This window comes from Notamacropus eugenii, chromosome 2 (assembly GCF_028372415.1).
Source record: "Notamacropus eugenii isolate mMacEug1 chromosome 2, mMacEug1.pri_v2, whole genome shotgun sequence".
In the NCBI taxonomy this organism is placed as follows: domain Eukaryota; kingdom Metazoa; phylum Chordata; class Mammalia; order Diprotodontia; family Macropodidae; genus Notamacropus; species Notamacropus eugenii.
Window position 1 is genome coordinate 508,158,947 of NC_092873.1, and position 60,948 is coordinate 508,219,894.

The 60,948-nt window shown below is 38.8% G+C and overlaps 1 pseudogene; it reads left to right on the forward strand.

Annotated features, from left to right (window-relative positions):
• The first annotated feature begins 29,390 nt into the window (after positions 1-29,390).
• On the forward strand, positions 29,391-59,865 carry LOC140523232 (cytochrome P450 4X1-like; annotated as a pseudogene).
• Positions 59,866-60,948: the final 1,083 nt, after the last annotated feature.

The following is a 60,948-nucleotide window of genomic DNA, read 5'->3' on the forward strand; positions in this document are numbered from 1 at the left end:
CTGGAACATAGCAGGTGTCATATAAATGCTTATTCCTTCATTTCTTCCTGCATATGATTTAAATGAATTTTTCCCAAATGCCTATCACAAAAATATTGAAACATGATGGTAACTTTAGGTCTACTGTCATGACTGGCATTGCAATCCACATTCTCAATTTTCACCATCACCTCTACAAGAGGTCCTATGAGGTCCAGTGTAATGGAAGCACAAGGAATTGATGATGGGGTCAGAATGACTGTCCTTGCCAAGAATGACCTCTGGATCCACAAAGTTGGAACGGAAGGTTTTAGCTTTAGTGTAACTAATGCCACATTTTCTTTGCTAGTATATCCAACCTAAGTAAGGCCATCTGAAGCACAATTCTAACAGGAGGTAGGTCTGTTACTCTAATGATTATCTGAAGGAAATGTTCTTATGTCAGCTTTTCATGCTTTCCATTGCCTTGGTGCTCTACCTCTCCAAAGAGAATAGGATTGTACTCTGCTACATCTCTCCCCCAACTATCTCTAGTTCTGTCCTTGTAGTTTAGTTCTCTTGGTGCTGTTACCATTATTCACCTCTATGGACTATTATTAAAAAGGTGAAGCGCTGCTGAGGTTAAGCCCTTCTTATTATGTTAATCCTCAAAGATCAGGAGTACCTAATACCTCACCTCAGATGTTGTTGGTAATGGCTTCTGTGTCTGCATGGTTGTTATAACATCAGATGCATGAAGGGCATAGACGAAGCCCTTCTCTCAACCTCTGAAGTATAAGTTGACCTGCATTTTCAGAATTCCCCGGAGAATTAGTCTGGACCCCTATCTGTGTCAATCTTCCCACATGTTGCCATACCCTGAAGAAAAATTCAACAAATTTTTCTCCTTTGTGCTGTACAGCATTAGGGACAAAATTAGCATAGGTTTCTTTAGATTTGCCCCCCTCAAATATATTAGTTAAAGTAAGTAAACTTTCATGCCAGCTGACATCAGGCTATACATTGAGGAGGTTATTCACGGCCACTGAACTTGCCCCTTTGGCTCTCTGTAGGTCTCATCACCTTGGCTACAAAGTTTTCCAGCCTATCAAAATCACACTTGCCTATCCAACCCAAGTATCTCAGTGTTGTTTTTCTGGGGGACATAGTTCATGTCCAAAAAAAAATGACAGTTTTGGAGTAATGGTATCTGTCTACTACAGCTTTACTCATAGATGAAGCAGAGTTGTTGTTGTATCGTTTCAGTCATGTCTGACTCTTGGTGACCTGAAGATACTGGGATGATTTAGCATTTACTTCTCCAGGTCATTTTATAGATGAAGAAGCAGAGGTAAAGAGAAGTGGACTTCCTAGATTTAATTATGACATTCAGTTTCTCTATAGAAATGTCTCCTTTTATTAGAAGTGCTCCAAAGGTTTCATCTTCAGAAGTTGGAAGAGTATGAAGTTGCCAAGAATAACTCCCAATTGCCAATTCCTTGGGCATATCTTCATGATCAAAATTCTCAGGCAGGGCTAGGGAACTTTCTGAGGTGTCTCACCTGTCAACGTTAGTAGCCTTAATGGTACCTTATTCTAAGCCTTTCACTTTTCTTACCAATAGCCTTAAAATATCCTCATTCTTAAAGTATGGATCTCCTCTTAATGTTAGGAGATCTCTATGATCCTCAATTGTAAAAGTAATATAGTACCAGCAAATTGCCTGAGTTTCTGTCTTTTCTAAAAAATTCTTCCACATACAGTGTCATTAATACACAAATACTAATGCAATTAATGAATGTACAATAATATAACAAAATAGTCTTAATGGATCAATATCGTATTCACCACATAATTGGCTCCACTGCATAATCGTCACACCCTGTTTTTTCAGTCCAAAAATTTGTTTATAGCCTTTCATTGTGTAAATGTCACATGGCATAATTCTGTTCATCATGCAGCCTAAAAAGTAAACAGAACAACAATGTATTCACCAGCGGTACATGAATACTCATTTATCTCATGCATTGTGAGCCTAGAATTCTCAGGACACACATATCTTGTCAGTGTATTTCTGAAAGCTGACTTTCATGGTTTGTTTAGAGTGCTACAGTACTAACAGTATTGTCACTCAACCCACTGAAGAGACTTAGGCACAAGTGGAGTGAGCAGGCAGGCAAAACTGCATGACTGAGTCAAGAACAGCTTGTCAAGAGGAAGTTATTTACTGAACGGCGTGTTTTGTTTGTTTTGACGTTGGACAAAACAGCCAATACCTCTTGGTTTCAGTTCCACCAACTATAAATGTCAGGTGAATGGGGCAGCTAGGTGGTGCAGTGGATAGAGCACCAGTGCAGGAGTCAGGAGGACCTGAGTTCAAATCTCACCTCAGACACTTGACACTCACTAGATGTGTGACTTTGGGCAAGTCATTTAACCCCAACTGCCTCATCCTGGGTCATCTCCAGTCATCCTGATGAATATCTGGTCACTGGATTCAGATGGCTCTGCAGGAGAAGTGTAGGCTGGTGGCCTGCACAGCCCTCCGTCCCTCAAAACAAAGTCAAGTGCAAGTCATGTGATCATTTCTCCAATCACATGGTCTTCTTTGGCAATGAAGGATGAACACACACATAAATGACAGTTGAACTAGATGACTTCTGCATCCCCTTCCAGCTCTACAGAACAAAACCTTCCGGTCCCATACCACTAGGTTCTCGACTTTTCACGAAGGCATCCCACCTACTCCTTAGCATCAAGGTATGTAATAAGCCAAATATAACCATTGGAATGCTGCTGAGTGTGCATCAATTTGGTAAGTATAGATTGGACTAGAGGAATGTTTCATCTGAGTTGTGAGGGGGTAATTACATATCATCTAGATCTACAGAAGTTTCCCTTAGAGTACATGTGTGTAGGGGGGAAGAGTCAGACAATCTGCGTACTTTGACCTCTCCACCTTTGAGGTTCCATGGTTCTGGACCCTACTGGTGGATAGTCTATGCTTGCCCCCATCTGGCGATCACATACCAGATGTTTCTTTCCCATATCCTCTTTCCTAGATCACATACTGTGTCTGAGTTGGTACTTATAATATACATGCTCCCATTTCACTTTAATAGACTTTCAGAGATGGCATCAGTCTCCAGGCCTGTGGGTTTGCTTTGCAATGATTATATCATCAATGACTGTTTCTGAAAGATATTCCCCTGCAAGGAAACCTTCTCTAACTCACTAGGGAGAAAGGATCACTCCTGAGAAGCCTTCCCCAAGGCAGCCAACCCTGTAGATGAGCTGGGAATTCTTTCTAACATCCCCTGGGAAGAGGAACCCTTCTGATCTTACTCCTAGCCTCATTTGATTCTCCCAGGCTTTAGATGTCCCTTGCTTCATCCTGCCCCATACTCATTTTTCTTGTTCCTGAATGGAGGAATGGCTGATCCTATCTTGTCCTCTTCTTGGAACCAACCCAGATTCCTGCCCTTGTCCATTGCCTCAAGCCTTGTTTTCTCCAAGTACCTTCATTTTCTCTCCTTTAGAGTTCTCCTCTCTTCCTCAGATTTTTAAAAATTAATCCTCTCCTCTTGCCTCCTTTTTCACTAGTTAATATCCATAATTCAAATATATATTAAATATTTACTTACATGTATCATATTAATTAACATCATGATTTTGCTATTTTATTTATGTAGTATGCTAAATACATTTAAATATTAATAACTAACTCTTATTCTTATATTCTATGAGAGGCAATAGGGTATGGTGCATGGGGAGCCAGCCTTAGAGTCAGGCAGACCTGCATTCAAATCCTGCTTCAGACATATGTAGCTGTATGACCTTAGGCAAATTCAATTTCTAGGTCCTACAGGGGGCTTCCTAAGACTTCATAATACAGAATGCAACTGATCTGGGTCAATGGAGGAATTTTCTATACAGAAAATATCCTACACAGATGAAATCAGTGGTCCACAAGTCACCAACCATCACCTACTCACAGCAAAAAGAAAAAGAAAACAATAAACTTTTACTCCCTCAGTTATGCAAGACAGGTACACAGTTTCCAGGCCATCCTTCTGACATATCTAAATGAGTCTCTCTAAAAACCATAAGCAAACCAAAGACCTGAGATATCACCTGAGGGTATCACCTTATGCTTATACCTTTCCTGGAGCCTGTAATCGCTAGTGCAACCTCTCTTCAAACATCCTGGTATTCAGTTTGCATTTATTCTCTATGCATATAGGTATTGTCCCTGTCCTCAGAGTATTGATCTCTGTTTCCAGGTCGTAGAACAGTCAGGCACATGGTGAGTTCCTACTAAATGCCTGCTAATTAATTGATTGGTTTTCTCACTTCAGGTTCCCCATGAACCTGCTACTCTGATCTGTTGTTATGAGGTTCAAATGCGAGAATCTTTGACCACCTGCAAGTTGTAAAGCTTTATCTAAATGTCACAGAGTGGTATTTGTTGTTTCCTATCCCTCCTTCTCCCCCCAGTATTCTATGGGGAGCTTGTCTACATCTAGAGTCTCCAGGACTGGGACTCAAGCCTGAGACTCAGTGTCATGCAAAAAACACCTCCTGGATGTGGGGACACAAGCCTTGGGCTCTGCTCCCTTCCACTTCCATTATGTGGCAAAGGCGAGAAATAGTGCTGGACAGCTCCCCTGCTCCCCTGATATCTCCTTCCTGCCACAGGAACTGTCGGAATGAATCCAGCACAGAGTGGTTGGGAGACTATTGGACAGCACTTCAGTGTCTTTCCAGAAAAGCTCTTACATGATCTTCAAGTTTAGAGTTGGAGAAGGACTTAAACATCATTCAGCCTAATCTCTGAATTGTTGCACTGGAGAAAAATGAGGCATTATATGCCCAGATTGAAGAAGGAACCTGCCCTGAGTCACAGGGCTGGGTAAGAGACAGAGATGAGATATCTGCCCACGTCTTCTGCCTCTAAACCTATGACTGACTGCTGTATCTGCCCCCTGGGAGTTGAGTCCCATTCCAGGAAGCACCGCAGGCTGGAATTATCCCCATTCCTTGTGTGGGAGGAAAAGTCAATAACCTCAATCTTCTGTCCGATCTTTTTTTACTTCATTTGCCTAGTCAAGTTCCCAAGCTAGTAACTGTGGTTGCCAGGGGCTTTCCAAAGGAGGCATGCAGCCAGTTCTATGCCATTAATTAAGAACATCGTATTTTCCTGGGCTTACATGACTAGCATACTGTCCCCAAGTAAATGTGGGCACAAGTTCTGATTTTTGCTAGCAAGTTTCTGCCTAATCTGTAACTTTTCTTTTTCCTTCACTTCATTTTGCAGTTGCCAAGACACATTTAGGTGGCAGGTTCTTTGTCACATCAGTTGGTCCCATATGTGACCAAGTGACTTCCTCCTCCTTTTGTGGTGCAACAGCCAAGAAAGGAAATTTAGGCTGGGGGAGCATTCAAGCATTCATTCTAAGTGCATTGAGTACCTAACATGTGCCAGGTGCTGTACTAGATACTAGATCCTGGGTTACAAAGACAAAAGAAAAGAAGAGAAAGGAAAAGAAAAGAAAAAAAAAGAAGGAAACAACTCCTGCGACTCAAAAAGGCTTTTTGAAGAAACATGTAAACATATAAGTGAACAGGAAATATATAAAAAGGAAACAGTGTAACTTCTAGTCTTGAAGACTGACAATAAGAGAGACACAAGAAGCATTGTGGCCATAAAATAACATTTAATAGGTCAGTCAACTAGCACTTAAGTACCTACTGTGTGTGCCAGGTACTGAGCTAAGCATTAGAAATACAAAGAAAGAACAAAAATAGTCCTTGCTTTCAAGGATCTTACAATTTAATGTAACAGCTAGTTAAAAACAGGATACATTCAGGATAAATGATGAACTAACATGATGGAAGACCTAAAGAAGGGACTTAAGCAGAGACTTGGAGGAGGCCAGGAAGCAGAGATGAGGAGAGAAAGCATTCCAGGTATGGGGCACAGTCAGTGAAAATACTTGGAGTCAGGAAATGGAGTGTCCTGTTCAAGAAACAGTACAGCCTCTGAGTCAGCGTCTCAGATTGTTGAGTACAGGTTGGGGAATGAGGTGTAAGAAGCCTGGAAAGTTAGGAAGGGGCTGGGTTATGAAGGTCTTTGAATGCCAAATGGAGGATTTTACATTTGGTTCTGTAGGGTACAGGGAGCCACTGAAGTTTATTAAATAAAATTATAGTGCTTCTCTTTATTCATTATTTTCCATTTATCTTCTAAATTGCTTCCTTTGTATATTTTTATTTGTATGCTGTTTCTGCTCCCTCCTCCCACTGGGAGGGCAAAGACTGTCTTTTGACTCTTTTCTTGTATTCCCAGAATTTAGTATAGTGCCTGGCGCATAATAGGTACTTCATAAATGCTGATTGCGATCCAAGACAATTCTGAAAGACTTATGATGAAAAATACCATTATCTCCAGAGAAAGAACTGGTGAAACTTGAAAGCAGATCAAAGCAGACTTTTTTTTTTTTACTTTATCTTTCTTGGGGTTTTTTTGTCTGTGTTTTATTTCATAACATGACTAAATACATTTTGCATAACTGAACTGATATAACCTATATCCAATTGTTTGCCTTCTCAGTGAGGGGAGGAAAAGGACAGGGGAGTGAAGGAAAGAATTTGGAGCTCAAAAAAATTTTAAATGAAAGTTTAAAAATTTTTACATGTAATTGGAGAAAATAAAATATTTTTTCAAATGTGGTTTGAGTGACCTGGTCAGACCTATGCATTAGGAAGATCATTGTGATAACTAAGCAGAGAAGGAGCTGCTGCTGAGAGAGATTTGTGGCAGGCAGATCAACAAGTGAGCTATTGCAATAATCCAGAGGTGAGGTGATGAAGGTCTGCACCAAGATAATGGCAATATCAGTTGGGAAGATCAATGGTTAGACCTGCATTTGTCTTAAAGAAAATCAACATTAGCAACAATAAATGTAGTGTATGTTGTGGTGTGAGGTGGAGTGTAGCCCATTCATGTAAATAAATACCTAAGTGTTTTAGCGGCACTCCACAGACACATGAAGTCTGTGGAGAATTTATGTGATTCCACAGTGTAATATGGCAGCCAAAAAGCAGATATCGTTTTCTTAAAAATTTGTTTATTTTATTCTGAACTTAAGATATAAAACAAACATTTCTATAGTATAATAGAATAGGGGGAAAAGATGATTGCACATAAAACTGCAAACCTATTATGTATAACTTACTATCCCTGTTAAATATATAATAAAACTATCATATAACTTTTTTTCATTTCCTTTTTTCTTCCCTCTCTTCCCAGACAGAGAAGACCACCATATGAGAAACAAATATGTAATCATGCTACACATATTCCTATTTATTGGTTCTTTCTCCAGATGCTAACATTATTTTAGAATGCATTGAGAGAAACATAGGATTCAGGATGAAGGAGATGAAAGCTCTGTTGTGCTCTGCCCAGTTCAGATCACATCTTTAGTACTGGATTCAGTTCTAAGTGCCACCATTTTAAGAGGATTTTATCCATGGGGGCCCATTTTCTAATTGAATGGAAACTTGTGAAGCATTTTTTTTTCATTTTTTTTTACAATGTATCCTCAATACATAGTGTTTTTCCTGGTACACAGTAGGAATTTAATATATGCTTATTGAACTGTTCAATGAAAAGTAGTTCAAAGGCAACCAAGATAGGAAAACATGCTAGAGTGTTAAGACTTGTAGTCAGGAAGATCTGAGTTCAAATTCTTCCTCATGTACTCTCTACCTATGTGACCCTGGATAAGTCATTTAACTTCTCAACTTCCTTTTCCTCATTTAGTATGTAGTAATAATAGTATATACATCCTAGGGTTGTTGTGAAGATGAAGTGAGATGACATAACTAAAGTGATTTGAAAATCTTAAATTGCCATATAAGTCGAACTCTTAATATTACGATAGGTCAAAATACCAAAGGAATGTTTATTTAGCCTTAAAAGAAAATTTAGGGTAGACATAATAACTGCCTTAAAATTTTTGCTTCATTATTATTGGGCAGAAGTAATAGACTTTTTCTGCTTTGCCCCAGAGGCAAAAATAATTGGAAGTTAAAAATAGATTGATGCCAAGAAAATAATCTATCCAAAACAATCCCAAATAGGGATGGGCTGCTTCTGTAAGTAATGAGTTCCTCATCTATGGATGTCTCATACATCTAGCAAATGGTGGGACCTGCACTCAAAACCATGCTTTCTGAAGTCATGCCCAGTGCTCCTTCCATGACAACCAACTGTGGTTCTGCTAGCCCTGCAGAATTGAAGAATTAATAATGGCTAACATTTATGGGCAGCTAGGTGGTGGCATCGATAGAGTTTCAGGCCTAAAATCAGGAAAGGTCATCTTCCTGAGTTCAAATCCAGCCTCAGACACTTACTAGCTACGTGACTCTAGGCAAGTCACTTAACCCTGTTTGCCTTAGTTTCCTCATCTGTAACATGAGCTGCAGAAGGAAATGGCAAACCACTTGAGTTTCCTTGCCAAGAAATCCCCAAATGGGGGTCACATAGAGTCAGACACAACTTAACAGCATTTATGGGGAGCTTTGAGATTTGAAAAAACTTTTCATATGTTACCTCATTATATCCTCACATAAACTCTTTACTATTATCATTTATATTTTACAAAAAGAAAGTACACAGAGAGAGGACACATTACTTGCCCAAAGTCACAAATACAGAAAGTGTCTGATATGACATTTGAACTCAGGTCTTCCTCTTACCATTATACCAGGTTACCTCTCTAACATATTAAAGTCTTTGAATATAAAGGCAGGAGTGGGATGAAGAAGGAGGCTATGAACAAAGAACTTTATTGAGAAAGGATAGAGAATGTCATGGAAAAAAGAGGGATCAGTAAATAACAAAATTTTATGTAGCATATGTTGGGAGATTTGTTTGTATGGTGTTAATCTCAAAGGAGAAAAGGTTGTTGAGAGATTCTGGAAGTGTCAAAAAAGAAAAAGGAGTATTATGTCACCCCTCTCCCCCAAAGATCAACGAGTCACTCAATAAGAAAGTACGCCCTATAACCATCAATTGACTGAACAGGTTGTGGTATATGAATGTAATGGAATTGTTCCATAAGAAATGATGAGCAGGCAGACTTCAGAAAATCCTGGAAAAACTTGCATGAACTGATGCTGAATGAAGTGAGCAGAACCAGGAGAACATTGTACACAGTAACAGCAACATTGTAACAGTAACAGTAACTTTGTTAGACTTAGCTCTTTCTCGGCAGTGCAGTAATCTCAGACAACTCCAAAAGATTCACAATGGAAAATGCTATCCACATCCACAGAAAGAACTATGGGATCTGAATGCTGATCAAGGCATACTATTCTTCTTCTTTTGTCTGTTTCTTTGTTTTTCTTTCTCATGACATTTCCATTTGATTCTAATTCTTCTTTTATAACATGGCTAATGTGGAAATGTAGCCGATGGTTCCACATATGAATGGTGTGGTGATGGCTGATGGAGCACCTGGTTTTTTTTGGTGTTCATTATTAGGCCAAAATTAGCACAGGCAGCAGAGAATTGATCTATACTTTGTTGCATCTCAGCTTCAGAGGCTGCATTGAGTGCACAGTCATCTGCAAACAGAACATCATGCATCAACACTTCCTCCACTTTGGTCTTGGCTTGTAACCTTTTCAAATTGAAGAACTTACCATCAGTATGGTAGTTGACCTTGGTGCCATGTTCATCCTCAATGAAACCATTTGTCAACATGGCTGAAAACATCATGCTAAACAGCATGGGAGCAAGCACACAGTGCTGTTTCACTCCATTGGTGACTAGGAAAGCACGAGAGTGGAGAAGTTTTGAATGCTGTGGATAAGTTCACTTACCTTGGTAGTGTACTTTCCAGGGATGTACACTTTGACAATGAGGTTGATGCACGCATTGCCAGAGCTAGCTCAGGGTTTGGGAGGCTCCAAAGAAAGGTTTGGGAGAGAAGAGGTAGGGTATTAGACTGACCAACAAATTGAAGGTCTACAGAGCCATTGTGCTGATCTCATTGTTATATGCTTGTGAAACATGGACAGTCTACCAGCACCATGCCAGGAAACTGAATAGCTTCCATTTGAACTGTCTTAGGAAGATTCTGCGGATCACCTGGCAGGATAAGGTACCTTATCTGAAGTTCTTGCTCAAGTTGAACTGCCAAGTATTCAAACTATGTTTCAGAGAGCACAACTCTGATGGACTGGCTACGTTGTTCGAATGCAAAATGTACACTTGCCAAAAAGACTATTTTTTGGAGAACTTGCATGGGGCAGGTGATCACATGGTGGCCAGAAGAAACGATACAAGGACACTCTCAAGGTCTTTCTCAAGAACTTTGGATTTGACTGTGCAACATGGGAGACAGTGGCACAGGACTGCTCAACATGGCATTCCCACATAAGTAAAGGCACTATGCTTTTTTAGCAAAGCAGAATTGAGATAGAACAAAGTAAACGCAGGATTAAACTCTCAAACTCTCAAACACTCAAATTTGGGATATTCACCCAAAATATTCAGATGGACTATCTGTGCCCAACTTGTGGTAGAGCATTCTGAGCTCGTATTGGTCTGATCAGCCACAGTTGGACACATTGAAATTTCACTTTACAATAGTTATATCATTTTGGTCCTCTTCAAAGACAAAGGACAACAACCAATGTGAAAATATATTTACTATGATTGTACATGTATGATCTATATCAGATTGTATGCCATCTTGGGGAGGAGAGAGGAAAAGGAGGGGGAGAAAATCTAAAACTCAAAATCTTGTAAAGGTGAATGTTGACAAATGTGTGTGTTCATCCTTTGTTGCCAAAGAAGACCATGTCATCAGAGAAATAATGACATGACTGCACTTGACTTTGTTTTGAGTGAGGGAGGGCTGTGCAGGTCACCAGCCTCACTTCTCCTCCAGAGCCATCTGGATCCAGTGACCACATATTCATAAGGATGACTGGAGATGACCCAGGATGCACTGGGAGACCTTAGGCCCTTTAGGCCAAGGTCTTTGCAGGCACTCACTTAGGGTGAGGTAATGGCCATTCATTGAATAGGCCTGTTTAAGAAGTAGCCAGGACATGGCCCCTTTAATGAGATCAAGAAAAAGAAAGATCAGGCTGGCTCAAGCTAGGAGGGTCTGTAGGTTTAAGGTCGTCTCTCTCATCTCCTCTCCCGAAACCTTAAACCTACTGCACTCTGAAACTGGGACTCCACTGGGGCTCTGCCTGACTGCTTCTCTGGACCCTCCTAGCTTGAGAGTGATTATCAATAGTAACTGTTGCTCTTTCCCACCCAGCCTGAGGTCTTTTTTTTTTTTTTTTTTTGATTTGCCTAACCCTAAGTGAGTGCCTGCAAAGACCTTGGCCTAAAGGGCCCAAGGTCTCCCAGTGCATCCTGGGTCATCTCCAGTCATCCTGAGGAGTATCTGGTCACTGGATTCAGATGACTCTGGAGGAGAAGTGAGGCTGCTGACCTGCACAGTCCTCCCTCACTCAAAACAAAGTCAAGTGTAAGTCATATCACCTTTTCTCTGACGGCATGGTCTTCTTTGGCAATGAAAGACAAACACAATCCTGTGAGTAGATGCAGCTGACTGAATGCTAGCTGGATAACTCACTTCTTCCTCTCTTGTTTGCCTCCCCATCCCCTTTGTTCTCCTCTCCATAGGAAGATAAACTTGGATGGCCAAAAGATTCCCAGCTGACTTGGGTTTTACTGGCTCCTTTCTTATTTCCTCCCCTCCCTTCCCCTCCCCTCCCTTCCCACTCCCTCCCTCCCCTCCCCTCTCTCTGTCATTTCAGTCTTAGTAAGTGACATAAATGACTGGATGGTAAAGTGAATTGTGCAGGGTCACACAGCCAGTAGGGGTCCACAGTGGAATTCTACTGGCTACAGCACTGGCCCTGGAGTTAGAAAGACCTCAGTTCAAAATCTGAGTGCCTTAGACACTTAATAGCTGTGTGATCTTAGGCAAAGGAGACAATATTTACAAAGTTCTTAGCACAGTGCCTGGCATGGAGTACACTTAATAAATTCTTATTCCTTTCCTTCCTGATTCCAAGGTCAGCCCTCTGTCTACCATGCTAAGCTGCCTCTTCTCTTTTGTTGACATCACCATGTTAAATATGAAACACACAAAGCCAACACGAAGCTATGGAGATCCCTGGTTTTCTGTGCACTTCTCTTTTTGGTTGTTGTTCATGTAAAGGAAGGATTAAGGAGTTTTTCTACAACTCCACAACAAGGTGGGAAGAAGGGGAAAAGGTTCATGTTTACTCTGTGTGATCAAGTATATGTAGAGAAAAAGGAATTTTTTAAAAGAAAGAAATTCTGTGAGGCAGCTCATATACATATTATTATCCCCACCTTATGACTGACAAAACTGAGGTTTACAATAATTTATACAATTTATTATAATTGGTTTAGAGAGGTTAAGAGAGTTGCCAAAATCACACAGTTTATATGCAGTCAGATTTCTCCTAAGTCCAAAGATGGCTTATATTACCCACAATGTTTGATTTCCCTTTCTGACTGCATTAGCAATGACTTTGATGATACATATTATTTACATTATAATAAGAGTAATTAAAATGGAGAATCATTTTTAAATAAACACATTTTAGAATGTGTTTATTCTTAATAATAATAGCTCCCAAATACTATGGTGCATTAGTGTATGTGAAGCACTTGGCCAACTTTTAGCAACCCTTTACAAAAGTCCCTTGTCACTCTGTGGTAATATATGGAACCCAAGAACTTTGATTCTAAATTTAATTCTTTCCAGCTCAGCCATCAGGTAGCCTCAACATTCTAAAAACTGAGAAACATGCATACCTAAAAAGAAAGTCTTATAACAAAGATTTGGTTTAGCAGGAGTTAGGAAGCTGACCAGTTTTCACAAGTGGCTCCAACCCCTCTCTCCTAACCAAGAATATGCAAGGTCACTTTCAGGATGGCGCAAACCACAGCTTTTTCTAAGCTACTTTCTGTCTAATTGGCAGATTGAGGAGGAAGAAATTGAGTGCCCAGTCTTTTATTCAAAGTGAGTAAATAAATATGAGTAAATGAAGAGATGAAGTGTATGCCAGGCAGACAGACTGAAGCCAAGTGTTTGCTAAACCAACAGGAGGAAATAGGAAGTTGGGTTTTCCAGAGCTCAATTTATATTCTTTTTCAGCTGAAAATTCAAAAGATCTGACTAGCTATGCTCTGAAGTCCCTTGCAATGTTGAGACTTTAGGAATCTACATGTTACAGCAGACCTTATTGACACAGGAAACCCTGGTTAATGCCATTTCTTTCCTCCTCTTTCCTATCTCTGCTTCCTCATGGGGACCAGTTAAGTCAAATGTCCTATAAGACTGCTCTGCTCACTTCACTCAGCATCAGTTCATATGAGTGTTCTCAAGTTTTTCTGAAACCTTCCTGCTCATCATTTTTTTGTAGCACTCCATCACAATCATATACCACAACTTGTTCAGTCATTCCCCAATTGATGAGTATCTGCTCAATTTCCAATTCTTTGCCACCACAAAAAGAGCTGCTATAAATATTTTTTTAAACTATGTCCTTTTCCTTTTTCTTTGATATTTTTGGAATACAGATTTATTAGTGGCATAGCTGAGTCAAAGGGTATGCACAGTTTTACAACCCTTTGAATATAGTTCTAAATTGTTCTCCAGAATGGTTGGACTAGTTCATAGCTCCACCAACAATGCATTAGTGTCCTGATTTTTTCCCACATCCTCTCCAGCATTTATTTTCATTTTCTGTAATGTTTGTCAATAAATAGGTATGAGGTGGTATCTCAGAGTTGTTTTAATTTACATTTCTCTAATCAGTAGTGATTTAGACCATTTTCTCATTTGACTATTGATAGCTTGAGTTTCTTCTTCTGAAAACTGCCTGTTCATACCCTTAGATCATTTAGCAACTGGGGAATGACTCCTATTTTTTATAACTTTGGCTCAGTTCCCTACTACTTCATCTTCTGTTAATCTAGGCAGTTCATATTTTTGAAAATATCCATCCATTTTATTTAGATTGTCAGTTTTACTGACATATAATTGAACAAAATAAATCCTAATAATTGCTTTAATTTCATCTTCATTGATGGTGCATTCACCATTATAATTTTTGATGCTATTAATTTGGTTTTCTTTTTGTTAAATAAAATTAACCAACGGTTTATCAATTTTATTGCTTTTTTTCCATAAAACTAACTCCTAGTTTTATTTATTAGGTTCAATGCTTTTGTTGTCATTGTTGTTTAAACTTTCAATTTTATTCATCAGGATTTCCATTTTAGTGTTTAATTGGGGTTTTTAATTTGATCTTTTTCTAGTTTTTTTTAGTTGCAAACACAAATTGTTGATCTGCTCTTTCTCTTCTTTATTGATGTACACATTTAGAAAGGTAACATTTTTCCTGAGTACTGCTTTGTATGTATCCCACAAGTTTTGTAATATTGTCTCATTGATGTCATTCTCCTTAATGAAATTGATTGTTTCTATGATTTATTCTTTGGCCTACTCATTTTTTGGTAAATTTTGTTATTTATTTTAAACTTAAATACAAAACAAGAAAAGAATAAAAACCACTACTGTATACCCAGCATAACATAAGAGAGTATTCAATATAAAACAATTTCCATTTCAAGAAAACCTATTTAATAAATACTAAACATTATTTTTAAAGCTGACCAGCTTTTCTTTGCTTCCTTGTTGGTTTTCTTTTGTTCTTTGCTGATCACTTTTACTTTATTTTTTTCTCCTCCCTTCCCTTCAGTCCCCCAGCCCCTCATTCCCAACCTAAAGAAGGCTACAATCAAGTGTGGATATGTATACGCATATATAGATATCTATAAACATATACATTCATGCGCACACACATATATAAATGTGTATAACTCTCTCTATATGTGTGTGTGTGTGTGTGTGTTTGTACTGTGTTTATTTTCACTTGTCATCTGTTTCCCTGAAGGTGGATAGTATCTTCCTTCAGAAGTCCAAGTCTTCTCATGTTTTTCTAAATCAACCAGCTTGTCATTTCCTACACCAGCGCAATATTCCAACCCAAACATATTCTATTTGAGAGATTGTCTATGAAAGTTTCCCCCACAATTTTCTGTCTTCTTTCTACTCTTGACTGCATAGGTTTTGTTTATACAAGAAAATTTGAATATAAAATAATTGAAATTATCTTTTTTTATACTTCAACAATGCTCTCACACTATTATATAATTTAAGGTCTGATAACTGCTAAATCTGCTTCCTTTATATCTTTTTCCCCTGTTTTCTTTGAAGTCCCTAACCTTTTGTTCTTCCATATGAACTTTGTTATTATTTTTTCTAATAGATAATTTTGAGTTATTTAATTAGGATGGCATTGAATAAATAGATTAGTTAGGTAAAATTGTCATTTAAAAATTATATTGAATTTGCCTACCCATGAACAATAAACATTACTTCAATTATTTAGATCTCAGTTTATTTGTGTAAAAAGTGTTTTATGTTTATATAGTTCCTATGTCTATTTTGGCAGGTATACTCTTAGGTATTCTATATTGTCTAGTTATTTTATTTTATTTTTGGAGGGGGGAAGCAAGGCAATATGGATTAAGTGACTTGGTCAAGATCACACAGGTCTGTGTCAAGTGTCTGAGGCTGAATTTGAACTCAGGTCCTCCTGACTCCAGGTCTAGTGCTCTCTTCACTACTGCCTCTCTAATTGTTTTAAATGCTCTAAAACAATACTAAAAAATATTTCACATAAATAGTCTAGTTTCCTGATTTGTCTCATTAAATCTATTTTAGCTTTAATTTTGTCTGATATGATTACTATCCTTGCTTTTTTACATATTAAATTCTATTCCTGACTTTTATTTTATCTTTGTGTGTATTTCTGATTTTTATAGTATTTCCTGAAAGCAATACACTGTTGAATTCAAATTTTTAATCTGCTATTAGCTTCCATTTTATGGGTGAATTTATTCTATTTGTTTTCTAAACTGTAATTGCCTATTCTGTATTTTCCTCCTTCCTATTTTTCATCACTATCCTTCTCTTTACCCTATTCCTCCTCACATATCTGGTTTACTTCTATCTGCTACCTTGCCCTCCTTTTCCTTAACCTATTCCCCTTCTAAGAGTCCCTCCCTTATCCTCTCTACCTACCCTATCCCCTTACCCTCTTATATCTTTCTGAATTTAGAAGACTTTTATACCCTCTAGAAATATATGTGGTTCCCTCATTAACCCATTTCTAATGATAGTAAGGTTCCAGCAGTACTGGCCCTCTCCCCTACTAGCTTCTTCTGCATCAGTTTTTCCTTCTATGTCTCAGTAGTATGAGATACTTACTCCTCTTTATCTCTCCCTACACAGTTCTATTGTTTTTTAGAATCACCTCATCATCCACTGCTCAACACAAGCCTTTTTTCAAACTACCCAAATAATAATGACAATTGTAAGAATACTGAAAATATTTTCACATATAAGAAGTAAACAATTTGACCTCATTCAGTCCCTTATAATTGATCTTTCATGTTTATTTTATATTTCTCCTAAATATTGCATATTGTGTTTTCCCTTAAGTTCTATTATATTTTGTCACAAATATTTGAGAGTTTTTAGTCTATTAAGTGCCTTTTTTTCATTCTGGATTATAGTTAACTTTGCTAATCAAGTTATACCTGGTTATAACACCAGCTCTTTTGCTCTAAGAAATATCTCAATTCCTTCAACCTAGTAGCTGCTAGATCTTGTGTAATCCTTATTGTAGCTCTATGATATTTACATTGGTTTTTTCTCTTGTTGCTTCAAAATTTTCTCCTTCCATGGGAGCTTTGAAACTTGGCTGTGACATTCCTGAGAGTTTTCCTCCTGTGATCTCTTTCAGGTGGTGAATGGTGGATTTTTTTTATTTCTGCTTTTCCTTCTTGTTCTAGAACTTCAGGACAATTTTCCTTGATAATTTCTAGATATATTATATTAAGATTTATTTTTTAAATCATAATTCTCAGGTAATTTAATTAATTCTTATATTATTTCTCTCTTATTCTTCAGATCAGTTTTTCTGATGAGGTATTTCATATTCTCTTCTATTTATTCACTCTTTTTATTTCATTTCATTATTTCTTGGTGACTTAGAATGCTATTATCTTTCTTTTACCCAATTTTAGTTTTCAAGAAATTATTTGCTTCTTTAAGTTTTTGATTCTCTGTTTCAAGTTGATTGATTTTCTTTTATAAATTTCTCGATTTTCTTGAATTGCTCTTCTTTTCTAATTTTTTCTCAATCACTATTTTTTGATTTTTAAAGTCCTTTTTAAGTTCCTCCAAGAACTCTTTTTAGCTTGGGACCATTTGACATTTCTTCTTGAAAAAGAAGTGACTTTTTTTGCTCCATTATCTTCTTCTGAATATGAACTCACATCTTCTCTATCCCCATAGTAGCAATCTGTGGTTTGGTTCTTTCTCTTTCCTTATTCATTTTTATTTATTTATTGTTTTATTTTATTTTCAACAGCATAATCAAGGTATAGTCCCAAAGTATGGGAAATAATGCTCTATTCAATGAATGGGCATTATCTCATGCTAAATAGACGTTGGCCTAAAAGGGCCAAGGTCTCCCAGTGCACTTTGGGTCATCTCCAGTCATCCTGAGGAATATCTGGTCACTGGATTCAGATGGCTCTAGAGGAGAAGTGAGGCTGGTGACCTTGCACAGTCCTCCATCACTCAAAACAAAGTCAAGTGCAAGTCATGTCATCATTTCTTTGATGACATATTCTTCCTCAGGAATGAAGGATGTACACAACAACAACAACACAGATTAGATTATTTAGTTTCCATTTATCTTTTAGTCTATGGTCCTTTATTAAATGTTTTTATTGCATTATGTTCTGAAAGAAGTACATTTAGAAGATGGCAGAGTAGATGGAAAGACCTGCTCTAGTTCTACTCCCATAGCCCATAAAATACCTGTAAAAAATGAATCTAAACAAATTCTAGAGCAGCAGAAGCCACAAAACAACAGACTGAAAGATATTTCCAGCCCAAGGAAGCCTGGAAGGTGAACAGGAAAGGTCTATCACACCAGGCTCAGAAAAGAGCACAGCCCAGCCTTGGCTGGGTGGCATTGCAGGGACAGGACTAGAGCAGGCTTCAGAGCATGGAATCATGGGTACCAACTGTGGTTACCAGGTTTCTCAACCCACAAACGCCAAAGATAGCTTCAAAGGTCAGTAAGAAAGCTCTTTTACCTGGCTGAGAAGGGAGCAAAGTCCAACCTCAGCCCGACCCCAGGACAGCAGCAGTCACTGCAGTGTCCATTTTTGGAGGCCTCAGCCTAAAGACCCTGGGGAAATTGACTGACTGTTCTGCATCTCAGTCCTGAGTGGTAGACTTGGGTGAGGTAGAGCACTGGTGTGATGGAGCAGGTGGAGGTTCTGGGAAGGGATTTTTACTCACAGATTTGGGCAGAAAAGCTTGTGGTTGCTTACAGACCAGAGTACAGGACAGGAGAGGAATAAACCCCTTTCCCTTGATTTTGCCACCTTGGAGGAACTGAGAACTTACAGGTCCCTAGAGAATACCCGCCACTTGACAAAGAACTCAAAAGTCAAGTAACTGACTAGGAAAATGCCAAAAAAAGGGAAAAAATATAAGACCATAGAAAGTTACTTTCTTGGTGAACAGGTATGTACCTCCATCCTTTTGGATGAGGAAGAACAAGGCATACCATCAGAGGAAGACAGAAGTCAAGCCTTCTACATCCAAAACCTCCAAAATAAATATGTAATAGTCTCAGATCATGGAAGAGCTCAAAAAGGATCTTGAAAATCAAGTAAGAGAGATGGAGAAAAATTTGGGAAGAGAAATGAGAATGATGCAAAACAATCATGAAAAATGATTCAACAACTTGCTAAAGGAGACCCCAAAAATGATGAAGGAAATTATACCTTTAAAAATAGAGTAACCCAAATGGCAAAAGAAATTGAAAAAGTCAATGAGGAGAAGAATGCTTATAAAGCAAAATTAACCAAATGGAAAAGGAGGTTCATAAGTTCACTGAAGAAAATAGTTCTTTAAAAATTAAAATGGAGCAGATGGAAGCTAATGACTTTATGAGAAACCAAGAAAATACAAAACAAAACCAAAAGAATGAAAAAATAGAAGATAACATGAAGTATCTCATTGGAAAAACTGACCTGGAAAATAGATCCAGGAGAGACAATTTAAAAATTATGGGACTACATGAAAATCATGATAAAAAAAAGAGCCTAGACATCATCTTGCATGAAATTAAGGAAAACTGCCTTGATATTCTAGAACCAGAGGGTAAAATGAATATTGAAAGAATCCACCAATAACCTCCTAAAAGAGACTCCCAAAGAAAAACTCCCAGGAATGTTGTAGCCAAATTCCAGAGTTCCCAGGTCAAGGAGAAAATATTGCAAGCAGCCAGAAAAAAAGGAATATTATGGAAATTCAATCAGGATAACACAAGATCTAGCAGTTTCTACATTAAAGGATCACAGAGCTTGGAATATGATATTCCAGAGGTCAAAGGATATAGGATTAAAACCAAGAAACACCTACCCAGCAAAACTGAGTATGATACTTCAGGGGAAAATAGTCATTCAATGAAATAGAGGACTTCAAGCATTCTTGATGAAAAGACCAGAGCTGAATAGAAAATCTGACTTTTAAATACAAAACTCAAGAGAAGCATGAGAAGGTAAACAGAAAAGTCATAAGGTACAGTTGAACTGTTTATATTCATACATGGAAAGATAATATTTGTAACTCTTGAAACTTTTCTCAGTACTTGGGTAGTTGGAGGGATTATATACCTATCTATAGACAGAGGGCACAGGGTATTTCAAATAGGAAGGGATGTTATCTAAAAAAAATAAAATTAAGGGTGAGAGAGGAATATATTAGGAGGAGAAAGGGAGAAATGGAATGGAGCAAATTATCTCTCATAAAAGAGGCAAGAAAAGCTTTTTCAGTGGAGGGGAAAAGGGGGGATGAGAGAGGAAAAAGTGAAGCTTACTCTCATCACATTTGGCTTAAGCCAAATAGGAAGGAATAACATGCACACTCAATTTGGTATGAAAATCTATCTTACTGTACAGAAAAGTAGGGAAGAAAGGGATAAGTGAGGTATGGGGGGATGATAGAGGGGAGGGCAAATGAGAGGAGGGAGTAATTAGAAGTAAACACTTTTGGGGAGGGATAAGGTCAAAAGAGAGAATAGAAGCAATGGGGGGGGAGCAGGAAGTGGAGGGAAATATAGTTAGTCTTTCACAACATGACTATTGTGGAAGTCTTTTGCATAACTACACATGTATAGCCTATATTGAATTGCTTGTCTTCTCAGTGGGGATGGGTGGGGAGGGAGGAAGGTAGAGAAGTTGGAACTCAAAGTTTTAGGAATGAATGTTGAGAATTGTTTTTGCATGCAACTGGGAAATAAGAAATACAGGTAATGGGGTATAGAAATCTATCTTGCCCTTCAAGAAAAGAGAGAAGATGGGGATAAGGGAAGGGAGGGGTGTGATAGAAGGGAGAACAGATTGGGGAAAGCAGTAATCAGAAGGCATGATGTCTTGGGGTGGGGAAGGGGAAGAGATGGGGAGAAAATTTGGAACTCAAAATCTTGTGGAAATGAATGTTGAAAACTAAAAATAAATAAATTTAAATGAAGAAGTACATTGAATATTTATGATTTTCTGCATTTGGTTATGAGGTTTTTATGCCCTAAAATGTGACCTGTCTTTGTGAAGGCACTGTGTACAGATGAAAAAAATGGTACACTCCTTTCTATTTCCATTCAGTTTTCTCCAGAATTCTACCATGTCTAACTTTTATAAGACTATATTAATCTGCTTTCTTAATTATTTTATTGCTATATTTATCTAGTTCTGAGAGGGACAGGTTAAGGTCCTCCACTAGTATAAGTTTACTGTGTGCTTGTCCTGTAAATTTTTAACTTTTCCTTTAAAAATATGAATGCTATGTCATTTGGTGTATATATGTTTAGTATCAATATTATTTCATTGTCTATGGTTTCTTTTAGTAAGATATCGTTTCCTTGCTTATCCCTTTTAATTAGGTTTATTTTTGTTTGGCTTTGTCTGAGATCATGATTGCTACCTCTGCCTTTTTTACTTTAGCTGAAGCATAATAGATTCCGCTCTAGTCTCTTAACTCTGTGTATGTCTGTCTGTTGTAAACAGCATATTGTTGGATTTTGGTTCCTAATCCATTCTGTTATCCACTTCCGTTTTATGGGTGACTTCATCCCATTCACATTTACAGTTATAATTGCTAACTACGCATTTCCCTTCATCCTATTTTCTTCTTTTTATCCTTCTCTCTCTCTCTCTCTCTCTCTCTCTCTCTCTCTCTCTCTCTCTCTCTCTCTCTCTCTCTCTCTCTCTCTCTCTTTACCTTGTCCCTCATCTAAAGTCTGTTTTGCTTCAGACCACTGCTTCCTTTTATCTTCCCTCCTTTTTACCATCCTCTCCTTTCTTTTCTTCTTTCCCCTTCTGCTTCCCCATTGGATAAGATAGATATTTTATTACCAATTGAGTATGTAGATAAATTTTTCCTTCTTTGAACCAATTTAGATGTGAGTGAAGTTCAAGCATTGTCTATCCCCCACCACTATTTTCTTTTCTGCCATAAAAGCTCTGCCTTGTGTGCCAATTTTATGTGAGATAATTTTCCCCATTCTTCCTCTCCCTTTCCCTTTCTCCCAAGGCATTCCTCCTTCTCACTTATCCATTTTTAAAATATCATCAACACATTACCACAACTTTTTTCTATGTAGAATACTTCTAACTTCCCTAATAATGATAAAGTTCTTGGTAGAGACATGTATTCTCTTCCCAAACAGAAAGGTAAACAGTTTAGTTTTATTGAATCCCTTATGATTAATCTTTCTTGTTTACCTTTTTGTGCTTTTCTTGTGTCTTTTATTTGAAAGTCAAATGTTCTTATCAGCTCTGGTCATTTCATCAGGAATGTTTGAAAATCCTCTACTTCACTAAACATACACTTTCCCCTTGAAGGAGTATACTCAGTTTTGCTGGGTATATGTGATTCTTGGTTGTAATCCCAGTTTTTTTGCTTTCCAGAATATCATATTCCAAGCAAACCCTCTCCTACTTTAATGCGAAAGCTGTGAAATCTTGTATGATCCCAACTGTGGCTCCATTGTAATTGAATGGTTTATTTCTGTCTGATTGAAGTATTTTCTCTTTGACCTGGGAGCTCTGGAATTTGACTATAATATTCTTGGGAGTTTCACACTTTCCTTTAAATCCTCTGAAACAAACAAACTCTAAAACCCAATCTTTTTTCTTAAATCAAATTTAAAGGAGGCTTATACTTATTTGGCCCCCAGGGGTTCAGAGAAAAATAATCTGAAAAGATGTTCAAATCCTATCTGGTGTCATCCTCTGAATCATGCATGGCACCAAGCTTTGTGAGAGAAACAAACTTTGCTTTTCATTTTGGCTGAAATTTGTAAAAGACACCTCATTCAATAATGAATTTCAAGGACAGGTACCTGTTGATCCATGTCATTGCCCTGTCCTTGCAGAATCTATTGTCCTTTCTATGTTAGAAGGAGACATCTTAGGAGGATATTAGTGGGAATGAACACAAATAGTTCCCAAACAGATAATACTGATTGGGAGGGAGTAGGTGGATGGGTCTACATATGACTCAGATTCTACCTGATCTGCTAACATTCCTGTTTGGAAGCCCTATAAGAACTGAAGAAATGAGGAATAGAGTCTCTAAGGATTCTCCACCTGGCCATTTTACTTTTAGGGGCCCCAAGATTTTGGACAAATGGAATGATTATAACAGGATTAAGCCTGCTAGTTTTCTAAGGAAGAATTCATTGATCTAGATAAAATAATACACCTAAAAGACACTGTTCATCCTCATGAGATTAATAGAATACAGAACCAAAATTGGAATGCTTAAAGAAATTCAGGAGAGATCATATAGCCCCTCTAAAAACGGAAAAAACTTTTTGACATTTGGCATGTTCCAGGGTTAATTGTATGAATAAGTGTTAGTAAAAGTAATTTTTTAAAACTTTTATGTACATCTATATAAAAGTATTCACAAAGAGAACCAAAGGACAATAATATCAAAGAAAAAGGAATGAGAAAAATTTAGCTTATCAATTCTCAAATTAAATTATAAAATTCTGATTATTAAAAATTATTTGTTACTTTAAAAAAAGATAATCAATGAAATAGATAAGACCTAAAAGTAAATTTGAATAGTAGTCTGATAAACCATCAGACTATTATAAACACAAGTACATAAGTTATTAGAGAAGGGAATTTGTAACAACGGTTTCTAGACAAGCAGAAACTATAGCAATTTGACAGAAAACAGATTTCGTACAGCACTAACAGCATGCACCACAATGAATTCCAAAAATATAAATGATCCAAATATCAAATGATTTTTTTTAAAAGAAAAGAATAAAGGGTTACATTGTTTCCAACTATTGTTAGAGGAGTAACAGAACCAGACAAGTGGGAGATGTAATTACAAAAGTGAAGAATGATGATATAGATTATATAAATGTTCATAAGGATTTTCATAAACAAGTTCAATGCAACTAGAATAAGAAGAAAATATCTAAGTTGGGAAGAAAGTTTTTTATTTAACCTCCCCGATAATAATCATGATAATGACATTAATGATAGTGACCCTAGGGGCTAGAAACATGTTTGTGATCTAATGGTGCAAATCTGAAGTCCAAAATTCTTAATAATTCTGTCTTTGGAAGTATATTTATAAATATGAACATGAATAGCCCCCGCTTACTGTGAGGCCATAAAGTAACCATGGACTTAGTGGAAGAAATCCTAGTTCTGTACTAGAAAAGGTCAAGCATTCCTCTTTGGCTCTCAGAACTGTCCCAAATTCCATATACATACATACATATATACATATACATACATGCATATGTGTGTATGTATACATATATTATACACACATTTGTGTGCATATTACTGCATGTAAGAGGTGGGGAGAACCTTAGCACAGCAGACAACAGGAAATGGAAAAGTAAGTAGAAATCTGGGAACTTAGAGTGTGTGTGTGGTGAGAAGGACTGGGGGAAGGCAGTGGACAGAGGGGTTGGCTTAGAGCTCCTCTTGTCTCACCTTTCATCTGACAGAGGAAGAGACTGGATCAGTTTCTCCCAAAGATCCCATTACACCCAGAGGCGATTTCTTTGCAAGGAAGGAAGACATTTCATTTCTCCCTCTTTTGGGCCACCCATAGCTGCCAAGATTCTGGGTCCAATTAGACAACCAATCAAGAAATCCGGGAGTGTTGCAAGCTGCGTACCCCTTCCTTCAGGGTTTGACTGTACTGTCCCTTCTCTGCTCTGTATTGTAGGAGGGTGGGGGTGGGGTGGCCACAGGCGGCCCCAGCTCCCGCATAAAAAAGCTACTGCTGACATTACTTGGCAGCAGAGAGTCCCAGGAGCTCCAGCAGCATGGACTCTGACTCCGTCCCTCTGGATTCTGGCGTGTTTCCTTGGCTGGAGAGGCACTGGATTCTGTCCTTGGTCTTGACGTTCGCCCTCACATCACTATTGCTCAAGGTCTTCAAGCTCTACCACTGGAACCTGCAACTGCAGCGAACTCTGCGCCCCTTCCCAGGACCCCCGGCACACTGGTTCTACGGGAATAAGAGGGGGCTCTGAGGGACTGGAAGGGGGTGAGGACAGAGGAAAGGCTGCTGCCCTTAACCTGACTCCCCTCGAGGGCAGGTTTCAGACCCTAGAGGAGTCTCCTTCTGTAGAAGACTGGAGGATAGAGAAGGGCCTTAGGAGCGACACGGATTCATTCTGGGGAAACTTATTGGGAAAGTTTCCTTGCCATCTCATGGTCTTCTTCCTACTAGCATTTTGCACGGCTTTTCCTGCCTCCCTCATTGTGCTCCTCCCAGCTCCCTAAGGCATCCCGGAGGTCATCAGGAGTCCTGGCTTCAAAAGAATCTTGAGCCCATCACTTCACCTCTGGTTTATCCTGTATGGATCTTGTATAAATGTACATAGTTGTTTACCTGTTGCTTCTGCCATTAGATTGTGACTTCCTTGAAGGCAGAGTATTTATGTCTTTCTTTGCATCCCCAGCGCTTAGCACAGTGCCTGGCACACAGTGCACTCTTTGTAAGAATGCTGCACATGGAATCAGGAAGTCCCAAGTTTGAAACCTACCTGGGAAATTTACTAGCTCTATGACCTGGGCAAGAGACTTAACTGTTCTTAGCCTCAGTTCCCTCATCTGTAAAATGTGGATAACAAAAGCACCTATGCCAAAGGACTGTTATTAGAATCAAATGAGATAATATGTTTAAAGTGCTATACAAATGCTAATATGAGTTGTAAGTGCTATATAAATGCTATTTTCATTAATAATTATTATAACTATAAATGTTTGTTGGCTTTGACTTGACAATTAACAAATTAAGAATTTGTGCTCACACTTTCAGACTCTGAGTACAATGTTGTTCTTGATTCAATTCAGCAGCTTTGAAGCAGCTACTGTGTGCTAGGCATTGGGAGAGACTCCAAGTCTAGCTCTAGTCCAGACCCTGCCTTCATTGAGCTATTTAGAAAGGGAAAATCTCTGCCATCTTACATGTCTTTATCTTTTTCTATATCTGACTCTGTCTTCCCTCTCTGTCTTCCCTCTGTCTTCTCTCTCCTCTCTCCCTCCCCCTCCCCCTCCCCCTCCCTCTCCCCCTCCCTCCTCTTCCCTCCCCTCCCCCTCTCTCTCCCTCCCCCTCTCCTCCTTCCCCCTCCCTCTTCCTCCCCCTCTCCTCCTTCCCCCTCCCCCTCCCCCTCCCTCTCTCCCTCTCCCTCCCTCTCTCTCTCACACACACATGCTCTTGCTCATGCTTTGTCCCTCTCACACACACTCATACATATAGACAATACACACACAAAGGTATTGAAAGTGGGGGTAGGGATGAAGATTTGTGGTGCCATGGAGGTACCAGGAGAAACAGCCAAAGATGGGGAGCTTTGAGAGGGGATATTACAGGTTGAGAGGAATCATCACAAGAGAGGTTGGATGTTTCTAGGAAAGGAGGCCATAGGATTTCAGGGAAATTCCAATATGAGACAGCAGTAGAAACACAATTTTGCATCCACAAGTCAGGAACAAGTCCAGGCGATAAAATATTTGGTTGATACGTGATCCCTGCCCTCATGGCACCCATGGTCTAGTAGGAAGAAAAATACAACAGAGAAAACTACAGTGCACAGAATCAAATGATCAGTACAAAGAGGAGAGGGGGGAAATAATGCAATTTGAAGTCAAGAAGGAAAAATAGTTACCCTCAGAGATATCGAAAAAGACAGACTGGAGAAGGTGGCATTTAAATTGGACTTTAAAGGATGCATAAAAACACAAAGGGTGAAGTGGGGCAGGACATTCCAATTGTAGAAAACAACTTGGACAGAATCACCAAGGTAGGAAGACTTGGAGAATATTTGGTAGGTAAAAAATAATCTATATTTAAGTTGAAACTTAAAGAGGAGTGATATCAAATGAGGCACCAAAGGTAGGCTGGCAGCTAATTACCTTAAATGTCAGCCTAAAGAACTGAACTTTTGGAGACGATTCTGGGAAGAAAGAAGGGTAGGTCAGAAAATTCCAAACTCTCAAAATTTCTGCAAAAGAGATAAAAAAGTGCCTCAGGGCAAACATAGAGCAGTAAAAATAAATAAGAGTACAGGCAGAATAGTGGTCCTTCTAGGACAATTAGAGAAGATCTGAAGAAAAATCCTAGAACAAAGTTTGGTCCCTATGAAGAGTAAATACCTCCAGGCTAGGGGCCCTTGAAACAACAAACTATGGACCCTGGAATGAGCTGGACTGAGAGGCTGCTTCTCCACAGGAACTTTTACCTAGGGACAATGAGGGGAAGTGGGTGTCTGAGTTAAGGAAGATTGAGGGAATCTCTGCTGACAAAGAATGCCAGACCCAATTATGGTGGGAGATGGGACTGGCAGTGGGGTGGCAGTGGAGAGGGGTTATGGTGAGTGCAGATATAGTAGGGCTGGGAGCTGGCTGTGGTCACTTATAGGAGGCTAGAGGTCTTGGTTTCAGTTCCAGGTTAGAGGGGAGAACTGAAGGAGGATCTGAGGCCAGAGGCACCATCTCCCATACCCCAAGACTAGAGATGATTGCAAAAAATAAACAGCTATAAAATTTTAAAAAATGAACTGGCAAAGGAGAAAGAATTTGACCATAGAAAGTTAACTATAGGAATAGAGAACACTGGGATTCATCTTCAGAGGGGGATACTGAAGATCTCCTATCCCAAAGAGTAATGTCAAATGGTCACCTGCCCCAAAAGATTTCATAAAAGAACTTTAAAAAGACTTTAAAAATCAAATGAGAGACTGAGAAAAAAAACTAACATATGTGTGTGTGTATGAACAATCCAAGATAAACCTGAAGATTATAAAAAGAAAATCAACCAATGAGTAAAGGAGATCCAAAATCTTAAGGAAGAAAGCAATTCCTTGAAAATCAGAATTGGGCAAGGGGATGCCAGCGAAGTCATAAGAGAACAAGAAATAATAAAACAAAATATAAAGAATGAAAAGATTGAGGAGAATGTGAAACATCTCATAAGAAAAAAACTGATCTGGAAAACAGATAAAAAAGAGAAAACATAAGAATAATAAGACTACATGAAAGTTATGATAAAAAAAAGATACAATAGTACAAGAAATAATTAAAGAAAGTTGTCCTGAATCATTAGAACAAGAAGGGAAAGTAGAAATAGAAAAAAAAATCCATCAATCACCACTTGAAAGAGATTCTATGAGGAAAACCCACAGGAATATTACAGTCAAATTCTGGAAACCCTAGTTCAAAGATAAAATATTATGAGCAACAAGAAAAAAAAGCAATTTAAATATGGTGATGCCACTTAGAATCATAGATGACCCTGCAGCAGTGGCTCTAAAAGACAACGGGAACACTATATATTGAAGAGCTAAATAACTGGTGTTCCAACCGAAAATACCATACCTGGAAAAGTTAAACATAGTTCTGAATGAAAAAAATGGTCATCTAATGAATTGTCAGACTTTCAAGACTTTGTTGAAAACCTGAATTTAATAGAAGATTTCACACACAGGAGCCAAGAGAAATATAAGGTATATACCAAAGACTAATTACAAGGGACTCAGTAAGATGAGTTTACCTTTTATGTATATAAAATGCAAAATGTTTGTCTAAGATTGTTAGTAGTAATTGGGTAGTTTATAAGGAAGATTGGAGTAGACCTGAGTATGACATGACTTCAAAAAGCAAAACTGTTTAGGAACAGCTAAAATGAGTAATTATTTTGTACAAATGAGATTCAAGAAAAAGAATTGAAACAAAGGAATTAGATGGGAGAGGAGAACTGGTAGTTCTGGAAACCCACTTTCATCAGGAATGGGTTCAAGAAGGAAATACATATGGAGAGAGTATTTAAGTTTTCTACATTCAGAAAGAAATAAAGTACCAAGGGGATAGGAAGAGGGGGGAGGATAAGGGAGGAATCTTTAGAGGAGAGGATAAGGGAATAGGTTAAAAGTTGGGGTATAGAAGAATATTTAGATCTATAGAAATGGGAGGATAAAGAAGGGATCCTTGGAAGTAGGAGGGTGGTTAAGTAATAGGAGGGCAAGGTAGTGGGTAGAAATGAAGTAGAGTCAGGAGAGATAGCAAATAAGAGATATGTACAAACAAAACAAAGATCAGAAGTAGAATTTGTTAGAGGAAGTATATGTTTATATATGGATGTATTTTTTAAAATTATTTTTATTGATGTCTTTTATAGATGTTTTTCACACTAACATAGTTTCCCTGTTATCCTTCCCCTTCCAAGAAAGCCACCCCATGTGACAAATAGTATTTTAAGGACAAAAGAAGAAAAATAAAGAAACATAACTGATCAATACATTTTAAAAGTTCAAAAAATATGCCACACAAACACCTGTGGATCTCCCACCTCTGAAAATTCTTTTCATATCTTTTATTTCAAATCTTATTTGCTCTTTATAATTTAGCAACATTTACTTTTGTTTCATTTTTTGTGTGGTTTGTAGCATGTGAGATTTAACAAAAGGATAAACAGAGGCAGATCTTTAAGCAAGATGACATTTATTAGCAGGGATCAATAAATGGCTTCCATTTATGCCAAAGACCTTGACCGAAAGGACTCTTCCCCTTTGATAGGTTTTGGGAAGGCAGGGTAGGTGACATCACATATTTGAGTACAATATGATTAGTTACCAATAATATTCCAATAACCATGAAGGTGACTGAAGCAGGTGCTGTGAAGAGCTTAGGGACTATTTAGATATCAAAGATGCCAAGGTATCCCAATGCACTGTATCCCAAGTGATCACCAGTCATCTTGACTTTCCTCTTGCTGCTAGACTCCAATGACTCTGGAAGAGCGAGTGAAGTTGACAATTTTGGGCACTTCTGCCTTCCTTAAATCCAATTTATGTGCAATTCAAAAGACATCACCCATACCATTTTACTATTTTTACCTACCTCAAAGTCCTGTGGCAATGGGTAAGTGATGAAACAGCATGTGTGGATACACTGGGAGTTGTAGTCACAATCCTGTACACAGGTGGTCCAGACCATAGGGTCAACTTTTCACTGGTCTGAAGCAGCCTGTCTGAACAATCTTTTTTAAAGACCACACTACTCACATCCTGGCATGAGGAAGAGACTAGAAAAGGTACTCTACAAACAGTTTGTGTCATCCACCCCAGTCTGCTTACCATGGAAGGTGGAGATCCACCCTATGTTAAAAAACACACAAAAACATTCAAAAACCTTTGCAAAGATGATTTCACTCACCTTACGTGGGGAATACACATGCTTACAGACAACATGAAATCCAGTAGAGGGGAAGAAAGAGCAGCTCTTCCCATGAGAGAATTCAACAGGTATCATATCCAAATAACAGCCCCGAGTGAAACAAGGCTAGTAAATGAAGGCTAACTTACCAAGGTCAGAGCTGGATACACATTTCTCTGAAATGGCCACAGTGAAGGGGAGTGTCGTGAAGTTGGTGTAGGTTTTTCAATCAGAACTAATCTAGTCAATGAGCTTGTATGCCCCCCAAAAAGAGTAAGTGATAGACTCATGACAATGTGACTGCCACTTTCAGAAAAAGCCTAAGCCACCATCATCAGTGCCTCTGCTTCCACCATGATGAACTCTGATGAGGTCAAAGAAAAATTTTATGAAGACCTGGATCAATATGCCAAAAGAGAACAAGCTTATAATTTTGGATGACTTTAATACAAGAATAACGGAGACTATCAGATTTAGCAAGGAGTCCTTGGGAGAAATGGAGTTGAAAACAGGAAGAGCAATGATCACTTGCTTCAGAAGATGTGTGGCATCTTATGACCTCATCATCAACATTTCTATTTACCTAAAGGCGGTACAACTTTGTTGTGGAACCTTCATAGCAAACATTGACATTTAATATACTATGTCATGGTAAGGAGAAGAGAAGGACAGGTTGCCAGAGTGATGAAGGCTATGTGTGGTACAGAACACTGACTGACCATACAGATTTATCCTTTCTGATCTAAATATTCACATTCGAGGAAAGGGGTGGCCCCAAGGCAAGGTGGCTACCAAGAAGACTCAATAGATTAGAGTACTTCTCTGACTGGAAACAGGAGGGAAAACTGAGCCAACACAAGGTTAGCAACAGTGAAGCAGAGAAGGAGTGGGCAGCTTTCAGAGATCCGGCTCAAAAGAAACATGGTGTGAAAATTTAGAGACAACTCTACTCCAAATGTTCATGTAGACTCTTCTTTGTGCCTGACCTGTGCCTGAACCTTCTGAGATCATATTGGTCTGATCAGTCAAAATCAGACACGTTAACTCTAATGTGCTGATGTCATTTTGGTCCTCTTCAAGAACGAAAGACAACAATCAAGTTTGCAATTCTTCTTTGGAATTATTCATACATTCATACATACATATTCTACATTATTCATATCCCTTAATCACTTACCTATAAGGCAGTGGATTTTGGGTTTTATAGTCTTCCCTTAAATTCTAAACATCTACAGCCACACACATGCACTGCCTCAAAGTCCTCTCCATCCATTCTGTGGGAGGGGAGTGGTGTAATCTGTCCAGATCACAATTTTGGAAATACTTATCTAGTAGCTTTTGGATCTTTGGAATCAATTGTGAAACATGGGCCATAGTGACAAAAGACCACCCAGCATGGTGAACCCACATTGAAGAAGGAATTGTGTTCTATGAATGAACCAGAATTACAGTGGTTCAAAAACAAACATGAGATGCACAGATTTAGAGATATCTCCATTCCAAATATTTGTGTGAACTATCTGTGCCCAATCCATGATATAGCCTTCCAAGCACATATAGGTCTGATCAGCCACAGTCAGATATACTGTATCTTGACTCCGACATAGTAATCTGGCAGTTCTAGATAAAATGGGTGAAAGAGAAGAGAAACTAGAAGTTGACTAACAGCTTCCACATGGAAAATAAAGCCTCCATTCAGAAGCTATTGTATTACTCCAGGCAAGAGGTAATGAAGACCTCAGCTAGGGTAAAGGCAAAGACTGTATGATTGAAGTGAAGGGGATGGTGGGAGAGATGTTATGGATATAGGATTGACAAGATTTGGAAATGATTTGTATAAGGGAGTTGAAGAAAGGGGAGAAGAAAGGGTAGCTACAAATTTGAAAAGATGCAGAAATGAGCGAGTTTAGAAGAAGGGGATGGGTTTGGGGGAAAATAATTTTGGACCTCTTGAGTTCTACATGCTCATGAAACATGGAGTTGAGGTGAAGATTGAGATGTCCAGTAGGCAATGACTCTCTGACCATTCTGGATCTCCAAGGGAAGGGTTGGATAAACACATATCAAGGGCACAGTACAAGGGATCCTTGCTCAGAGAAGAGAGTAGATTCTTCTCGTGTCCTTCCTCTCACTTTGGAGGATCTGTCTTTCCATGTTCCCTTCCCAAAGATCCCTAAGCTTTTCATAAGATTTCCAGGGCCTGGAGTCTGGGAGTTGAGGAGGGGAGAAGTTGGAGTTCACTGTCCCAACTCATTTTTTGCTTTTCTTTATTGCAGTTTGCCCCAGGAAAAGCATTTATGGTGCTATCCCAAAAATACCCCAGGGCTGTTCCTCTCTGGGTTGGGCCCTTTCATGCAACGTTATTTATCTATGACCCAGAATATGTGAAGATTTTCCTGAATCGAAAAGGTAAAGATGAGTCATCATATGTCATGAAATATTGGAAGATATATTGGAAAATTGGAGATAGAAGGGACCTGAGAAGACATCTAATTATATGCATATATGAGTGGGGAATCCTCTGAGGCAGCTAAGTAGTCTAGTGGGTAGGATGCTGGGCCTGAAGTCAGGAAGACTAGATTCAAATCCTGTCATATGACCTGGGCAAGTCACTTAACCTCTGTTTGCCTCACTTTGTTTAACTATAAAATGGAAACAATAGCAGCACCTACCTCTCAGGATTGTTCGTGAGGATCAATCGAGATTATATTTGTAAAACACTTGGCATAGAATATAGCAGGCACTATACTTATGCTCATTCCCTCCCTCCCTCTCTCCATGAAGGAATCAGACAAAGAGATACCTATGCCCACTAGGCAAACTGCCCACTCCTCTCATTCCACGTTGGGCTAGCACCAATTGTCAATAAGTTTTTCTTTTCCTTAAATGACTCCAAGGACCTCATCGTCCCCTAGATGAATTGGGCCAGTATCAGATTAGGGTCACAAATGACATAGAACAAGGGGGGAAAAAAAGAGAAATCTTGAATAGGCCTTTAAGGGAAGTAAGGGCAGTCTGAGTACATCCCTGACTTTTGAGAGTAATGGACAGCTTCCTTGCCTTCCCTCGGTTGACTTGAGGCTTTCCAATAGGTTTATATGCACAAGGCAATTCATTTTATAGCATGACCCAGACATCCTCTAGACATTCTACAGGTTGAGGTTATGTCCTTCCTGCTCAGACACTTCTCTTTTATCATCACATCTCTTTTCCAGAGATCATGAGACTCCCTGGGATTTCAGTGGTCCCACCAACATGGCCTGATGGATAAACCAAGATGATAATTTCTGAACTGACAGGGCACCTTTAGCTTGCCAGTGACTCAACCCTTAAGGTTGTGTGACCCTGAAGAGGTCATCTAAGCTTTCTGTGCTTCATTCCTTTATCTTTTAAATGAGGTGGCCTCTGGGTGCATTGAGCACTACAGCTCATGGTCCTACAATGCTATCACCCATGGAATGCTCATATCTTTCATCCATGTCACCTCCTGCCTGGTATCAGGGAAGCTGAAAAGCCCAACGTAGCCCAAATAAGGTGAATGGGAGAGTGCGGAATAAGAATCGCGGTCAGTAAATGGTACTGAGAGATGTTTCATCCAAACCTTCCCAGATACCATCCTATCCAGTTCCATGTGTGTCCTATAGAACACAACTTTGGATGAAGGGTTGGAAAATGGGATGAGCTGTCCATGGAGGCCTCTTCTGAGGTTCAATGGTCCCAGACCCAGCTGGTGACTCCCATACCTGTTGTCATCTGTTACATTTATTTTCCAAAATCCTCTTCAGCATTCCATAGCAGACAGGCCTATCTGCATTTATTACTATGACACTCCTTCCCATACACTGATTTCATCAGTCTTTCAGTGCAAATAATAGTTCCCAAGTTTATGAGTTATTTTATAATGGTAACATTACTAATTGCTACTTTAGGAGGCCCACTTGTCTTTCAAGAAAGCTTTCTCTAAATCTCATAGATAAATGAACATTTCACCAAAACCTTCTCCTGCACAACTAATCCCACCTGGGTTTTTCTGTTCTTTTTAGTATCAACCCCCCTTTCCTCTTTTTAAATCAAATTAAATATCACATCTCCCTAACCCCCTCCAACTTCCCTTTACTGTATCTTCTCTCCCAGCTTCCCCTTCCTTCTGTTCTCCATGGCACATCCATAATTATTTTCTTCAGATTTTCTTTTTTTAAATTATGAACTTAACAACCATCAACATTGCATATACAAGGAAAAATAGGGGGGAATCATATATATGGATCTATGAATTTCTGTTATGTAGGGTTTATAATTCTTAAAATTTTCATTTTAATACAATAGGACTAAAATTTCCCTGCTTGTCTGTGCTACCATCTGAACTTCTTTCTATTTTGCTTTTGTGTTTTTAATGCTTCATAGACACTCTTCTTTATCTTCTCTCTTTGTTAGGGTTGGAGGGTAGAATTTATGTGGGTCCACCAAATCAAAATGTTGTCGGTATCTGAAAATGCCTGTCTCATTCTGAACCTTAGTCCATTATCACTCAATTGAAAGGCAGGAATCAAATCTCTTAAATTGTGTTTAGTCAGGGTCTTGCACAGTTGCTTTCTTTTATACTGTAGTGGTCATCATGTGGCTTATTAATAATGATAGCTAGCATTATAGAGCACTTTCAAGTTTACAAAGCACAGTTCATATGTTATCTCATTTGATCGTCACAAACCTAATAGGTAGGTACCATTATTATTCCCATTTTACAGATGAGGAAATTGAGACTGAATGTGGTTAAGGGACTTGCTTAGGGTCATACAGCAGGTAAGTGTCTGAGGCAGGATTTGAATCCAGGTCTTCCTGACTCCAAATCCAGCACTGAACTGCCTTGCTGCCTCTTCGTTCTTCTTACTATATTCTGCATCACTTCACTCGAGTCTTCCTAGGTTACTGTGAAAGCTTTCATATATTTGTGATTTCTTATGATACAATTATATCACATTACATTGATGTATCATGAGCCCTTCCATTGAAGGGCACCACTTTCATTTCCAGTTTGTAATTATGATTTTAAAAAATGCAAAAATAACCTTTAGTTATGTACTGTTTAGTATTTCAGATAATAAGGGATAAAGGGACAGTGCTGGAGGGAGAAAGTCCAGGGTTCAAGATCTATCTCTGACAAATACTTAGCTATATAACTATGTGCAAGCTGCTTAACCTGTCAGAGCAACAGAAAATTCTATAAGATTAGAAATTGCCCAACAGGTACTGATTTATGTCCATAAAGAACTGTCCACACCAAGAGGAGTGGTACAGATGAATTCAACAGTTTAAAGGACTGTTCTATGAAGGAGAGATTAAACTGAGTTGATTCCAGAGGACAGATCCAAAAGCCATGGTGGTGGCGTAAGGGTAGGGGTTGGGGGTAAAACTTGACCTTGATGACAGGAAATGCTTGTTAACAAGAGCTATCCCAGAGTGAAATGGGCTACCCCAAGAGCTGGTAGCTTGCCCCTCCTTAGAGGCAAAACAGAAGCCATGGGTCAACTTGTCAAGCATGTCATCCTGTGAGAATTCCTTTTGTATATGGGTTGGCTTAGATGCCACTGAACTCTCTTTCAATTCCCAGATAAAATCAGAGGTCTAGATCCTAACTGCTAATTCCTGCCTTCCCTTATCCCTGCACCATAATAACTCCAAGTCACATATTCCTACCATAAGAGGAAACAATTTCATCCAACAGACAGTCCTCCATTCATATACCTCCAAGTTGCTATAAACCAATAACCTAAGGTAGCTCATCCCTGGCTCCCCAAGAACCTCCCTCACAGGCTTATTGGGAAGACCAATGAAAGAGCATCCATAGAACCTTTTGCAAGTTGAAAATCTACCTAAATGTCAGAGGGTACTATTACTATTATTTCCTGCGCACCCCACCTCACCTCCAGGCATGCTATGGGAAGTTGGTCTTCCTACAAATGCTCCAAGAATGGGACTCCAGCCTGACTCAGCTTCATGCAGTAGACCAGAGCCCTGAATGGAGAGGAAGAAACCCTAGGCTATACTTGTGGCTCTCTAAGTCCCTGTGAAACTTTGAGACTCCATTTCTCATCATGTGGTGAGAACCCCATTCCAGGAAGCACTGCAGGGTATATAATTTGTGGGGAGGAATGAGCCACAACTCAAGGACTAGTTTTTATCCTTTCACCTCCTCTGCTCTGTCATGTACCCAAGAAAGCAGTTGTGGTTTCCCAGCGTGCTGCCCTTTACATATAAAGTTCTCCTTGCTCATGTTATGTGCTTGTTAGTATCTGGATCAATTCAGGTCCACCTAGTCCCACTCTGATTTTATCCTGCACAGTTTCCACCTAATGTGAGCTTTTTCTGCCCCTTTGCTTAACTTTACAGATCCCAAAACGAATGTGATCTACAAATTCATGATTCCCTGGATTGGTAAGTATCTGTGATCAGTTTATTCTTCTTTGTATGGATCAACAGTATGCCATAGCAGCTAAGAAAGGAAGCAACGATGTTCAATTTCATCCAACAAACTTTAATTGAATACTTACTGTTTGCCAGGTGTGGTGCTAGGTGCTGGGAATACAAAGAAAAAGCAAAATGAAAACCTAGTCCCTGCTTAATGTTACAATAAGTAACCTTAAAGAAGTTTTGAAATTCAAGGTAAGCAATGCATACCCATCTAAGAAAATATAAACTAAACAAAATAATTTCTGAAATAGTGAGAGCTAGCATCTGGGGAAAATAGAGTCATATCCAGGAGCACCTAGGAGGTGCCGCTAGGTGGCACCATACTGCAGAGTGGAAAGCTTGGAGTTAAGAAGACTCATCTTTATGAATTCAAATATGTCCTCAGATACCTACTAGCTGGGAGACCCTGGGGGAGTCACTTAACCCTACTGGCCTCAGTTCAATGAGCTGGAGAAGGAAATGGTAAACTAATCCAGTGTCTTTGACAAGGAAACCCTAGGTGGAGTCACAAAGAGTTGGGCATGACTAAAACTAAACAACAGCAACAAATGTGAAAGAAGAGTCCTGCCTTCAAGGAGTTTATACTCTACTTGGAGAAGACAAACACAGAAAGAAGCTGAAAGAGAGAGAAGAAGAGGAGGCATGGTGAAGTCAGTCAGAAAAATCTCAAAGTAGTGCAGCCAGGTGAGAAATGAGAAGATGTCTGAGCTGAGGTCTCTCCTTAAATGGAGGTTTAAAATTCATTACCACATCCTCGAATCAGAGAGGCAGAGGGTAGTGATGAAATAGAGTATCCAGGCTGATGAGATTTATTCCAGTAGGAGGAAAGGTGGTAGGAAGTATGGGACTGACAAATGATGAGTTCAGTTTAGATATGTTGTGTTTGTGGTATTTCCAGGACACTTGATTTGAAATGTCCTGGTAATGAATATAAAACTACAATTCAGAGAGGAATATGCCCAGAGATGATAATTATATCCATGGAACTAATGAAGTTACCAAAAGAAAGAGTATAGAAAGAGAAGAGAAGAGAAGAGGGCCTAGAACAGACTATGGAGCACCATAATAGACCTGGGAGGGGTGTAATATGATTGATAATCCAGGAAGAGAAATTGATGAGTGGTTAGGTAGGAGGAGACCTAGGAGACAATATTATTATGGAAACTCAGAGAGGAGAAGATGGTCACCATTGTCAAATGCAGTAGAGTGAGCAAGATTAGAACCGTTAAAAGAATGTTAGATTTGGCAAGTAAGAGAAGATTGGAGAGAACAGTTTCATTCAACTGATGAGATTAGAAACCAGATTGCAAAAGGTTGACAGTGAATGAGAGGAGAGAAAATGGAAGCAGTTAATGTAGAAAAAGTTTTCTAGGTATTTGGCTGAGAAAGGGAGGAGAAATTAAGCTTGAATGGATGACAGAGTCTTGTAAAAAAATTATGCAGTTGTTTTTTAAGGATGGAGAAGAGGAGGATGTGTGAAAGCATTAGGGGAGAAATCAGTAAATAAAGGAGTGGCTGGAGTTTAGAGAGATGGACCATGATTGAGGATAAGTACAGTGCATAAGATATAAGGCCAGGGAATCAAAGGCGAATACGGGAGGTTTGGGCCTTGGTAAGCAAAAGGCCAATCTCATTGTCAGAATGAACAGTCGATATCAAGGAATTCTGAGATGAAGAGAAAGGGAGGAAATGAAGCTCCCATTGAATGGCCTTAATTTTCTCTGTAATGTAAGGGGCAAGATCCCTGGAAAGGTAGATGGCAAAGAGCGAAGTGTGAGATGTTCAAGGAAAATTTTAGAATAGTTTTGTGGGGATTTTGATAGGGAATAAATTAGGGAACAATCAAAGTGTTGCCTTGCAATGGTGAGGGCCCAGGTGAGATGGAATAACATGAATGTATTGTATACATAAACAGAATGATTGTGGGACTTCCTCCAACTCCTTTTAGGAGCTGAGTGGGAGGAGGAAAACAGTTGTTTGGACTGTGCCAGGATGGGAGTTTGGCAAGAGATGACTGGTAAAAAAGGGTTTAGAGAGCAGAGGAGAGCATAGAGCTGAACTGACTAAAAACTATAGGGTCAAAATTTGAAAAGGAAGAAAGGAAAGTCATAGCATGGCTAATGAGCATGACCTTAGAAAGTATTAGGAGGTGGAGGGATTAGATGTCTCAAAGAGAGGGAATAGACTTACCAGAGGTGAGGAACAAAGAAGGATGGAATGATAGGCTGTAATTGAATAGAAAAAGGTCAGATTTTTAATTAAGTGGAATACATGTGACTAATGGTGAAATTTGGTGTATAAATGGAGTAGTAATAAGAATCAGAGGCATAAATAATGAGTGAACCAATGAACGGATCATAGCAACAAAAACTATGATAGAGGATAACAAGTGACTATAGCCAAATTCTTGGGATGCTATTAAAGAAGTCCTCAAAAGAAAAATCACCTCTCTGAAAACATGGTAGCAAAATGGAAAAGTACAGGGTTAATAAACTGAATATTCAGTATTAAAATATGAAGTCAACAGACTAACAAACCCCAAGTGAAAAACAAAATGGAAAAATTAGAGGAGAAAAACACTAATTGGAAACTAAAAAGCATATAGAACTGATCAAACTAAAAGCTGATTGTAACAAAATTGATTAGCCCTTTGACAAACTGATTAAAAGGAAGTTTAGGAAAAATCAAATGACTTGGTTTAAAAAAAATGAGGAAAAATCAGAACAGAGAAAACAATGGGAAAAATATTTTTGGATTGTATCATCACAAACTATATATCAACGAACATGAAAATTTTAAAGAAATAAAGGAATATGCAAACCAGATATAAAATACCCTATTAACAGGATAGGAAATAGAAACATTAAATAACCCAATTGAGGGAAAACAACTCAAATAAGCTATAAGGAGCTACCAAAGTGGGGGAAGGAAACACTCAGTCCAAATGAATAAAAAGGTGAATTCAATTACACATTTAAAGGATAATTTGGTCTTTTACTGTTCAAGTTATTCTGAAAAATCTGGAAAGAAAACATTTTACCATGCTCATTCTATGAGACACACATAATCCTACAGCCTCTATCAAGGAAGGACAAAAGAAAAAAGAGAGCTCTAGACCAACAGCATTAATGAATTGATTCCAAAGTTTTAAATGAAATCTTAGCAGAATGTCTACAGAAACATTGAAAATACAGTTGTGATTAAGTTGAATTTTTATCAAGATACAAGGATGCTTCAGCATAATAAAACAAAACAATTAATCATATTTTTAATATATGATTGATTTATTTTTCAGTTTTCAACATTTATTTCAACAAGAATTTGAATTCCAAATTTTCTCCCCATCTCTCCCCACCCCCACCCAAGGACAGCATGCACCCCATCCACCCCTTTGCCCAATCTGTCCTTCTTTCTGTCACTCCCCCCTTCCATCCTCTTCCCATCTATTTTCCTGTAGGGCAAAATAGATTTCTAAACCCCACTGCCTGTACATCTTATTTCCCAACTGCATGAAAAGCAATTTTTGACATTCATTTTTAAAGCTTTGAGTTCCATATTCTCTCCCTTCCTTCCTCCTCACCCACCCTCAATGAGAAAGCAAGCAATTCAATATAGATCATACATGTGTAGCCCTACAAAACATTTCCATAACAGTTATGTTGCAAAAGATTAACCAGATTTCCCTTTGTCCTGTCCTGCTCTCCATTCATTCCATTCTCTCCCTTGACCTGTTCCCCCACAATAGTGTTTGCTTCTGATTATCCCTTTTCCCAACTTGTTGTCCCTTCTATTATCTTCCCTCTCCTATCCTCTGACCCAATGCCTTTCTACAAGGTAAAATAGATTTCCATACCCAACTGAGTGTGTGTTATTCCTTCCTTAAGCCAAATCCCATGAGAGTAAGGCTCACTTATTCCCTTTCATATACATAAGTATATATGTATATATTGTTGTTGGTTGTTGTGTTCATCGTTTGTTTTTGAAGAAGATCATGATATCAGAGAAATGATGACATAACTTGCACTTGACTTTGTTTTGAGGGAAGGGTACGCAAGGTGACCAGCCTCACTTTCTCCTCCTGAGCCATCTGAATCCAGTGACCAAATTTTCATCAGGATGAATATATTCCCTCTAACTATTCTAATACTGGTAAAGGTCTCATGAGTTACAAATATCTTTCCATGTAGAAATGGAAACTTCAGTTTTATTGAGTTCCTTATGCCTTCTCTTTCCTGTTTACCTTTTCATGTTTCTCTTGATTCTTGTATTTGAAAGTCCAATTTTCTATTCTGCACTGATCTTTTCAACAAGAATGCTTGGAAGTCCCCTATTTCATTGAAATTCCATTTTTCCCTTAAGTATCATACTCAGTTTTGCTGGGTAGGTGATTCTTGGTTTTAATTCTACCTCCTTTGACCTCTGGAATATCATATTCCAAGCCCTTCTATCCCTTAGTGTAGAAGCTGTTAAATCCTGCATTATCCCAATTGTATTTCTGCAATATTTGAATTGTTTCTTTCTGGCTGCTTGTAACATTTTCTCCTTGACCTGGGAATTCTGGAATTTGACTATAATATTCCTAGGAGTTTTCCTTTTGGAGTCTCTTTCAGGTTGGTGGATTCTTTCCATTTCTATTTCACCCTCTGGTTCTAAAATATCAGGACAGTTTTCCTTGATAATTTCTTGGAAGATGATGCCTAAGTTCTTTGTTTATCATGGTTTTCAGGTAGACAAATAATTTTTAAAATTATCTCTCCTGGATCTATTTTCCAAGTCAGTTATTTTTCCACTGAGATATTTCACATATTTTTATTCTTTTAGTTTTGTTTTATAATTTCTTGATTTCTCATAAAGTCATTAGCTTCCATCTGCTCCATTCTAATTTTTAAAGTACTATTTTCTTCAGTGAGCTTTTGGACCTTCTTTTCTATTTGGCCAATTCTACTCTCTAAGACATTATTCTCCTCATTGTGCTTTTTGAACCTCTTTTGCCATTTGGGTTAGTCTATTTTGAAAGATGTTATTTTCTTCAGTATTTTTTTTGGGTCTCCTTTAGCAAGTTGTTGATTCATTTTTCATGATTATTTTGCATTGCTCTCATTTCTCTTCCCAATTTTTCCTCCACCTCTTGATCTTGATTTTCAAAATCCTTTTTGAGCTCTTCCATGGCCTGAAACCATTTCATATTTTTTGGAGGCTTTGGATGTAGGAATCTTGACCTTGCTGTCTTCCTCCAGTTGTATTCTTTGGTCTTCCTCTGGTTGTACACTTTGATCTTCCTCATCCAAAAAGATGGAAGAAAATACCTTTTCACCAAGAACATAACCTTGAAACCTGCTCCAGTCTCATCTGTGCCAGCATGGCCCATGCTAGGCTCCTCTCTGCTCCAAGCCCAACTCTGGTATGATAGATACTTTCTGTCTGCCTTTCAGGTTGCCTTGGGCTGGAAATCTGTTTCACTCCATCATTTTGTGGCTTCTGCTGCTTTATAATTTGCTTAGAATCATTTCTACAGGTATTTTAAGGGCTTTAGGGGAGAACTTGAGCAGGTCCATGCTTCTGCTCTACCATCTTGGCTCTGCCCCCAATAATTAATCACATTAAAAATAACAAGAATCATGTTGATTTATTAAAAATACAGGAAAATATATTAGAGAAATGTAATACCAATTTATGCTCAAAAATAAAATGCTACAAAGCATAGGACTAGAAGGACTTTTAAAAATATTATTTAAAATGTATATATGTAAAAGTAAAATACAGCATCCTATGCCATGAGGTAATGCTAGAAGTTTCCCAATAAATATAAGGTACCCTCCTTCCCCACAGTTACTTGACATAGTTCTAGAAATGCTGTTGTTGTTCAGCGTTCCATTCCTGAAGAGGACCAAAGACATCATGAGGGTGAAGTCTTGACTCATGCATGAATTGGATTTAAATGAGGCAAAGTTGAGTCAGCTTCACTGTCTCCTCCAAAGTCACTGAAGTCCAGTAGCAAGATGTTAGTAATAGTATTAAGGAAAAGAAATTAAAGGGAGGAAAAATAAAGGAATAGTCACATTAAAAGAGGAGAAAAGCTATCCCTGTTTATTATAATTTAGGCAGAAAACTCTAAAAAATGAGCAGAGAATCTGAGATAATACCTTCAACAAAACAGCAGGATACAAAAGAAACCCACGAAGATTAACAACAATTTATATATCAGTAGCAAAAGTCATCACACAGAAAAAGACAGAATTGTGTGCATACACACATTTGTATATGTGTGTGTTTGTGGATAGGAGTGAGTGTATACAAAAACAGACAGATATAAATATAGATGGCATAGATATAGCTGTGGATAAGGAAGAGGATGTCAGTGGAGTAGATTGATGATAAATGGATGGATAAAACATTTATTAAGTGCTTAGTAAGCAAGAAAACAAGACTATCTCTACCTTCTAACAAGGCAAGAAAACAATATTAAGAGGAGCAATAGAGAATATTTGCACAGGGGCAAAACGCAAGGAAATCTTGACATTTTGTTTGGTCTGGGCAGTGATGTCATTGGTGTAACCCAGTTAGAACTGCTATTATCTCTTAAGGAAAAGGCCTGTTGGTCTTGGATGGTGAGAAGTGGCACATCCACCAGCGTCTGGTGACTCCAGCCTTTCACTTCAACATCCTGAAGGACTACATCCACGAAGTAAAGAACTCAGTCTGTGTGATGCTGGTGAGAGAACAGGCTGACCAAGGGCCCCACAGAGTATTCAACAACCATGAAGAAATGGAGCCTTTTGAGAGAGAAGCATCTGCTTCTGTGTCTAGTAATGTGCTAGAAAATTTAAGAGAGATAAAGATGGAGGTGTTAGCCAAGACTAGACTAATTGGCTTTATAGATTATTCCCTTCAGTTTTGGAATTTCTGTGATACCTACAGTACTTTGTCTCACTGGAACCTCACAACAATTTTGTAAGGAGGATACTGCAGGTATTATCCCTCTCTGACATTCTCTGATCCAGAATCTTCCTTATAGAATTGATAATGAGAGAATAAATAAGCAATCTAAGACTTATACTATAAAGCTTTTATTAACACAAAATATTAATAAATAATATATTAACATACAGTATATTTGTTAATTTATATAGTGTTTTTCACATAATATCTTAATATATTTAAAATAATATAAACATAAAGGTAAACTCTTTTGTCCATGATCACATGAGTAAGCCACAGATTCAGTAGTCAAATCCAGAGGGGAAAAAGGAAAGGAGAAAAGGGAGGAGGAGCAGAGACAGAGAACAATGCCATGTGCAAACAGATAAACAAAAAGAAAGGTTCTTGTATAGCAGTGATAATGCAGATCTTCCTCTCCCAGGATAAATGGGAAACACTAAGAACCGAGGATAGTTCCATGGACATATTCAATACTATCTCTTTCATGGCCCTGGACAGTGTCCTGAAATGTACATTCAGTGTCCAGGATTTCACAGAGGATAAAAGGTCAGTGGCAATGGGCACTTAGGATGAGGACCAAGTATGGACCATCACCCTATCCCCTGGTAACACATTATGTCTTCTCCCCTTGCAGCTTCTTGACCACCTACTTCCAGAATATTAGCAAGCTCTCAGATTTCATTTACCGTTGCAAGTACAGCTTCTTCTATCACAATGACTTCATTAATAAATTGAGCTCTGACTTCCGGGAGTTCCAAGCTCTCTGCCAAGAAGTACAGAAGCAACCAGGTATTTCTTGAGATGTGGCCTAGCCATAGATGCCCCCTGGTTCATATCCTACTACTGTTTGGTGTGATGCAGTGCTCCTGGTGTCATAGAATCTGGGTTCAATTCCTGACTGACTAACTACTTGTGTGCCCTCTGACAAGACACAATATCCCTTGACCTCTATCTCCACCACCATAAAATGAGAAGAGTGGACTAGAAAGACTCTAAGATCCTTCTAGTTCTAAATTTATTAGGCTATGATTGGCTGGGATACTCAGTGTAATTCAGTACAAGAAGAATGTAATAAATACCTTCTATAAACCAGGCTCAATGAGACCATCCCCTGATGATGTACTTACCAGGTGCATTTTCAAATGGAGATGGCGAGGGTTGAGGGGTGCATCTAAATACAGTGGCTAAGTACCATTGTATCCTTGCTGTATTACAGCAAAGCAAACCTCTTTTGCTAAATGTTCAGTGACTTGCAAATGCCTCACTTCATCCCAACATTGAACCTGAACTGAGTGTGCTGGCATTAGAACCACACCTATGACATGCCTATACACTGATTCCAAAACCTACCTTTCTTCCCAACCTACTAGCAGTATACTAGCAATATCATAGATCTCAGTCACTCTTATTCAAAACCAATGGGAAGGCACTTCCAAAGTATTTAGTCCAACCAATGCCTAATCAAGAATCTCCTTCTATAATAACTAACAATAAAATAATAAGAGACACTACTCAAGGCACTAATTAAGTGTCTTTTAAGAGGCTGGGTATCAGTTTTCTAGGTTATATTGTCCTAGAGTGCCAAGTACCAACAGGAAAGTCACTTGAGTCTCATAGCAGGTTGTCAGATGTCTCTCAGGGTCTTTGTCAATAGCAGGATCCATGGTTCCTAGGTAACAAATATGTTCTTTCCCCTCTCCCTGAACAGCAAAAGTCATCGAGGATAGGAAGGCAGCCCTCAAGAATCCAGGGGGACAGGACAAGATTCAAAAGAAGAAGAAGTACATGGATTTCCTAGACATTCTCTCATAAGCCAGAGTAAGCCTGTAAAACTTCAAAGTAAAATGACTACCTAGTGCGTCCAGGCACTTGGAGATGCAGAAACAAAAATGAAAAATTCAGGCCATCAAGAAACTTCTATTCTATTAGAAGACTATGCTATTTGGGAAATCAGATAAACAGACTGGTAGCCTGAAATGCTAAATATTTCACTGAATGGTGAATAGCCTAGGAAGATTCCCAGCTCTATTTGGCTGAAAGGTTGTTCTAATTTCACCACTTTCTCTTTGTAGCTCATTCTCTTATTAATTCATTTAAAAGTGCTTGTTGTATGTAATAAAGACCATGCTAGATATTTGGGAAGGTACAATATTAATTAAGATGGAATCCATGTCCTCCACATGCTCAGTCTAGTAAAGGATGTGCTATGTAGTATTACAGAGGATATTAAATTATTAAAGACAGTGCTCTGTGAAATGCAAGGGAGGAGAGGCAGTCATCATCAACAGACTGTTCCATGCATGAAGTCACTTAGGCTAAGTGACCCAAGTCTGAGGCCTCATCCAGAGAAAGGACCAAGATGTGTTGGTTCCAGAAGACATTGGGACCCTCAAGTCAGGTGAGATGGGAATTGGAACATATTGAGGGAAAGAGCGTTAGGAAACATGAACGTGTGTAGACGAGAAGGAATGTTAACAGCAGATCTCAGAAGGTCAGCAGGGTCCTGAAATCAGAGCCTGTTTGTGGCTTGAGGGTTTCTCCCTTTACAACTATGATTTTTCTTACAGTCATTCTGAAGATTGGTAGACAGAATCAATCCATGGCACTGGCCTTGCATAAGGCTTTTTTGACTTTATTAGGATGAAGAGGGAAAAGGTTTGACAGATGAGGAACTAGTGGCCGAAGTAAATACATTCATGTTTGCTGGTCAAGACACCATAGCCTCTAGACTCTCCTGGACTTTATACTGCCTGGCCATGAACCCAGAACACCAGAAGAAATGTAGAGAAGAGATCCAAGGTGTCCTGGAAGATGGAAACTCCATAACCTGGTAAGAGTCCCAAAGAGTCAATCCTGACTCCTCAGTTGGTCATTTGGTTTTTGCCAACACTCATCCTTAATTCTTCAGATCCCCTTGGTATGTCCCAGTTCAGTTGGAAATGATTAGTCTCCTCAAAGAATATGAGAAGCTCAAGACCCTCCCTCCTCCACCAAATGTAAGTGCCTCCTTCCCTCTGGCCTAAGTCCCTTGGTAAGATAAAATCTCAATACAGCAATGACATTAATTAAGCTTCAATTTAATATCCATTAAATTAATATCTATGTGTTAGAGCCTGTGCTGGAGACAAAGGGAGATACCAAGATACCTACAACATAAGCTCTGCTACCAAAGAGCTTAAGGAGTGTTAAAAGGACAGAGACACAACTAACTACAATTTCCCATTGGATATATCATTAGTATCTTAAACTCAACATGTCCAGAACTCAACTTCTTATGTCCACCTCCTGAACTTTTCCTTCCTTTAGGTTTCCCTACTCCCATTGAGCCCACCATCATTTTCTTTAACTTTAATTATCTTTGACTCTTTCTTTTTTTCTCAATCAATCACTGCCCCCACCAGGACCAATCAGATATCAAGTCTTGCTAATTTTACCTCCGCAACATCTCTCATATTTATTCCCTTCCTTCCATTCTCATAGACTCTACTTGCTTAGATGCTTATAATAGCTTCCTACTTTTTAACTGGTTTCCCACATCCAGACTCTCCACTCTGAAATCTATCCTCCACAGAGCTGCCAAAATAATATTCCTAACCCCTAGTTCTGACATGTCACTCCTCCCTCACAAACTATCAATGGCTCCCTATTGACTATGGAATAATATATGTTTTTCATTCTGACAATTCTGGCTCTCACTGATTGGCCAATAATAGATCCTAGACCAAGTCTCACTTACTCATTGTCTGAGTTTTTGATGGTTCAAAATGAGTGTAACTAGCAATTGTTTCTGTTCTAGCCAGAACTCTGAGGGTCTTCCCCTCCAAGACTGATTCTTTTGTGAAGGCAAAATAGGCCATCTTTGGCTTCCATTCTTCCCTAGCCCTTAATCACTGAATGGGTGTTGCCTCTGACAAACTGACAGCTTGGAGAGATCTAACTTAAAAAGGTTAAGGTCTCCCCCGCATCTGTAGCCATTGCCAGTTGTCCTGACCTATGCCTTGCCATTGAACTCTGATGACTGATGAGGAGAGAGTGAGGTTGATGACTTTGCATGGTTTTGCCTAACTCAAATCCAATTCACTTGCAAGTCAAGACATCAGCCTCCCGATGTCATTGCTCCTCTTTGAGAACAAAGGACAAACAACAAGAAGTGGAGATTGTCCAAGTAAGGGCTTATTTTTTTTTTTCAGGGTAGGTGAGACATGGTTCATATTTTTATTTATTAATTCAATGGCCTTTTCTTTTTGCTTTCAATTTTGTTAATCTCTCCTTTGATTTTCAGGATTTCTATTTTGATGTTTTATTGGAGATTTTCATTTTTTTAGACTTTTTTTTAAGTTGTGTGCCAGGTTCTTTCATCTGGTGTTTCTTTCATTAAAGAAAGCATTTAGCGATTTAAAATCTCACCTAAGTGTGGCATTGGCTGCATGCCAATTTTATTATTTGTCTCAATGTTGTCATAAATATTATTGATTTTTTTCTATAATTTATTCTTTGATAGACTCATTCTTTAGGATTGTTTGTTTTCAATCAATTTTTAAATTTTTTATTCATTTTACATTTAAGTACAAAATCAGAAAAGAAAAAAGAATATTTCCGTAGATACAGCACAACATAAGAGACAAATCAATATAAAACAATAAATTTCCAATTCATTTTTAATGTTTGCTTTAAAATCTGTTCATTTATTGTAAATTTTGTAGGATTATGATTAATGAAAAATAATATAAAAATAATTGCATTTAATTTTTCTGGTGTTCAGCATTTGCTTGTGAGGTTGATACATTCTAATAAATGGTCAATTTTGTGAAGGTGCCATGTGTAGTGGAGAAATAGATATACTTCTATTCCTATTAATATTCTCTAGAGGCTATCAAATCTAACTTTTCTTAAATTCCCTTCAGTTCCTTTAATTTCTTTTTGTTTATTTTTCGTTAGCTATATCTAGGTCGAAGAGGTATAAATTGAACCCATAACACACTCTTAACTTTTACTGTCTATTTCTCCCTTTAACTTAACTTTAATTTTGAGAATTTAGATGCTATTTGTTGCATATATAGATATAGACGTAATGTTGTTATTATTTCATTGTTTATGACACCTTTTTGTAAAACATGGTATCCCTGTATATCTCCCTTGATCACATTCATTTTTGCTGTTGTTTTCTCTAAGATCATGGTTGCTACCCCTCTCTTTATTACTTGAGCTGAAACATAATAGAATCTACTCCAGCCCCTTATTTTAACTTCATATTTTCTGCTTTAAATGCTTCTTGTAAACAACATATTGTTGGATTCTGGTGTCTAATCCATTCAGCTATCTTCCTTTTCCATTTTATGAGTGAGTTCACATTAATAATTATATATAACAATAATAAATAATTATAATTTCTAAATGTCTATTTTCCTCCATCCTATTCTCATATTCTTCCTTCACTTTTGTTCTATTTCATTTTTAATAGATTAAATGTTGGTTTGCTTCTGAATAATCCCTCCTTAAATATATATTCTCTCCTATTCCCTCCCCTTTCCCTCTTGTTCCTCTGTTCAATGCAATGTGTTTCTGTAACCTATCCCATGTGTGTGCACTGCTTGGACCAGTTCACATGAGAATAAGATTCAAGTGTTGTTCACTGCCCTTCACTCCCTCCTCCTTGTTATATATACTTTTGCCTACCCTTTATTTGAAGTAATTTTCTACATTCCTCTTATCCCCCTGCCCAGTGTATTTATCTTCCCCCTTTCTCATTCTTCTTTTAAAATCTTCAGAATATTACAGAATCATGTTTTCTGTCTAATTACATTCACTCTATGATCCCAGATGATGATAGGGCTACATGAATTATCCTTCTGTACAAGAATCCAAAAAATTCAACGTTATCCGGTCACTCATGAATGCTCATCCATCTTTGCCTTTTTGTGTTTTTCTTGACTCGTGTGTTTATTTGTCATTTTTTTCTCAACTTTGTTCTCAACAGGAACATTTGGAAGTCCCTTATTTAATGAAAAATTCAATTGTTTTTCACTATAGAATCACGTTCAGTTTTACTGGGTTAAGTTATTCTTGATTGTAAATCTAGATCCTTTGCATTCTAGAAGGCCATATTCCAAGTTCTCTACATATTTAAAGTATTGGCTACTATGTCTTGTGTGATCCTGACCGTGGATCCTTGGTACTTGAATTATCTCTTTCTGGATGCTCATATCATTTTTTTCTTTAACCAAGAGCTATGATATTTGTGGAAGTTTTCACTCTAAGGCTTCTTTCAGGGAGTGAACAGTGAATTCCTTTAATTTCTGCTTTGCCCTCTTGTTTGGAGAGATCTAGACAATTGTCTTTTATAACTTCTTGAAATATATCTATGCTCCTTTTTTTTGGTCATGGCTTTCTGGTAATCTGATGATTCTTAAATTATCTCTTCCCAGTAAATTTTCCAGTTCAGTTATTTTGGCTATGAGAAATTTCACATTTTCTTATTTTTTGAGTCTTTTACTTTTGTTTTAAAATTTCTTGATGTTTTTTGGATGCGGTAGATTAAATTGGTCAATTCCAAGTTTCAAAAAGTGTTTTTTTCTTGGGTAAGGCTGTCTATCTTTTGGTCCAAGTTCTTAGTTCTCTTTTCAAATCTTTGTCCTCTCATTTTTTCCCTCATTTTTCCTCTACCACTTTCATGTCATTATAATCTATCTTCTGCCTCAACTGCTCTTCAAATACTTGAAAATAATTAATTAATAATTTTTTAAATGTATTAAGCACTTACTATGTGCCAAACACTAGAGACACAAATATAAAAGACAATCCTTGCTCTCAAGGAACTTATCTCCTAATAGAGGAAGACAAGAGAAATAAAGGAGGGATATGTTGATTTGGAAAATCATAAGAATATGAGTAATTCCATTGGGGAGTGTGTATTTTTGTATTTATTTATATAAATTATTTTTATTATATATTTGTGTGAATATGTATAGGTAGACATGTGTGTATATGTATGTACACACATATATACATATGTGTGTATGTGTGTGTATATATGTATACACACACACATATATACACACATATGACTACATTGGGAGATTGTGTGTGTGTCAGGAAGAGAAGTGATTGAAGCCAAGTTGCTGCTGTCAGAGGGAACCAGCGAGAGAGATTGGCCAGAGCCCAGCCTAGATTCTTTTTCAGATGTGGGTTGGATTAAATATTCTCTGAAGTTTCTTGCAATCCTGAGATTATGGGAATCTGTGTGTGGAATGTTAAAATTGTGCCAGTCCTTGGCACAATAGGAAATCCTAGTTAATACCTTGCCTTCCCTCTTCTTTCCTCTCTGATTTTTCATAGGGATCAACCAGATGCCCTACAGCACCATGTGCATCAAGGAGTCCCTCCAGCTCTACCCACCTGCCCCCACCATAGCCAGGCAACTCATGGAGCCCATCACCTTCCCGGATGGATGCCCCCTCCCTTCAGGTGTGTTTCTGTGTACCCACTCAATTCACTTTCCTTTAGAACTGGTAGCCTTGTGGACCATAAGAAACAGAGCCAGTGAATCTTTGGGTTTCTTGCTAAACCAGGTGAAAACAATGAGAACATGTGGCTCAGACCTGGGTCCCATGCTCAGGGCTCAATGAAGAATTGATTTTTCCAAGGTACTTTATGGACCTGGAGTAAAGTAGCAAAGGCATGGTGAACAGTTTCCAATATTACAGGGAAGGACAGGAACTTCCCAGAAGCACAAGGGACCACAAAGGCTAACTTGTGTAACCCGGACCTTCTGAAATATCTCCAAGTGTTTTTCCTGCTATTAATTGATGGCTTCGAGGTAAGAGAAACTACCACCTCCAGAACTAGGCTGTTCCCCTTTGGTTTGGACCATGAAGAGGCTTTTCCCCATATCTAGACTATGTTGGCCTCTGTGGGACACTTCTGACCCCACTTCCTTCCCCTCTCTCCTCCCCTCCCCCCCAGTTCTTTCTGGAACCAAGCAGGAAAAGTTGAATTTGTCTTGCATGTTAGTTACAGAAGGCCTTCTTGAGGACAGTGGTCCTGTTCAGTCTAAGTCCTTTATTCTCCAGGCTTACATGAGGTGCCTTTGGAATCAATTCTGACTTAGCACCTCTCTTGGGTCTGGGCCTGTGCTGTCCCAAAGTATGGGAGAAGGAAAAGGCACCAGCACTGACAGAGTCAGAATTCATCAGGGCCCACTAAAGATGTCTGAGGCACACAAAATACCCACGACATGACAAGAGAAGAAAACAGCCCTTCATGTTCCAAGGGCGACACGGCCAACGTGTATAATGGGATAGGGGGAGAGGTAGGAGGACACATCTAGTGAGGGGGAGGGGTGTGCACAGGATGGGCATTGGATCTGGGGAGTCTTCAGGGAGGAGACATTCTGACTGTTCTTCACATTTGTCCCTCTATCTCCCATCCCTGTGCCTTTGGACATGCTGATTTCAGACCTTGAATTTAACCTCCCACCTCTCAGAATTCCTAGGCTCTATCAAGATTCAGCTCAAGCATCACTTTCTACACAAAATCTTTCTTGGTCTCCCAAATGCTCTGTCCTGGACCCCTGGACCCCAAATTACCTTTCATGTAGTATTCATGACATATCTATATCCATATATCCATATGTTTATGTATCCACGTCATATATTAAATGTCTATATCACATCATTAAATATATTTATTATAAATGTCAGCATATTAAATATATTTATAGGTAAATATGTCCATGTATTTATGTCTATATATCTGTGACATATCTATGTCCATATATTCATATCTATCATATCCATGTGTTTATATATCCATGGCATGTATTAAATATATCTATAAATTATTATTTATCAAATCATTAAATCATCATATCATTTTATTATAAATATCAATACATTAAACATATTTGTAGGTAACTATATCCATATATATTATATCTATGTATCCATGACATCTACATCCATATATTATTCTATATCTAGATATTTTTACATATCATAAATTTATCTGCAGCTCTCTATTCATACACACATACACACACACACATACATACATGCGTGTATAAGTACATTCTCTCTTCCATCAAGGTTATAGTTCCATGGCATCAAGAACTGTTTCTCTTTTTTCTTTAAATCCCCAGGTACGAAGTTTCCAAAGTAGTTAAAAAAATGTTAATTCTCCTTCTCTTTCTCTTTCTCCCTCTCCCTCCCTCCCCTTCTCTCTCTATCCTTCCCTTTCTTTCTTTCCCTCTATCTTTGTTTCTGTCTTTGTGTATCTCTCTTTCTTCTCTCTTCCCCTTTTTTCCTCCCTCCTTCCTTTTCTCTCTCCCTATCTTCCTCCCCATCTCTTTCCCCTCTCCCTCTCTGTCTCTCCCTCTCTCCCTGTCTAGGTATAATAGTTAGCCTGAACATCTGGGCTCTTCACCACAACCCTGCTGTCTGGGAAAATCCACAGGTATGGTTGTTCCTGACACAAGTACTATCCAGACCTCCTTTTTGACAGCTAGATTTTGCTTTCATATACTTGAAATATTTCTGAGGATATGGACATAAATTCTACTTTTGCTATTGACTACACCCAGGAATTTAGAGAAGCCCCATCCTTAACCTTTCTAGGTTAAATGAAAGAGAAAGACTTAAAAGTCTCTAAGATATTCTTTATTTATAAATCTGTAATAAAATTTATGATCCAAGACTTTCATAGTAGGCACTTAATAAATACCAATTTTCCATCAATCCTAGAAATTCTTTTAAAGAATGGGGTGATTTTCATCAATACAGGCCATCCCTCCATTAACACCAATCACAAGGTATTCACTCTATCAATCAATTACTTAATTGACTCCAGAAACATGGGCTTCTCATATATCATGGGTACAAACCATCTAGCATCTTTGCCATTTCCTTCTCCAGCATATTTTACAAATGAGGAAAGTGAGGCAAAGAAGGTTAAGTGACTTGCCCAGGGTCACACAGCTAGTAAGTGTCTGAGGTCAGATTTGAACTCAGGGAGATGAGTCTTTCTGATTTCAAGGCCCAAAACTCTAATCCATGATGGCTTAGGTCACAGAGGTGGAGAACATATGGGGAACCACATGTGGCCTCCCAGGCCAGAGATTCCTCACCCCTGCCTTAGGATGATTCATTTGAATTCATACATTTTCACCTCCAGTGTTCCTTTGGAACTTTCTATAGATAAGTAGCTAGGGACAAAGATATGAATGACATCTACACCATGGAGGCAAGTTCATCTTGTTGGTCTCCTTGCAATCAGCTGAGGTAGTACCTTTCTACTGTTGAAAATGCCTATTTTTGATTGACAAGATTTCCCCTTTATATTTCACTTTCTTTGTCTTTTAGCCCCTGCAGAACTTCAGATTTTGTTGAAAGGACATACCTCTTCCATGTCCATTTCATGGAATATGTTGGATTGGTTATAGTAGAAGAGAAATGAAGCTACTTAATTCACTAAAGTCCTCCAAAGCTGGAGTGGGGGTGCCTGGCCTGTGTTCTGAGACTTTGCCAGGAGAGAAGACCTCTAACACATCCTACCCACCTAGGCAACTCTTAAGTACCAAGCCTAAGGATGAGTGGTGTTACATGGATCTTATCCCCAAGGACTAGTCAAGAGAAAGGCAGCAAGGCTTGTGACCCAAAGGATGACTGTTAGGTGATAGACTTTTCTTAGCAACTCTGTCTCCAAAGCGATGGAGAAGCAGTGATGGACATAGGATACAGAGGGCCCCCACTAATGAAACACAAACTCCTTGAAGTGCTGATATTGCTAAATTCCAAATTAAACTAATATAGAAACCCGTGATACTGAATATAATTATGGGATGGCCAGGAGAGACTGTGCCCAACATGACCTTTCCTGAATAGCCCAATGAGAAGATGTGCCCAAACTCAGCCTGCCAAGCCAACTCTTCAGGTCTGGAAAAGTCCCCTTCCATCTAAATTATCTCATTCATCGAAACCGTCAAAACTCTACAAGTAAATACTCTCCTTCTTTCCGTGGAGACCCAGTTATAGTTGATCAGGGTTAAAGATCCGATATGTGAAAAGGACTGTTTGTGTCTCAGTTACAACTCAGCTACAACAGACCTGCTCATGGGGTCTCTTTCCTAAGAGTTTCTGCACAGGTGAAAATACCCTGACTAGTTCTAAAGCATCTGTTTGTCCCCAAATGGGTGCAAATACCATTTTGGATAAGGCTTTGAATTTATCAGCAATGTGTTTTTTATTAATGGAATCCATTCATTGTGATTCGCTGTGGTCTCATTGCAGGTCTTTGACCCTGAAAGGTTCTCCCAAGAGAATTATAGCAAGACACATCCTGACGCTTTCTTACCATGTTCTGCTGGATCTAGGTAAGGATACAGCGGTGGGTTATATGGGGGCACTGTGTTGGAAATGTCCAGAAGCTTTATTTGTAAAGCATTCGCTCCCTCAGCTCCCCCTGCTTCCATCTGTCCATCCATTTTTTACCCCCTTGAATTAAAGAAGGTGTTGACTTTTTGCTCCAGTAGCTAGGGCATGCAACCCATGGGGGCATATTCACACATTTGGTTCTCTGTGCTAGGTATTTATTCATCAAACTTATTAAGTTCCTGTACAACTCACAGATGTCTCCGCATTTGGGAGTAAAGAGATAAAAATGAATCAGTCTTTACCCTAAATAATTCTACTAGAGGTGGGTGGAGGGGTCAGGAGGTAGAAATTAGGACAGAGGAGTAAGTGGAAAGAGGACAGACTATGGACAGACTTTGGTTCAAATCCCACCTCCAATGCTTATGATGTGTTGGGCTGTAGTCTCCTCACTTAACCTTTCTTTGTCTGTTTTCTCATCTGTAATTTATACTTAGTGGCATCTGGGGTCCTTTTAAGCTCTAGAACAGTGATTCTAGGATCCCACCCCACTCCCCTAGTTGGAGCACAAAGATAAAAATGATATTATCACTTCCACTTAAGAGTTTACTTTCTACTGGAGGTGGAAATTGGCATCTGAATGTAGATAGGAGGAAATCACAGCCAGAGAACTTGGTTTCAAATTCTACCTGTGCCTTCCCAGGCCTCAGTTTCCTCATCTGTAAAATGTGGGGATTATATTAAATAGCTTCCATGGTCCCTTCCATGTGCACCTATGATTCTACTGAAAGTACAAAGCAGGGAGATGCCAAAGAAAGTTAAAGTAGGGGGACAAAACACTTTCCACGAAGTGTCATGGAGGAAGTAATATCTCAGCTAAATTTTGAAAGACCATTCTGAAAATCAGGGGGAAGTAGGAAGAGACACAAAAAGTAGAATGTCAAGATTGAAGAGCAGCAATTTATGCTGTTTGGCTACTATACAGGGCATGTGATGGGAAGTAATATGGAGAAAAGGCTGGAAAGCTTGAGACTGGATTGTGGAGAGCCTTGAGTGCCAGGTTAAGGAGTTTGCATTTTATCTAGAGGCAGTAGGGAGTGACTGGAGGTCACACAGAAGCATGGGAACTTCACAAAAGGGACTAGTCTATTCCTTAACCTTAAACTATTCCCCTAACTTTAGCCACCCATCCCACAGAGAATTGTGTCAATCAGCTAACCAATAAAACTTAATTAGGCACCTTTCATGCGCTAGGTAGGCCTGTGCTAAGCATGGAGAATATAAAGAAAGGTGAGAGAGGCTCCCTTCCCTCAAGGACCTCACAGTTTAATTGGAGAAGCAACATACAAATAAGATACATAAAAGATAAATTGAAGATAATTGACAGAGAAAAGGTACTAGAATTATGGGGAATCAGGAAAGAATCTTTACTATTAGAAAATAGAATTTAACTAAGACCTGAAGGAGGCCAGGGAAGCCAGGCAGCAGAGATGAGAAGGGACAGAATTCCAAGAATGGGGCAAGCCCAGGAAAATGCCCACAGTTCAGAGACAGTGTGAGACAGCTTCCAGGGAGGAAAAAAGGTAGAAGATTAGAAAGGTAGAGGAGGAGGTATCATGTTATAAATGGCTTTAAGAACCAAATAGAAAATTTCACATTTGATCCTTGAATTGATAGGGAGCCACTGGAGTTTATTGAGTGGGGAGGTAGTATGTGAAAGGCCAGACCTTCACTTTAGGGAGATCACTTTGACAGCCAAGTAAATGGTGGATTAGTGTGGGAAGAGACTTGAGGTGGGGAAGTCAAGCAGCTGGATATTGCAGTAGCCCAGGTGTGAGATGGTGAGGGCCTGCACAACTAAGGAATATGGTGTTTTGTCCTAGAGAAAAGTTTAAGTTTCCTATCAAGGACCTTCACAAGAGTGCTGTTTTGTGAGTGAAGAAAAGGAAACATGCTGTGGATGTTATGAAAGGAGAGTCACCAAGATTTAGTAACCAATTGGATATGAGAGGTAAATGGGAGGAAAGATTCAAGGTTGAAAATCTAGGTGACTAGAAGGATGATAATGCCTGCAGTAGAAATACAGAATTTAGCAAGAGGCATAGGAAGAGACAAGATTAGGAGAGAGATTAGGGCAGGATATGGAGATCTCAGAGTCACCTGCATAGAGATGGCCATTGAACCTGTAGAAGCTGACAAGGTCATCATAACAGTAGAGAAAAGAGAAAAAAATAAGGTTGGAAGATACCCCCAGTTAGGGGCATCAGTGAGTCAGAGGAGAGGAATTTTGAAAATGAGCAGTGTCATGTAAACCTAGAGAGGAGAGAGTATTCAGAAAAGGGCTGATCAGCCATGTCAGATGCTGTAGTGGGTCTTCTTAAACTTTTTCCACTCATCACCCCTTTTCATGCCCAGGCAGTGGTTGTTGGCTTGCATGGCCTGAGGACACACGAAGTGAAAAGTGTACATGCTTTGCGTTCAGAACCAAGACTGCATTGAGGTTGCTCCATGCACCATGAGTAAACACTGCCAGAAACAACTAGGATTTGTTATGCATTTGATTTTGAATTAATTTTTGGTTGTTTTGCATTGGTCGAGAATTGCTACAGAATTCAAGAAAGATGGGGACTGAGAAAAGATCATAAAATTTGGCAATTAAGAAATCATTGGTAACTTTGGAGAGAGCAATTTCCATTGAGTGATGAAATCCTAAACCAGATTGCAAAAGGTTGAGAAGTAAGTGCAAAGAAAGGAAGTGGAAGTAATGAGTGTTGATACCTTTTACAAGGAGTTTGAGAAATGGAAGAGAGATATAGGATGATAGCTTGAGGGAATCAGTGAGGATTTTTATGAGGATGAATACATCTGAACAAGTTTGTAAATAGCAGAAGATCAATTTAAAAGGGAAGGATTAAAAGTTAGAAGGGAGATGGCTGTGGAGGATATATTCCCAAGGAAAAAGAAATGAATGGGATCTAGGGCACAGTTAGAAAGACTGGTGAGAGGGACCATTTCTTCATCTGAGACTCAGTGGTCCAATAATGCAGTAGATGATAAACAACCAGAAGACAGTCTGTAATTGAATGACCCCAGGGCTCTATACTTGGCCACAGGCTGTTTACCATTTTTATGAATAACTTGAATAATGGCACATAGCATATTTAGTAGATATGCGGAACACATAAAACTAAGAGGGATACCTAACATATTGAATGAGAAAGTAGATATACCCACCCCCAAGATATTGGCAGATTAGAATTCTGGGCCAAATCTATTAAGATGAAATGAGAGATCTTTCATTAGCTTGAGAGAATCAGTTTCTCAAGTCCAAGGAAGGAGAAGCATGTCTAGAGTAGTTAATTTGGAAATGATCTGGGGATTTATCCTACTGCAAACACAGACTGATTAAACAATATGGAATAATTAATAGCCCAAAAAGTACATGCAAATTTAGGACATATTCAAATCAATTAAAGTATTCAAACATTTTAAGAGTGAATTTCAATGCCAACTAGGCAGAACACTGGTTAATGAATAATAAAAACAAGAAGCAACAATCCCTGCTTTCAATGAGTGTAAGCCCATTGACTTGGGGCAATAGACACAAGCTATTTCCCTAGAGGGAGAACACCAGTGGCCAGCATTAGTAAAAAACACAAACATCAGGTGGCACCTGAGTTATGCTTTTAAAGAACTGAGGGGTGCAAAGAAAGTGTATTCCAAGTATGGGATAGTGTCTAGGCAAAGGTTTGTTGGCCGGAGACAGAATGTTATGTTGTAGGAGTAGCAGGCAGACCAATTTGGCTAGAAGAGAGTATGTAAAGAAGAATATTGTGAAGTATCTGGAAGTGGAGGCTGCTTAGGAGAGGAAGGGCATCCTAGACTAGGCAGAGAATAGTCCCGCATTACTCTGCCTGGCCAATCCATATGTAGAATATTATGTTTAATTCTGAATGCTGCAGTTTAAGAAAAACATTGATAAGATAGAAGTGTTCAAGAAAGGAAAAGCAGGATGAGACTGGTCATGTTGGGTATGAAGATCAATTGAATAATAAACTAGTGATGTTTAACCTGAGGAAATAAAGACTCAGTGAGGGGTTGGGGGTGGGGGAGGGGATGTTTAGATGTCTTCAAGCTTTGGAAAGGATTTCTTGTGGAAGATGTTGTTCAGTCATTTCAGTCATGTCCTATCTGACTCTTGTGACCCCATTTGGGGTTTTCTTAGCAAAGACAGCAGAGTGGTTTGCCACTTCCTTCTCCAACTCATTTTACAAATGAGGAAACTGAGGCAAACAGGATGCCATGACTTGCCCAGGAACACAGCTAATAAATATCTGAGGCTGGATTTGAATTCGTGAAGATGAAACTTCCTGATTTCTAGACCAATGCTCTATCCTCTACACCACCTAGCTTTCACCTTGTGGAAGATGTATTGGATTTATTCAACTTCACCCCAGACACCAGAACTCGGAGCATTTGGTGTAGGGGTAGGAATTACAAAGAGGCAAATTTAGAATTACAGTGAGAAAATTTTTTTAAAAAACTCCCTGATGAGTAGACCTGTCCTGAAGTGGGAGGGGCACAGGGTATGTCTCCTCCCCAAAAGCGATTGAAAGGCTCCACAGACACAGATGCTGGGATTCTGACCCAGGCATGGTTAGACTAGATGGCCTTCTAAATCCTTTCCAAATCTTAAATTCTGAGATTCTCTGTCCTAGTTTCTTGACCCAGTGATTCTTGGGTACCTTCTGGTCCTTGGTTTACTTCTCTGTAAAATAAGAGAGGTGGACTAGGTGTTTCCTAAATCTTTTGACTTCAGTCCTTTGAACTAAATCCTAGACCCTTTGAACCCTGTAGGAATTTTAGTCTTTCTACTCAAGGACTTAAGACTTCAAAGATGGAGTGACTAGAGGGAAAGGAGAAGCAAAACATGTGTGTATCTTGGTTTCTCTCCCTTTCTTCCCTGTCCCCAGGAACCGCATTGGGCAGCAATTTGCCATGATTCTAATGAAGGTGGGCCTGGCCCTGACATTGCTACGCTTTGAGTTATTTCCAGATCTGGAGAAGCCTCCCATCCTCTCTCCCCAAATAGTTCTCAGGTCCAAGAATGGGATACATCTGTATGTGAAGCCACTCCACTAGCCCAGCTGTAATGTGGTGGTGGATATCATGATGTTCGGCTATAGTCATGGGGGATGAAGTAGGCAGAAGGTTTCAGTCTTTTTCTCTATAGCCTTGGACTGAATTCTATAATTCTAGATCTGGACAGTGCTTGAGGGGCTGAGGGTTTCTGGGGCCTAATTTTTTTTTCCTGCTCAAACCACTATTAATGATGATGATGAACCTGGGTTCCCTGAATATTCACAGCAATAGACCAAGGCTAGGGGATCCTCTAGTGCTGGAAGAAAAAAATACTCAGGGAGTGAGAATTTCTCCACCAATAATCCACAGAACAGATAATTAAATGTGACTGTTGCCGTGACCAAGAGTAGGCATGAGTTTAAGCCACATGACCAGGCAGGGTTTTCAAGACAGTTGAAAATGCCTAGAACTGGTGCTTCAGAGATGTATGATGGGAAGTAGAGTTGCTGGAATCTGGATTGTTATTACAAGGAAGGGCATCAAGACACCAGGGTAGGAATAAGCAGGGGTGAGAATGAGATTATAAATGAGAGCCAAACATTTTAGTTCAGAAGCAGAGCAGGCCACGTGTGGGTTGTTAGTCCATCTGGCTTTGGGGATTAAGATTAAGAACCTTTGATCAAGAGTAAGGAGATGCAATGAAGGCTGTGGACTTGAAGCTGGACAGGTGGCTAGCATTCCAGTAGTGGTCTCTGATGCACCAGTCCCTTCCTGTACCCCCAAGGAGAGATGTGGCTAGAATGGACTTAAGTTTGTGGAATTGTTCATTCTAGAGGGTCAGATAAAGATGACAAAGTACCTTAACTCCCCCAACCTCACGGCCTCCACCTGGCCAAGACAGCAGAATTCACTCCAAAGTTTTTTTCTGTTCTTTATATTTGCTAATAAGAACGGATTTAATTATGCCACAAAACTAACTTCTTATATACATAAATATGTAAATAAATGATGTTCCATTATAACATCTTTGGAAGTATGTATTTTTTTTTCATTTTCTTTAAGCAGGGAATTGCAAAAGAAGAGAGTGGTGACTGGGTGTGGTATACTGTGTAGGCTAAACAACTTGTCATTAAATCTAGATGC